This window comes from Lactuca serriola, chromosome 2 (assembly GCF_051521515.1).
Source record: "Lactuca serriola cultivar US96UC23 chromosome 2, Lser_US96UC23_V15, whole genome shotgun sequence".
NCBI classification, from domain to species: Eukaryota; Viridiplantae; Streptophyta; class Magnoliopsida; order Asterales; family Asteraceae; genus Lactuca; species Lactuca serriola.
In genome coordinates this window covers 26,339,796-26,393,872 of record NC_136409.1, presented here as the reverse complement: position 1 = coordinate 26,393,872, position 54,077 = coordinate 26,339,796, and the positions used below count along the sequence as shown (strand labels likewise).

The 54,077-nt window shown below is 37.6% G+C and overlaps 2 protein-coding genes and 2 pseudogenes across 3 annotated transcripts; 1 reads left to right on the top strand and 3 right to left on the bottom strand.

Moving 5' to 3' along the window:
- Positions 1–19,030: 19,030 nt before the first annotated feature.
- On the bottom strand, positions 19,031–22,400 carry LOC145086091 (uncharacterized). Of its 2 annotated transcripts, XM_079023818.1 has the most exons (3): positions 22,133–22,238; positions 19,654–21,999; positions 19,031–19,569 (listed from the first exon to the last, which is right to left on the bottom strand). In XM_079023818.1, exons 2-3 carry the CDS (start codon positions 21,824–21,826, stop codon positions 19,274–19,276), a joined length of 2,469 nt encoding a protein of 822 aa, XP_078879944.1. In that variant the 5' UTR covers positions 21,827–21,999; positions 22,133–22,238; the 3' UTR covers positions 19,031–19,273. The 2 variants fall into 2 exon arrangements, with proteins under 2 accessions (XP_078879944.1, XP_078879943.1); XM_079023817.1 differs by having other exon boundaries at positions 19,654–22,400.
- Positions 22,401–26,920: 4,520 nt separating this feature from the next.
- On the top strand, positions 26,921–29,377 carry LOC145089088 (uncharacterized). The gene is made up of 4 exons (XM_079027580.1): positions 26,921–27,071; positions 28,152–28,520; positions 28,603–29,208; positions 29,304–29,377. The coding sequence occupies exons 1-4, from the start codon at positions 26,921–26,923 to the stop codon at positions 29,375–29,377; spliced, it is 1,200 nt and encodes a 399-aa protein (XP_078883706.1).
- Positions 29,378–33,706: 4,329 nt separating this feature from the next.
- LOC145089086 (MDIS1-interacting receptor like kinase 2-like) lies at positions 33,707–47,670 on the bottom strand (annotated as a pseudogene).
- Positions 47,671–48,803: 1,133 nt separating this feature from the next.
- Positions 48,804–52,418, bottom strand: LOC145089085 (uncharacterized; annotated as a pseudogene).
- Positions 52,419–54,077: the final 1,659 nt, after the last annotated feature.

Below are 54,077 nucleotides of genomic sequence, written 5' to 3'. Positions count from 1 at the left end.
TATCAGTTTTTTTTCCCTCACTCATCGTGCGCCTCTACTTTTGTTCTCTCTCTCAAGCATTCATCAAATCTTCCTCTTTTCTTCAATATTTTCAAATTCCATCCCAAAAGCTACTTAATTTCTTCCTAGTTTCTGTTAGAGGTATGATTTTTAGATGATCTAAGGTAGCCATTTTATGGAATACCCGGTTTTGAGTTTTAGTGGATTTTTAGGGTTTTGCTTTTACATCAATTATGCTGTTTTGAATGATTATTCTTGCCTTAATACATGTTAGACATGTCCCTGAACAAAACCCTTGAAGAAATTTTGGTATTTAATGGTTGAATTTTGACAGACTCGCCGACTGACTCGCACAGTTCTTGCGACTCACTGAGTCGTTCATGGACTCGACGAGTCCAGTCGGGGACCCAGTTATGATCCATTTTGATGATTTTCTATGTTTTCTGGCTTTTGTGTTCTTTGTTTTGCAGGGACAATGTTCAACAGAGGACAAAGGTCAAGTGGACATCAAGGAGACTTTCCTTGGTTGAATTTTCCTCAAATCGAATCGGCCTCAACAATGAGAAAGTAGAAGAAGAAGCTGGCAGAAATAAGGAAGAAGGAAGTTTATGTACCCAACAGGATTGATTGGGATTGGTTGAAGAGTGTGCGCTATGAAGAGGAGTTGGCTCCTTATCTTTTAAAGGAGTTTACTTACGAGGGGGAAACGATGGTTTGTGATGGGTGGAGCCGGGTCTTTAGTGATGGGTTTTGAGCATACAAACACTTCCTAAGTGTACATGCAACCCTAATAACCTTGGATCTATGTTTGTCTAATTTGTCATGCAAAGTTGAATTCCAAGGTTATATCCTAACTAGCATACATGGGGAACAATTTTAACATAAACTATAGATAGAATAACTTACCTTGTTGTTGCTTATGTTCCTTGAAACCTTGTGAGCCTAGCACCTCAAGTGGTGATGCCTCAAATGCTTCACACAACACCAAATGCTCTTGGAAGAACTTATGAGAGTATACTCACTTCTTCAAATCGGCCAAGCCCTCTTTTCTTTGTGTGCGCAACCGATTTTGGTGGAGATTATATTCTTTATATAGTGTTGACACATCTAGGGTTAAACCCTAATGTGTAATGACTCTTCATTTCCATGACCCATGGGTTTGTAACTCCCATGGGGCATCCATGGAGCATCCTATGGGTGGAACCCAACTTGATGATCCATGGAGCCTTTAAGCCCACTATACAAGATATGGATGATTTACTTAATCAACCCATATATTTAATTAGTTATCTTTTGATCACTTAATTAATTCTAAATTAATTCTTGATCAAACTAATCAAATAATATTATTAATATATTAGAACTTATAATATATTAATAATCTCCAAGCGTTATTACTCTCATTTAGTTTATCCAATTGCATGGTGCCATGCAACCCAAATGGACCATGCCGGGTCGGGTCAAGTACATACCAGAAATAGTTATGGACTTAGACACCTTATCCAACAGTCTCCCACTTGGATAAGTCTAGTAACTATTACTGCAAGTATGACTTCAGGAACCGATCGGCAATCGTAGCTCTTTACAAGGTTTCTCGAAACTTGAGAAGACAATGGTACGCCATTTAAGATAAGTGATCATATAATCCTCTGTTCTAGATATCAGTCGGACAAATACATGGAACAATGTCTTACTTATTGTCCAACATTTGTTTCCCGATTTCCGATTTGTTTGACAAAGAACTTTATTGAACACATCAATCTAGTTCTGACCGGGCCCGGTACATAGGTCAAAACAAAATCATCGAGGGGCCCAGATATCAGCTTCTAATCCAAGAAGGAACAGATAAACTTCGACTCATATGTTTGTTCTACTACTCATTGAATTACACATAAGAGCACAATTTTATAACATCGAGTTACCAATGCGTTTTTCGTACAATTAATGCATAACCAACTCGTAAGTAACAAATCATATCTCTAGGTTTAAAGACTTATACGATATTACCGTCTCACGATCACTCGAGATAGAATTCCATGAAGTGATTCCAGTGAGCGTGGGTTGAGTCCAATGCTCAGAACTTATGAGCACTCATGATTGTTGTAGCCTTGTCCCAGACCTCTACAACCAAGCATGACAGTCTTGATTCATACCTACTTCCGACATATGACCGACTGTGGAGGTTTGAATAATATGTTAAACCAAACAAAATTATTCTGGAAGTCAAAACATGCAAAAGAAATATAGTAAACGATCGACAAGAGATAGCAACACTTTACTCATAAATAAAACACTTTTATTCATCATCAAATGTCAATTACACTTTACAAATTTCAAAATTATCTAACTACTAAATCTAATATCATCCTTCAGCCCTATGCTCCGAGCATGCTGGAGATGCTTAACCCGAGTCAGTCCCTTCGTGAGGGGATCTGCTGGGTTCTCATCCGATGATACCCTCTTTGCCACAAGGAGTCCTTCTTCGATCCGATGTCTGATGAAATGGTATTTTCTGTCGATGTGTCTGGATCTCCCGTGATCCCTTGGTTCCTTAGCTAAGGCAACAGCACTTTCACTATCACAGAAAATTTCCATCGGCTCTTTAATAGCTGGTACAACTCCAAGGTCTCCAATGAAGTTCCTCAGCCATAACGCCTCCTTTGCCGCTTCGCTAGCTGCAATATACTCTGATTCACAAGTAGAATCAGCCACTGTCTCTTGCTTGGAACTCTTCCAAGAAATTGCTCCTCCGTTTAGGGTAAAGACCCAGCCCGACTGAGAGCGGAAGTTATCCCTATCAGTCTGGAAGCTAGCATCACTATACCCTACAACTTTCAAGTCATCACTCCCACCGAGGGTAAGGACCCAGTCCTTAGTCCTTCGTAGGTACTTGAGAATATTCTTTACCGCAGCCCAGTGTGCCTTGCCAGGGTTCCCCTGAAACCTGCTAACCATGCTCAAGGCAAAGGCTACATCAGGTCGAGTACACGTCATAGCATACATGATCGAACCTACAGCCGAAGCATAAGGTACTCGACTCATTTCTGCTATCTCAGCCTCAGTGCTAGGGCTTTGTGTCTTACTCAACTTGGCGCTACTCTGGATGGGCAACTCTCCTTTCTTGGAGTCTTGCATTCTGAATCTCTTCAGAATCTTCTCCAAGTAGGTACTTTGACTAAGTCCAATTAGTCTTTTACTCCGATCTCTTAAGATTCTTATCCCCAGAATATAGGCAGCTTCACCAAGGTCCTTCATAGCGAAACACTTTCCAAGCCAGGACTTTACTTCCTGCAAGGTTGGAATGTCGTTTCCTATGAGTAGTATGTCATCCACATACAATACCAAAAAGCTAACTATACTCCCACTAGCCTTGACATATACACAAGATTCATCTTCACTTCTAGAAAAGCCAAATTCCTTGACCTTTTCATCAAAGCAAAGATTCCATCTGCGAGGTGCTTGCTTTAATCCATAAATGGATTTCTCAAGCTTACACACTCTATTAGGGTACTCGTTACTGACAAAACCCTCTGGCTGACTCATGTAAACATCTTCAGCCAACTTCCCATTAAGGAAAGCGGTTTTGACATCCATTTGCCAAATTTCATAGTCATGAAATGCGGCTATGGCTAACAGAACCCGAATAGACTTAATCTTGGCTACCGGAGAAAAGGTCTCATCATAGTCCACTCCAGGAATTTGAGAGAAGCCCTTTGCAACCAGTCTAGCCTTATAAGTGTGTACTTTACCATCCATGTCGGTCTTCTTTTTGAAGACCCATTTGCACCCTACGGTCTTTCGACCTGGTACATTCTCAACCAAGTTCCAAACTTGATTGTCATACATGGATTGTATCTCGCTATCCATAGCCTCTTTCCATTTAGCAGACTCGGGGCCCGCCATGGCTTCCTCGTAGCTGTTAGGGTCATCATGACTTACTAGTGTCTCATCACTAATAAGTGTCTCACCTTCTGCAGTAATATGGAATCCATAGTAATGCTCAGGTGCACTCCTAACTCTCGTGGAACGCCTCAGAGGTATAGATTCGTCAATTGGCTCAACAGGAGTTTCTTCCTCAAGTTGAGGGCTAGAGTTTGAAGTTCCTTCACCACTTGACTCTTGAATTTCTTCAAGATCAACTTGCCTCCCACTGTCTCCTTGGCTTATAAATTCTCTCTCTCGAAAGACTCCTCTTCTTGCTACAAAGACCACGTTGTCATTAGGTCTGTAGAAGAGGTAACCAAAGGAATGCTGTGGGTAGCCGATGAAAATACACCTCTCGCTTCGGGGTTCGAGCTTATCATGAGTCTCGCGTCTCACGAAAGCCTCGCAGCCCCAAATCTTGATGTGGTCTAGTTTAGGTACTTTACCAGTCCACATCTCGTGAGGAGTTTTGGCAACTTTCTTTGTAGGGACTAGATTGAGGATATGGGCGGCAGTCTCTAAGGCATACCCCCAGAATGAGATTGGTAGCGAAGCTCGACTCATCATGGAACGAACCATGTCCAACAAGGTTCGATTACGCCTCTCAGCCACACCATTTAACTGCGGTGTCCTGGGAGGTGTCAATTGTGAGACAATCCCACATTCCTTTAGATAGTCGAGGAATTCTGAACTAAGATACTCACCACCTCGATCGGATCGAAGCATCTTAATGTTCCTGCCCAATTGATTCTCGACTTCCTGTTTAAATTCCTTAAACTTCTCGAAAGTCTCTGACTTATGCTTGATTAAGTAGACATATCCATATCTACTGTAATCATCGGTAAAAGTCAAATAATAACGATTAGCATCCCTTGTGGCATGTTTGAATGGTCCACACACATCCGTGTGTATAAGGTCCAACAAACCTTCACCCCTTTCACATGAGCCTGTGAAGGGTGACTTTGTCATTTTTCCAAGTAAGCATGATTCGCAACTATCATTTGACTTTAGGTCAAACGACTCCAAGACTCCATCCTTTTGGAGTTGGCCTATGCGTTTCTTGCTTATATGTCCAAGACGACAATGCCATAACGATGCTTTATCCAAGTTATTATTATTAGAAGAATCAATACACAAAACATTATTTCCTAAGTTATCTACAATAGATACAGCTTCATACACACCATCACAAGGTAATGCTTTAAAATAAAGAACATTATTAAAGAAAGCATTAATCGAACCAACTTCATTATCAAACGAAAAGGTGAAACCTTGTTTGTACAATGCATGAAAGGAAATAATATTTCTTGCCATTTCTGGCGAATAACAACATTTATTCAAATCTAAATTTAACCCACTACTTAGCGATAAAGTATAAACTCCAATCTTGGTGACAGGTGTAACTTTCCTATTCCCCATGATTAAGTTTATTCTTCCTTGCTCCACATTCTCACTTCTTCCTAGTCCCTGCAAGTCACAGCAAATATGAATTCCGCAACCTGTATCAAGGACCCAAGATTTCGAATGGGGTGAGTTATTAGAAATGATAGTGTAAATACCTGCATGGTTGGGTTTGACTTTCCCATCCTTTACATCTTGCTGGTACTTTGGGCAGTTCCGCTTCCAATGAGCTTTTTCGTGGCAATAGAAGCATTCCGCCTCTTTTGGGTCAGAGGAAGGAGTAATGAAACCTTTCTTGGTTCCACTTGAAGAAGAGCCATCAAGGGTCCGAGCCTTGGTACCCTTTGAAGATCTCTTTCTCTTCCTCCCTCGACTCTGCCCGATTGCCAAGACCGGATTTGTTTCTGGAGTAGGAGTGATAGCAACCGACTTCCCCTTAAGACCTGTTTCTGCGGTCTTGAGAAGTCCCTGAAGTTTGCTGAGAGTGACTTCTTCCTTGTTCATGTGATATGTCATGCGGAATTGATCATAGCACGATGGTAAGGAGTGCAAAATGATATCTATTGCAAGCTCCTTAGGGAAGTTCACATTGAGCTTCAGCAACCGATCCACATACCTTTGCATTTTCTGCATGTGGCTCGTGACGGACTCTCCGTCCTTCATCATGGTTGTTATCATGGAGCAGATGACTTCATACCTCTCTTGTCGTGCACTTTGATGGTATCTTTCCATCAAATCTTGGTGCATTTCATAAGGGTAGAAGTCTTCGTAAGACTTTTGGAGTTCAGCTGTCATGGTGGCCAACATGATGCATGCTACTTTCGTAGCATCTCTTTCATGTGCCTGAAAGTCAGCGATCTCCTGAGGAGTTGCAGTAGACTCGTCAATTTCCTTAAGCTCCTTGTCAAGGACATATTCTTTGTCCTCGTAGCGGGTAATCATCCTGATGTTTCTGATCCACTTATTGAAGTTGGATCCATCAAAGGTGACTTTCCCGCATAGACTCATAAGAGTAAAGGAGCCATTAGGATTCGAGCCAGAAGCATTAGTTGAAGACATCTGAAAGGAAGAACAAGTTTAGTTTAGATTTAAGAGAGTCCTTAATAAAACACCCAAATGTAATATTAAGGCTAGGATCCAATCACGATATAATATAACTTAGAAGAGGTATGCCGTAATCTAAGCTATACCATATTTGAAAGGTAGGTGAATGACGATTCACCAATTTCCACCACGAAAACCGAAATAATAAATATTTAGTTTTTATTGGTTTTAGAAATTCCTAGATTCTTTTGAGATCCAATGAACTTTTCAAAGGCATGTTTCGATCTCGGGAGTGCCCTCCAGGTTTTGTGACTGGGATGCCGAGGATCACAAAACGAGGTGTGAAGTAACCATGCAAATCACTTGGTACCTTTAAAGTTTATCACTCAATCGATGTGCCGGTAAACCACACACGCTCCACCGATACTATAATAAACTTTTAAGTCACCCTTTACCTACCTTGTTAAGTCCAAGTTAGTGTGCCGGTTAACCACACACGCTCCACCAACGACTCAGACAAAGTGTAAAGTGTAATTTCATGGATTAGCACCTTATTCACATTTTTCCTAAAGTAACTAAGATTGGGAATTTAATAAAATGTTTAGTTACTTTATATATTCATCATACTTTGAATGAGAATTTATAAGTCCTTGTCTTACCCGTTCGGCTAACGACCCTCCACCAGTCAAGCAAGCGGTGGGTGAGAATATACACCCATTAAGTCACCATTTTATAGGTAACAACCTTATACCCACCTTATAGACCGGCTTCGTGAATGAGGCGTACTAGCGGTAAGACGACTTTATTCTTATACATATATATATAATTATTAAATTATCATAATATAAGTATAAGGGTTGAATTTTAACTTTTAAAATTCTAGGGGTTGGAACTAAAGTTTTAACTTAACTTTACTTGTTCCAAAACTTGAGGGCAAGTTTTGTAACTTTCAAAACTTTTCATTTCTTGTAACTTATGAGTTTAATAGAGTCATAAAATGAAGACTCTTCATTTTTATAACTCTTGTGTTTTCTTAATGGTTTTTAACTCAAGTGACTCTTGGTTTTCCATAACTTAAGGATAAGTTATGGACTCCATTAAAACACATTATGATCAAGAATTAAACTACCAAGTAGGTTACAAATAATTCCTATGATCATCTAAAACTTCATAAGAACAAGAACATGAATATGAACATAATCAAAAATTACATAAAACTTTGTAATTTTGATAACTAGTTGTTGTAAATGAATTAGCAAACCATTACACCACCAAAAACAAGTTTACAATTACTAAAACAGTTTAGGGTAATGTTTCTAATTCATTTTTCCAGCAACTAAATCGAAATTCTGCACTCATTCGACCCTACTCGCCGAGTGCATGAACATGACTCGCCGAGTTGGTTGAAGATACTCGTGGACTCGGCGAGTCCCCCCTATGGACTCGGCGAGTCCGATCGCAGACAGCAAATTTTTGATTCTGTTTTCAACTTTTAAGAACAAATAAGAACAAACAAGCCTAGGCTCTGATACCACTGATGGGTTTTGAGCATACAAACACTTCCTAAGTGTACATGCAACCCTAATAACCTTGGATCTATGTTTGTCTAATTTGTCATGCAAAGTTGAATTCCAAGGTTATATCCTAACTAGCATACATGGGGAACAATTTTAACATAAACTATAGATAGAATAACTTACCTTGTTGTTGCTTATGTTCCTTGAAACCTTGTGAGCCTAGCACCTCAAGTGGTGATGCCTCAAATGCTTCACACAACACCAAATGCTCTTGGAAGAACTTATGAGAGTATACTCACTTCTTCAAATCGGCCAAGCCCTCTTTTCTTTGTGTGCGCAACCGATTTTGGTGGAGATTATATTCTTTATATAGTGTTGACACATCTAGGGTTAAACCCTAATGTGTCATGACTCTTCATTTCCATGACCCATGGGTTTGTAACTCCCATGGGGCATCCATGGAGCATCCTATGGGTGGAACCCAACTTGATGATCCATGGAGCCTTTAAGCCCACTATACAAGATATGGATGATTTACTTAATCAACCCATATATTTAATTAGTTATCTTTTGATCACTTAATTAATTCTAAATTAATTCTTGATCAAACTAATCAAATAATATTATTAATATATTAGAACTTATAATATATTAATAATCTCCAAGCGTTATTACTCTCATTTAGTTTATCCAATTGCATGGTGCCATGCAACCCAAATGGACCATGCCGGGTCGGGTCAAGTACATACCAGAAATAGTTATGGACTTAGACACCTTATCCAACATTTAGAATTCAAGAGCCGGTATATTTGGAGCTTTGCCTGGAATTCTTCTCCACGGTATATTTTAGTGGAGGAGGTGATTGTTATCACCCGACGAGTTTCAGTTTCTACCTTAGAGGCGAGTTCCATCAATGCTCCGTTATTGATCTTGCCTGTCGTTTGGGGATTTATGACCAACCCTTGGTCTTGACTGCTATCTTTCGCGCTTTCTTGGAGCATTATCACATGGTGTTTCCCGATGGTGTTACGAGTACGGGTTGGTGGAACACGATCGCCAACAAGTTGTACATTCTGAAGTCGGCCCAAGAGGGAAGCATTAGGTCGCCTACACACCGTCTTATTCATCGCCTTATTTCCACCACCATAAATCAACGGAAGGATGAAGACAAGGTTTCTAACCTTGACGTCTTTAACCTTTGGAGCATCATCACACCAAACACCTTTTGCAACATTCCGTGGTGTTTGGCGTCTTATTTATCGGAGGGTGCGGTCAAGGATCGCAAAACTTCCAGAATTAATGGTGGCATGTTCGTCACCCGGCTAGCCAACTCGTTTGGGTTGATGACCCGTGGTGCACGGAATTTTATGATAGTGATCCTTACCCCTCCATTTAATCCCATTCTTTTCCGGCGGGCCAGAATTATTGAAGATTATGGCGGTGGTCATTATGCTATCCCGCATGATGACCCGGTGGTTGGTCCCGAGGCGTTGGGAAGGAGAGTTTGGTCGAGGTGAGAGCGAGAGGTGGAGGAAGAACCGCCGGTGATTCCGGTCAATAATGAGGAAGTACCAATGCATTGGTACAATGTTGAGATGAGGCGGTTGCAGGATCAAATGGCGCGGGGCATTAACTTTAGAATGAATCTCACGTGCGACTTTTTGACCACTTCCATATTCCACATATTGATGGGGGTAATTTCCCATATATTCCATCTTGGGATGAGGTGATCAATGCAAGAAGGAGTGGAGCTGGGGGGGAGTGGAGTTGCGCATGGAGATGATGAGGAGGAGGATTAGTTTTTATTTTTATTGTTTGAACAATTTCTTTTTATATTTTATTTGGTGTGTTTTGGGATTTGTTAAGAATTTTTAATTTTATGCTTGATGTTTGATTGCCTTGATGATTTTCAGAATTGGATTAAGAATGCTTGCATAAGAGGTTTTAGAGTTGTAAAGGAAAGAGAGTTATAAAGAGTGGAAGAGAGAGTCAAGAAAGGGCGGTGTTAGAGTCAAGGTGTCGAGTCCGGTCCTAAGGGACATGAGCGAATGAATCTAGAATTTGTGAGAGATTTTGAAGATTTATTAGAAGCTGGAATGAATGCAGAATGCGATTTTTTTTCACCCAGCGGTCTACTCATCGAGTGCACTAAACTGACTCGACGAGTCACCTTGTATTCTCGCATATTTGAAGCTTTCCGCGACTATACTCGACGAGTCACTTATTTTTATACCGAAAGGACTGTTGATTTGATGCTGCTGAGTATACCACTTGACATATACTCTTTGCTATCGATTCTTGAAGAGTTTACACTATTTTTCCTGCTTATTTGGAGCTGCCACATGAGATTTGACACCCAAGGCATGGATGAGTTGTTCCCATGTCTACAGTCGATTGAAGATGGAGCTAAAAAGAGAGTTATCAACCTATCGACTGCTACTCCAGGCGAGTTTGTTCCAGTTCTCTCTTTAGTTTGTGTTTTTATTGTTTTTGCAATGAGGGCATTGCATAAAATAAGTGTGGGGTATGGGGGGTTGGTCACATATTAGTAAATCTAGAATCTTAATTTGTGCTAATTTTGAAAAAATTTGCATACCAAAAATATTATCTAGGGATTTAATTTAGAAAATTTTTGTAAAAATAATAATTAGGATTCCATGATTAGAATTATGTTGATAATTCCATGAAGACCCAAATGTTTAGTTGAGCCTATATACGTTATAATGCATTTGTGGCCTCCCTTATTCTAGTGAAATCATGGGACAAAAACACGACCTTGCTTAGCCCGAGGGATGCAATACGTTTAGCATCGTGTACCAGAAATGTATCCAGGAAAATTGTTATCTTTAGCCAATAAGGGTTGAAGTTGAGCGCCCCTGCTTAAGCATGTAGGGATTTGAGTGAAAAAAAAAAGTGAGATACATGTAAAAAAAGAGAGAAATTACAAGAAAATTTTGAAGAATTTTTGGAGCATCAAAGTCAAATTTAAAATTAGAAGATCAAAAATTCCAAAAATTGAAGATACCAAAGAAATCAAAGAAGAAAGTGAATTCAAAGAGATCAAATGTCAAGAAATGAAGAATTCCAAGAACTTTAGTGTGGTATCATGAATTGTAATTATCTAGATTATGTATGCTTGGGCTGCTCAAACAAAAATACCTTGAGGTTAAGAGGTTTTTTGGGGATGGATTCGGAGGGATGCATAAAATGAGCATTGTTCGGGAAAAATGGGCGAATGTTTAGGAGGATTGTGAGTATTTAGAGTATGGGGGTATTTAGGACAATTTTAGACACAAATGCGTGCGTTGCGGTTTTGGCATAATGGTTGGGTTAGATTGGAGTTCTCATATGTGGTTCTAACATGATAAAATTCAGTTTTGCTTGGGTGCAAGCAAAATTCAAGTGTGGGGTATTTTGATATGTGCAAAATTAGTTAATCATTTAGCATACATTTTTATTTATTTTTAACTAATTATGTGTATAATATGGACAAAATGTACTCAATATAGTTTAAATTTTGTTTTCAGTCCAAAAGACAAGCTCGGAAGCGAAAGGAAGTGGGAGAAGCGGTTAGAAGTTCAGGAATTGATCAAAGAAGAAAAACACTAAAAATAAACCCCTACTCGGAAACTAGGGTCGACTACTCGGCGAGTCCTAGCGAAGATTCAAGAAGATAAGGACTCGGAGACTCAGAGGCTTATCAGATACGGGGATTAAGAGACGGACTCGGCGACTCGGCACCTGACTCGACGAGTCGATTCGGATATAAATATAACTCTTTAGATCGACAAAAGGGAGATTCTGGAACCCTTTGTAGAGATCAACTGCAATTGAAGAGCCAGAGAAACCCTAGAGAACGAAGACACAACCTAGAATCCAATTATGAAGGAGATTTAAGGCAATTTTCATCATTCTACTTAATCTTTTGTTTTCCATTATGGTTAAATACTTAAAATTCGTTTGTTTGCTGTTATTTACCTTAATCATGAGCTAAAACTCTTAAACTTATGTTTGGAGATACAAAATTAATACTATGGTTTGATTATTGGTAGGATTAATTTAATATTGGTGATTTTTGTTATTTTAGCTTGCTAAAGAACCTTGTGTGTGACTGATAACTAATTTTCTGTTAATAGGAAGGTTATTAAATAGTATGAACATCTTTTGATTACCAACCTCATATGTTTATGTGACCACTTTATCATATGTCTAGGATTAATGAATATGAAACTAGAATTAATAAGAAAATTAAATAAATTCATGTGTGAGCTTGTATGATGACCATCAACAAGAAGTTAACTAAAGGACCAAATTAGTTGACATTTGCAAGTCTAAATTAATCCGCATAATTAATCTAGTGAATTTAATTAAATTAGACAATTGGCCAATGTTTGAGTTAGTTTATTCACTAAGGGTTAGTGTAGCGAATGCTAAATTAATCACTTGCATCGGTAGCCAATAATTGAGTTAATCCATTGCACCATTACCATAAAATCAACCATAGGATCAATTGAGTTGAACTAAACAGAAGTTCCTTCCCATTATTGAATCTAGTTAGTTCTTTGCTTCCCTAGTTTTAGATTAAGTAAAACTAGAGAAAACCCCTACTTATTAATTAATTTAGATAGAATTAGTTTTTAGTTTTAATTTACCGTTACTTGTGTTCGATACCCTACTTATTTAACTATACCACAATTGATAGGTCCACTGCCTTTGTGTGTTTATTTTATAATTAAAAGTAGGTTTAAAACTAAGTGAGTTTGCACACATCACTACCTGCGGACTTGAGCCAGATACATGATACCTTTCACGTGTCTCAATTGAGGAAGTGTATAGCCGACGAATTGGCAGTGGTGCCGTTTGAGGATATTCAGATGGATGCGAGCCTGAATTATCTTGAGAGATCGATCGCGATCCGGGCTCGAAAGGTCAAGGTCCTGAGGAACAAGGAGGTGCCCCTGGTTCAGGTTCAGTGGCAACATCAGAGAGGGTCCGAGCTAACTTGGGAGCCGGAGTTGGAGATGCGGGAGCAGTATCCGGAGTTGTTTGTAGACCGAGATTTTGAGGGCGAAGTTTGATTCTAGTGGGGGAGAATTGTAACATCCGGGCTTCCAGGTATTATTTTTTAATCATTTATTTTTGAATTAAATAGAAGGACTCGACAAGTTGACGCCTAGACTCATCCAGTAGGATCGCGATTTGCTTATTAGATTAATGAATGGACTCGACGAGTTGGAGAGGTGACTCGACGAGTCCGTGCTAACCGAAAAAACCCTAAACCTTTGGGCATGTGCCCTATTTAAGGGTCTTTATAGCCCTCATTTGCGGCTACCAGTCCAGAGAGAGAAATCCTAGAGAGCTTGAGCGAGTTGTGTGTGAGAGAAAGCTATTTTGATCCTTTGTTGGTGTTGTTTTGCAAGAAGAAGGTGTTTCCAGCAAGAGAAGGTCAAGGGTACCAATGAATCTATTACAGGAAAGGTCATGGTGTTCTAATTGGGTGAGATTGACCATGGAAGCAAAAAATGTTAGTATTTGACCGGTCAACTGATTGTTGTTAAGATATAGAAACTTCAAGTTCTTAAAACTCCACAACCGAGATGGCAAGGTAGCACTGAAACTGTTACCGAAAAGGTCAAGGTGTTCTAATCTATTAAGTTTGACCATGGAATCAAAAGATTCCGGGTCTCGTGGTGGTATCAGTGGTGGTCATGGTCGATGCCGACACCCCCCTCATTGCCAACTTTGCCGGACAAACGGACACTATGCAAACCTATGCCCAAATCTTTCTCAGTTTGCTACTAAGGCGGTGTCCCCTGATGTTGATCTTGCCAAGGCTTTTCAAGCACAGTGTCATGTTTCCTCATCTGTCCCTGATTGGTATGTTGACTCTAGGGCTACCAACCACATGACGGCTTCTCCCGAGAGTGTTACTTCTGCCACACAGCATACTGGGCAAGCCTCTGTTACATTCGACAATGGTAATAAACTTCCCGTATCACATATTGGTTATGCTACGATTACACCAAATATCAAATTAAAAGTTGTTTTGGTGGTGCCGTATATCGAAAAAAATCTTCTATAAATTAGTAAACTAACTATTGATAATCCTTTGGATGTTTTATTTTCACAACCGTACTTTTATATTCAGGACCGCCAGTCGAAGCAAATCCTAGCCCAAGGAAGATGTGAAAATGGCCTATATGTTTTATGCTCTGGGCCTCAAGATCTTGTTGCAACCTCTCAATTAAAGGCATCTTTCGAGCTTTGGCATTTGCGGTTGGGTCATGTCTCACCTGACACTATTTTTCTTTTGAATCAAAGGAGTATTTTATGTGTTACCTCCATACTTCCTAAACTGGTTTTGTGTTCGGCTTTTCAATTGTCTAAAAGTCGACATTTATCTTTTGATGTTAATAAACGAAGGGCTTCAAACCCATTAGATTTAATTCACTGTGACTTATGGGGCCCTTCACCGGTTACCTCGGCTGAGGGTTACCTATATTATGTGTTTTTTGTGGATGATTATTCTCGCTTTGGTTGGCTTTACCCATTACATGCGAAATCTGAATTTTATCATGTTTTATCTATTTTATAAACCTTGTGCAAAACCCATTCACGTGGAAGATTAAATTATTTCAAAGCGATGGAGGAACGAAGTTTGTCAACCATCGTGTGAAAAACATTCTTGCTACTAATGGCACATTTCACAGGCTCTCGTGCCTGTATACTCCCTAACAAAATGGCCGTGTTGAACGAAAACATTGACATGTGGTTGAAACAGGGTTGGCTATGCTATTTAATGGACATGTTCCTACGACATATTGGGTTGATGCCTTTTCCTCAGCAATGTATATTATTAATCGACTTCCGACGCCTATTTTAAACGGCAAGTCCCCATTTGAGGTTCTCTTTTCTCGCCAACCGTCGTATAGAAACTTCCGAGCATTTGCTTGCCGGGTTTACCCATATCTTCGTGATTATGCGCCACACAAATTAGCCCCCAGGAGTCTCCCTTGCATTTTTATGGGGTACTCATCTCAACATAAGGGATACTATTGCCTTGATCCCATCACATCTCATGTCTACATCACCCGTCATGCTCGGTTCAATGAAAGCTCTTTTCCATTTTCAAGTGAAAATAAAAACTCAGATGCCTCTTTATTACCGCTGCATTCCTTTCATGATGCACCATCTATGATCACATCTCCACCGAAAGCTCCTGCCCCTACCTCAACAACTCCGTCAGCTCCTTGTGATATTTGTTCATATGACAATTTTGGAGATGGCCCCTCTCCTCCCAATATTATTTCACCCCAACCGGATGGGCTCTCATCTCCGTCATCTGGTCCTCCTTCCCCGGCTGCCACTACTAGCCCATCTACTTGCATTGCAGGTGAGCCTTCAATTAGGATTGTTGAGCCTACAACCCAAGTTAACCAACCATCTGTACGAATGTCAACACATCCAATGACGACTCGTGCTAAATCTGGTATTTTTAAACCTAAACATCGGGTAGATCTGGCTCAAACACTTGCAACCCCTTATTTACTGCATTGTTTGCTTCCCGTGATCCAAAAGGATTCAAGTCTGCCATTAAAAGCTCACATTGGATGGATGCTATGCAAAAAGAACTGGCTGCTCTTTCTAATAATCGCACATGGATGTTGGTTCCTCGTCCGACTTCACATAATGTGGTTGGTTCCAAATGGCTTTTTCGTACCAAGTACCGTTTTGATGGGTCCATTGAGTGCTACAAGGCTCGTCTTGTAGCTCAAGGGTTTAGTTAAATTCCCAGGCTTGACTACTCCCATATGTTCAGTCCAGTTGTCAAAGCAACAACTATTCGGGTTGTTCTATCATTGGCTGTCATCCATAATTAGAATCTTCACCAACTTGACGTCAATAATGCCTTTCTTCATGGGCATTTAAATGAACTTGTCTACATGGAACAACCCCCCGGGTTTGCTGATTCTTGTTTTCCCAATCATGTATGTCACCTCAACAAAGTAATCTACGGTCTCAAACAAGCCCCAAGGGCTTGGTTTTAGTGCCTGAGCAGCTTTCTCCTTCGTAATGGATTCACATGCAGTCGCTCTGACCAATCCTTGTTTTTTTTTTCTCTCGTGATTCGTGCATTATGTATCTCCTGGTATATGTTGATGATCTCATCTTGACATGGAATCAGGACAACGTTCTTACTTCCTTTATCTCTCAACTTGATTAGGAGTTTGCTGTTAAAGACCTTGGATATCTTAACTATTTTCTTGGCCTTGAGGTTACTCGATCTTCCGATGTTCTATTTCTTAGTCAGTCTAAGTATGCCCATGACATTCTTCATCGTGCTGATCTTTTGGAAGCTAAGCCTGTCCACACTCTGTTGGCTGCTAATGAAGTATTCAGCATTCATGGTGTTCCTTACAAGGATCTGACGCACTATCGATCTCTTGAGGGGGCTCTTCAGTACTTGACCATTACCCGACCAGATATCTCCTATGCGGTTAACCAAGTGAGTCAGTTTCTCCAGACTCCTACCCACATTCACTATCAGCATGTCAAACGTATTCTTCGATATGTTAAAGGCACTTTGGATTTCGATCTTTCCTTTTCGAAGCCACATCATACCTCCATCTTGGGTTACTCGGATGTTGATTGGGCTCGCTGTCTTGAGACTCGTAGGTCCACCCATGGCTACTCCATCTTTCTTGGTGGTAATCTTATTTCTTGGAGTGCTAAAAAGCAGCCATCGGTTTCTCGCTCCAGTTGTGAGTCTGATTATTGTGCTATGGCCAACACCGTTGCCGAGATCATCTGGGTTACTCATCTTTTGCTTGAGTTGCATGTTTTACTGCCTGCTTGCCCTACCTTACTTTGTGATAATCAAAGTGCCATCTTTCTCTCTCAAAATCCCGTTGCTCACAAACGGGCCAAGCATATTGACTTAGACTATCATTTTATTCGTGAGCTTGTTTCGTCGGGGAGGCTGCACACTCATTTTGTTCCAACCAAGCTTCAGGTTGCGGATATTTTCACCAAGAGTCTTCATCGTCCTCAATTTGAGTTCTTTCGTGCCATGTTACGTCTTGGTCCGCCACCGTTTCGCTTGCGGGGGGATAATAGCTAGAATAAATCTTTGTATTTATTTATGTTGTATTTTACTCATTCTTGAGGTAGTCTTTGTGTAATTTTCTATTCTATTTAACTATTGGATCCTCCATTGTGGGGCATCGAAGTGTCTCTCACACACATATTCTAATCGGGTGAGATTGGTAAAGGATACTTTTTGAAATATCTAACCTCACAACGCTCGGAAATGATGAAAAGAAAAGTTTTTTCAGTACGCTTTCATCACGACTAAACATGTTTATTTCAACTACACTTGCATTGTTGCAAGTGAATTGATTCCAACCACAATAACAATAATATAATCCTTGAATATCAGTAGGTCACCGGGATGCTAACATGAAAGAAAGCCTCATCAGCATGGTTAACGTGTAAACGGGAATGCTAATTATGGAGGAGGTGTTCCACATTGTCTGATGGTGTGACTAGTAAAGACAACTAATAACTTCATTTTATGCATATTGAGACCATAGAATTTTAGAGTCAATGTAGAAGAGGAGACCCGAAGTCAATAGGTGCTTGTTTTGTTATATTTTTTCTATCCCCTCGTATGGGTTGTGGTTCTTGTTACAGTTAGGACCACTAGTTATTCTTTTCAATTATTTCTTAAATTATACATGTAGTTTTTATTGCAAACTCGCCATTCTTATTGAAGAACTATTTCTAAGAATGAGTGATTTAGAAATACGATGGTGAAATTGAAAGGGAAACTAGTATATAAACATACATAAATAATCATGACATATAAACATACTTAAAAATCATTAACATATAAACATTAACATTTTACATGTCTCTTCAAATCGAATCCATTTAAGAATTTCCTCTCAAATTTCCATCTCCCTTATATCTCTTCTTACAAATATATACAATTTCAGGACAGATTTAGGAAAACATGCATATTTATATGAATGGTCGCTAAAAACATACCTATTTATGCAAATGGTCTACCTATTTATGTAAATGATCCCTACCTAAAATATTACAGAAATTGTCATTATGTTTCATAAAATTGCAACAATGGACCCTGACTATGCCAAATTTACAAAAATGGTCTCTATTTTTCAAAGTTACAAAAATGATCCTTTTCTAATAAAAATCTTCCAGATTTTGTGCTGCTGTTTCACAAAATTATCCCGTTCATTTCGTTCTTTAATATTACTTAACAGGAGGCCTTTCAAATGAGGACCAAGCAATTTGAATTTCAATTTTTTTTAGCTATCAATTAGGTTGACCGGTGGTATGTACTAACTAGTAGATGATGCAACTTGCTTGAATCTTGAAAAAACAAAGTATGTGATTACTCTTGTTCTGTGACTACTTCTCTGTAATTCCTTCTGATATAGATCGGGTTACAGTCTTTTTTTCAATAATCTGATGTTATTGTCTTAAAATTGTTTATTTCCTAATAATGTATCATTTTGCCATTATCATCTCGCATTACAGAGTATCCCTGGTTGGCATAATCACTCTTTCTTGAAAAGTTCTTCAATGTATGTATCGAATAATGTATCATTTTGCCATTATCATCTCGAAGTTATTATACTGAATATAAAGGATCTTGGGCCATTAAAAGATTCTTCGTTTTACTTTAGAGTGTGAATTGGCTCATCTTAGACATCAACTTCACATAATGATTATTGCAATCACCATCTAGTAAGTAATCTAAGATATGGTTATGCTCTATGTATCATTTTACCGGTTGCTATTTTCTATATTGTCTTTATAATGAATACCTGTTATGATGGGCCTATGTTTCATCATCAGATTGAAAAATTATGATATTTCTCATTTGGCATTTAGGTAAATACAATACATTGCAATGTCACAATTGCTATTAATAAGAAAAAAAGGATACACTTTGAACTACCATTTGGAAAGCGGACGATCAACACCAAAGAGTGATAGATTTGTCATTTGTGACCCTCATTCATACGATATCCAATATGTCGTACTTTACAACATTAATTTGTAGATGGTTATAACATAATTCTAGCCAATAATTCTGTATGCAACTGCCTGGGTATAGGAATGTTAAAGATTTAACATTTGGTTCATACGTTAAGGATGCTATAGAGGAAGTCCGGTGTTCTTTGGCTCTACACCAAGTTTTGTATCTCATATCAATTGTACAAGAATGCACATCATTTTGAATAAAAAACAATAAGACCACATAAACAGGTTTCACATAAAAACAAACTTGAAAGAAGTATTAATCGGGAGGTACCGAAACAAAGATATGGTCATTAAGTACATATGGTGACTCATCACTTTGATAATTCCTGAGAGACGTTTCCCATTGTTGGACGAGACTTTGGGTCCACGCGAATGCATGCTAGTGCAACATCATAAACACGGAGAATTTCCATTTTAATCCGTCTGTCATCAGTTGGATAAGGGAGTCTCTTGTCAAATATGTTTTCCAAAGTTGCACCTTCTCGGTTAGAACAGTTGAGAGACGTTAGGAAGTCTCCAGGATGCTTCCCTCCAATTATTTCAAGTGCAAGCACTCCAAAGCTATACACATCACATTTTTCGTTCACAATGATGTTATACGCAAGTTCTACATGTTTATACAAAAAGCTTGTTAGTATAGTTTCACCTACTGACAGAGGTAAAGGAATCATTAGAATCTACACGTACATACCTGGAGCAATGTATCCCAAAGTTCCTACAACAACGGTTTGGTTGGATGAATCAGGGTCGAGCAATTTGGCTGCTCCAAAGTCGGCAACAAATCCTTCCATTTCTTTGTTCAAGAGAATGTTGTTGCTTGATATGTCTCGATGAATGATGGGTGGGCTGCAGTCATGATGCATGTACGACAAAGCATGTGCTACCTGTTTGATAATGTTTACCCTTGTCTTCCAATCCAACATGACAGCGAATTCGTTGTCACTCAATGCACAAAATAAGCTTCCTTTTTCCATGTATTCATATACAAGGAAGTTGCATTGGTTATGCAAACAAAAGCCATAGAGTTTCACAATGTTTTTGTGCCTTAGGTTGGTTAGGACTTCAATCTCGTTCTTGAAACTCTTGTCAAATGCTGGTTGCTTGGCTTCAAACCGATGGAGTTTCTTCAAAGCAAATGTTTTACCGTTAGGCAGTTTCGCTTCATAAACACTTCCATAACCACCGGTTCCAATGCAATATTTGAGGTCGAAGTCTTCTGTTGCCTTGATGAAGTCTTCGAATGCAAGTGTCCCATCGTAATTCAATACCGAGCACACGTCTCCATGTTTTTGTAGTTTTGGTTGACTTTTCTCCATGGTGGCCTTTTTGTGATGGTAAAGCACATAACCAATCACTAAGAAGCAAAATCCAACAATCATCGAAAGAAGAATCTCCAAAAGGAGGATATGTTTGTGTTCTTTGGAGGGCTTGCCTTCATAAACACTTCCATAGTCAGTTTTTTTACAATATCCCCTATCAAGCCCAGACACGTTTAGACTATAGTACTCCAACGATAAGAAATTAAAACAGTTAACTGCTTCTCCAACAAAAATATTATCACTAAGGTCCAGATACCTTAAATGGTAGCAACTAGTTAATCCGTTGTAACCAGTCAGGAAATTATGAGAGAGGTCTAGATACTCTAATCTGCACGGATACTGAAAGGATACATTCCCGGACAAACCGTTTGATGAAAAATCAAGGTGAGAGAGTCTTGGCAAGTTTCTGAATTCGAGATGAATCACACCAGAAAGATGGTTATGATTAAGGTCGAGTTGTTTTATGTTCTTCAGATATTCTATATGCGGAGGAATGGAGCCAGTGATGTTATTCATACTAAGGTTCAATGTTTCTAGGTTTTGCAGATTACAAAGTTCCTGTGGAATTGGTCCTCTTAGTTGATTTGTGTTCAAGTCTAGGAATTTGAGATTGATCATGGAACCGAAAGATGGAGGGATTGGACTGGTTAACCTGTTTTTGCTAAGATCCAGAAATTCTAAATTTTTGAGACTCCCCAACTGAGATGGTAGGGTACCACTAAAATTGTTACGGGAAAAGTTGATGTGTACTAATCTGGTGAGATCGACCTTGGAACCAAAAGATGTTAGTATTGGACCAGTCAATTGATTTTGGTTAAGATCCAGAATCTCTAAATTCTTGAGACTCCACAATTGAGATGGAAGGGTACCATTTAAACTGTTACTGGAAAGGTTAAGGTATTCTAATCGGGTGAGATTGAACATGGAAGCAAAAGATTGAAGGATTGGACCGGTCAACTGATTGTGGCTAAGATCCAGACTCCATAAATTCTTGAGACTCCACAACTGATCAGACGGGAGGGTACCACTGAATTTGTTACCTGAAAGTGCAAGGTATTCTAATCGGGTGAGATTGACCATGGAAGCAAAAGATTGAAGGATTGGACCAGTCAACCAATTGTGGCTAAGATCCAGAATCCATAAATTCTTGAGACTCCACAATTGAGATGGAAGGGTACCATTTAAACTGTTACGGGAAAGGTCAAGGTATTCTAATCGGGTGAGATTGAACATGTAATCAAAAGATTGAAGGATTGGACCGGTCAACTGATTGTGGCTAAGATCCAAGAACTTCAAGTTCTTGAGACTCCACAACTGATCAGACGGGAGGGTACCACTGAATTTGTTACGAGAAAGGTCAAGGTGTTCTAATTGGGTGAGATTGACCATGGAAGCAAAAGATTGATGGATTGGACCGGTCAACTGATTGTGGCCAAGATCTACAAACTTCAAGTTCTTGAGACTCCACAACTGATCAGACGGGAGGGTACATATGAATTTGTTATGAGAAAGGTCAAGGTGTTTTAATTGGGTGAGATTGACCATGGAAGCAAAAGATTGAAGGATTGGACCGGTCAACCAATTGTAGCTAAGATCCAAAAACTTCAAATTCTTGAGACTCCACAACTGAGATGGGACGTTTCCGCTGAGATTGTTATCTGAAAGGTCAAGGTGTTCTAATCGGGTGAGATTGGTAATGTATACAGGAAAGGTACCTCCTGTGTTATAATTCCATGAGACAGAAATATATGTCAGATTTTGCAGCAAGCCAATCTGTTGTAGGATGTTCCCTATAAGATTACTATGTGAAATTTCTAGCCTCTCAACACTCGGAAATGAGGAAATGATTACCTTTATCAGGCCACTTTCGTCACAGTAACCGATGTTTATCTCAACTACACGTCCATTGTTGCAAGCAAAATTAGTCCAAGCATTATGACATCGTTGAACATGATCAGTGGGACATGGGGATGCTAACATGAAAGAAAGCATCATCAGCATGGTTAACATGTGCACGGGAATGCAAATGTTGGAGGATTTGCTGCTCATTGTTTGATGATGTGATGAGTAAGCGCAATTGATTACCTCCTTTTATGCATATCGAGACTATATAAGTTAGAAGAGGAGACCTGAAGTCAATACTTGTTTTGTTCTATTTTTTCTAACCCCTTGTATGGTTTGTGTTTCTTTTGACACTTAGGACCACAGTAATTATTCTCTTCAGTTTCATAAATCATGTATGTAGTTTTTATTGCATATTCTCCAAATCTTTTTAAAGAAATGTTTCAAAGAGTGAGTGTTTAGAAATACGACTCTGAAATTGAAAGTGAAACTTGTATATAAACTCATAAACATCATAACATATAAACATTAATTTTTTTCTCATGTCTCTTCACAATTCACATCGAATCTATTTAAGAATTTCCTACCAAATTTCCATCTCCATTTTATCTCTTCTTATAAATTTTGATTTCCCGTACAATTTCCGGACAGATTTAAGAAAACGTGTCTATTTATGTAAATGGTCCTTGAAAACATGTCTATTTATGAAAATCTTCCCTGAAACATGGCAATTTAGGCAAATGGTCCCTACTTAAATTATTGCCGAAATGGTCTTTATGTTTCATAAAATTACAAAAAATTGACCTTGCCTATACAAATTTACAAAAATGGCGTCTATTTTTCAATGTTTAAAAAGATCATTTCCTAATAGAAAATTCATAGAAATTGTCTTTTTGTTTCACGAAATCATGAAAATTCGTCCAAACTTTTGATTTGTTTAAACAAAATTATAGAAATGGTCCCATTTGTTTAAGAAAATCACATAAATGGTCTCGTCTAATGCATCTAAATAACAAAAAATTGTCATCGTGTTAGACCAAAATTACATAAATGTTATCTACATGCTATTGAGTTTACTGACATGGTCCACGTATTTCACAAAAATTACAAAAATAAACCTCAAGTAAGAGATTATTATAAAAATAGTTTCAAAATCTATAATTATTAAACCCTAAGGTTCAAATTAATCGGTTATCATCACGCGAGATGTCCTTGACTGTCAACTTCAATCGCAGCCTTAACTCCTTCCTTCTCTTCCAACAATAAGCTATCCTCTTCGAATCTTCTAGTTTCTTTCCACCCTCACCCGAGTTGTTTAATTCTGGAATTTAACTGGTAGATCATATATGAAATTCAGACACTGTTTATTTCTGGAATTTATGTTTATCTCAACTACACTTCCGTTGTTGCAAGTGAAATAATTCTGACCATTATGACATTGTTGAATATCAGGACACCAGGATGCAAACATGAAAGAAAGCATCATCAGAATGGTTAATGTGTGCACTGGAATGCTAATTTTTTAGGAGGTGTTCCACATTGTTTGATAATGTGGCAAGTAAGAACAACTCATAACTTCATTTTATGAATATTGAGACTGTAGAAGTTTAGAGTCAATGTAGAAAAGGAGACCTGAAGTCAATAGGTACTTGTTTTGTTATATCTTTTCTAACCCCTGTATGGGTTGTGTTTCTTCTGACAGTTAGGACCACAAAATTTATTCTCTTCAATTATTTAATAAACTATGTATGTAGTTTTTATCGCAAACTCGACATTCTTTTTAAAGAAATGTTTCTTTCTAAGAATGAATGATTTAGAAATATGACATGAAATTGAAAGGGAAACTTGCATGTAAATTACTAATGTATTATGTCAACTTTTAGATTCAAATTCAATGTTCAACACATGTTTAATGTGAAGTTATCTTAATATAAAAAGAAATGTTCTACTTAGCAGGTTCAACATGGCGACACCAAAACCATAAGTTTAGTGTTTACCTATCAAACGTTTCATTAAAGGACAAAAATTATGCATATCCAATTGCAAAATTACAAAAATGGTCACACTTGTTTACCAAAATCATATAAATAGTCCGATGAAATAACAGAAATAGTATCTACATATTAATTTACCAACATGGTCCCTAGTTTGACAGAAATTGGAAAAATAAACCTCATATAAGGTATTATTACAAAATTTATTTCAAATATATATAATTAGTATAACACAAATCGGTCGCCACAACTCCCTCTCGTCCCTAGTCTGTGTTTAGCATCACCCCAAATGTCTTTGACTGTCGACTACAATCGAAGCCTTTTAACTCCCTAAGTTGCACGGAAACGGATACAGCAACAGGAAACGGGTACGGAATGGAAACGGGAAACGATAAAACTCAAAAATTCAAGATACGGATCCGGCAGAGATACAGCGATATAAAATTATAAAAAAAAACATATATATTATAAAAAAAATCATGGTTACAAAATTGAAAATTCTTAATAATAATTAAGAACATATTGATAATCTAAACATTTAAAGTTTAGGGATTATATTTATGGAATCTGTAAAACCACAAGGGTGTTACTGCAAATTATTTGAACAATTTATATTGTCTTAAGTGTATCCATTAACCAATAGGATGATAGCATTTAGTCACGTATCCAATCAAAAGCCTCCACGTACGAAAAGCTAACGTGGATTCTAGAATATATATATATATATATATATATATATATATATATATATATATATATATATATATATATATATATATGGAAAAGTGAATATATGTTATAGCCCCACACAAGCTTAGGTATGTGTGAATATATATATATATATATATATATATATATATATATATATATATATATATATATATATATAACATGCTACTTGAAGACTCCTTTCTACTACCGCACCATTATTTCGGAAGCGTTTTGTCCAATCTCTGATTCTGAAGAATCAATGATTTACACTTGATACCAAGATTCCGGCACCGATGGAGTCACACAACGTCGGTCTCCTCCGTGCTTTGGAGCTCGCATTTTGCGTCGCCGGTATTTGGATAACTTATATATATACCAACAAAGCGTTCTTCGAGAGACTCTGTAACTAAGGCTTCTTCCTCAACTAATTTATAGTCTTTTTTTTTTTTTTTTTTTTCGTTTTATCTCTTAAACTCTGTAATGATCATTTAATTGATTTCATAAGTATTCGTCCAATAAAAGTTTCGAATTTTGGATTTATGGCAAACAGTTGTTTAAAAAAATGGAAACTTTGCAGAAACTTCACAGAAACGTTTCTTGGATAGCTGATACGTCACTGAAACGTTTCCACAGCGTTTCCATGGCGTATCTGTTTCTTGGTCGTTCCAGATACGGGAACGTCGCCCAAAATGGAGTTTTCGTGCTTCTTAATTCATTCTCGCCATCAATAAGAAATCCTCTTCGAATCTTCTAATTTCTTTCAACCCACGCCCCGAGTTGTTTATTTCCGGAATTTAATTGGAAGATCATATTGAAGTTCACACGTTTTAGGATTTACTTAATCGGATTGCTTTCGTTCTTTAGTATTTATTAATAGGAGGCCTTGACGTTTTGGATTGTTCCAATTATTGATCCTTTCCTTATCTTATTCACGTAACTTTAGTCCTTTTATTATTGTGTTTCTTTTTCTAAGCGTAAAAGACAGGATCTCTAGTTTCCTTCCTCTGTATATATTTTTTCTTTGTATTCCCCTATTAATGTAGGTATACAAAATATACTTGACTTCCAAAATTCATATGGTATCAGAGCGGGTAACGGCTTGAACAAAACCCTAAAATCACAATCTCCATTCAACATGGTTGGGGAAGACGACAATGGCAGCGGCTCATCAAACAAGACTAACGAAGAAACATCCGACCATGGCTCTCCTTACTATATTCACCCCTCAGACTATCCGAGGCAAATGCATGTGAATGAAACATTAATCTTGATTGGTTTCAAGAAATGGAGAATTTTCTATTTGCGAAAAATAAAATAGGGTTCGTTGACGGAACCCTTCAGAAACCAGAGAAGACACACGATAATCACATGGGGTGGCTTTGATGCGATGCCATGATTAAAGGGTGGCTGACTACAGCCATGGAAAGGGAGATCAGATCTAGTGTCAAATACGCTAGCACTGCCGAAGAAATCTGGAACAACCTCTGTGATCGTTTCGGGAAGGAAAACGCACCTAGGGCGTGTGAACTAAACCAACTTCTCACAACAACTAAGCAAGATGGGGCTTTTGTCTCTACATATTACACCAAGCCAAGGTCACTTTGGGACGAGATAAGTTCAGTTTTTAATATACCTAAATGTTCTTATGCAGGTTGCAAATGTGGGATCAGTAAAAGACTCACTGAACTAAGAGACCAGGAGAAATTATATGAGTTCTTACTCGGACTCGACAATGATCAGAACCCAAATATTAGCAATGAAGCCTATTCCTACTTTAGGACACATACCATCTTGTGGCAGAAGATGAGCAGCAAAGAGCATTCTCAACTGGAAAAAGGACCAATAGTGAAACGGCTACATTTCAAGCTCACATAAAGCATGATGTTGATGTGTGGTCACAGAGAAAAATGGGTCCAAGAAATGGAAAAAGAGGAGGAAACGATAAAGTTGAACATTGTGATTTTTGCGGGAAAGATGGAAACACTCGCGACAGTTGTTTCAAGCGGATCGGGTACCCGGAATGGTGGCCCAGCAAAGGGAACCAGAAAAAGGAAAAGCGAAAGCAGCTTTTGTTGAAATAGAACGAGACTTAATGAATGATAAGCATGGTGATGAAAAGATTACTATATCCGGACTAAGCAGCGAACAGTATAGGGAATTTGTCAATCTTTTCACAGCGAAAAAATCTCAGAATATTGATGTTGCTCAACCGATAACCAACATGGCAGGTATATTTGATGAAGGTAACAATTGGTTTGTAGACTCAGGTTGTACCGAGCATATAACCCACATTATCGACTCTTTTCACAACAATGTTGAATCATGACATGAATTACCCGTGACCATACCAAATGGCGACTCTATTCCTGTAAAAGGAAAAGGAGCTTGTACTTTACCTAACGCGAGTGAAATCCGAGATGTTTTATATGTTCTGGACTTCACGTGTAACCTATTATGTGTTATCTGGTTAAAAAAAGGACTTAAATGCGCCATAACATTCTTTCTAGATTTTTTTGTCATGCAAGACTTGAGTTCGAGGAGATTGATTGGGACGGGTAGTTGCCAACGAGGTCTATATCGGATGAAAGTCAAAGAAAATAAAAGAGAAGCCTTAGCAACAACAAGTGAAGTATGGCACAAACGCTTGCGACATGCCTCACATAGCAAACTTTCACATTTTGATTTTTTTCTTTAAGCTCGAACAATATGGTTTGTGACTCTTGTGCAAGGGCAAAGTTTACTAGATTTCCCTTTTCTACTAGTTCTATCAAATCAACAGAGTGTTTTGAACTTTTACATTGCGATATATGGGGAAAATATCGAACATCTTCAATTATGCATGCTAATTATTTTCTTACGGTTGTTGATGATTTTAGTCGGTCAATATGGGTTTTTCTTTTATGACATAAATCTTATGCAAGTGATTGCTTGATTGGTTTTTGTAAAATGATCAAAACTCAATATAATAAAAGTGTAAAAAGCGTCCGGTGTGATAATGGGGGGATCTCACCTCGAATCACATGGTGAACTTCTACACAGAATGAGCAATTCTTCTCGAAACCACTTGTCCTCATACCCCTCAACAAAATGTGGTTGTTGAGCGAAAACATCAACATCTATTCGAGACAGCACGAGCAATACGATTTGAAGCCAAGTTACCTTCTACCTTTTGGTGTGAGTGCATCTTAACAGCGGCTTACATCATAAATCGTCTCCCTTCCAAGACGATTGACAACAAAACCCCATACAAAATTGTTTACAACCAAAAACCAAGTTATGGCCACATGAAATTTTTCGTTGTCTTGCATACTATCGCAACACAGAAACGAGAGGAGATAAGTTCGAGGAAAGGGGGAGACCGGGAATTTTCTTGGGTTACCCATGTCGCACAAAGGGATATAAGATTTTTGATATAAAGAACAAGAAAATGGTGGTGTCAAGAGATGTAAAATTTGTTGAGAATAATTTTCCCCATGATAAAGAAAAAATACAAATTGAAAGTGAAGAAGGCGATATATTTGAAGCACCCACATGGCATCATAAAACCTTTACCGATGAACAAACTATCACTAATAAAGAAGATGACCAAAGTGGACCAGTGGACCATGAAGAAGTTAATGTTCCTCAAAATATGCATGAAGGTGATTTCCCCATGCACAACAACGTTAACAGTGTGAATGTAAATTCGAATGGTATGCACATGGAGTCAAATAATTCACACACACATGAAGAAGATTCGGTGGAAGTTAATATTGAAAATATGTCACTCACTAGAGAAAGAAGGAAATAGGTCGTGGCCGGCCTACCTCGATGACTTCATTGTCAACTTGCCATCATCCATAGACCAAGCAACACCCGTCACCAATCGAGACTCCTCTACGGTACATTCTATAGCTAATTTTATTTCTTACAAAAATTGCACTCATTCTGAGAGAGCATTCCTAGCTGGAATTAGCACCAATAATGAGCCAAATAGTCTCAACCAAGCTGTACAAAATGTGAATTGGAGAGAAGCCATGAAGAAGGAGATACGATCCCTTGAACAAAATGGTACATGGACCCTTGAAGAATTGTCAAAAGGGAAGCGCCTGATTGATTCAAAATGGATATATAAAATAAAATACAAACCAAATGGTGAGATCGAAAGATACAATGCGAGACTAGTAGCAAAGGGTTTCACCCAAATGGAAGGCATTGACTTTCATGACACGTTCGCCCCGGTAGCCAAACTCATCACCGTTCGAACCCTTTTAGCAGTGGCGGTCAAAAGAAATTGGATTATCAATCAACTTGACGTAAACAATGTCTTCTTACACGGAGATCTACACGAAGAGGTCTATATGAAAATCCCAAAAGGTTTCGAGAAAGGAAAGGAAAAAAGTATGTCGTCTCAGAAAATCCCTTTACGGTCTCAAGCAAGCTTCAAGGAATTGGTATCAAAAATTTACTTCATCATTACATATGATTGGTTTCAGACAGTCTCAAGCGGACCACTAATTATTCATCTTTAAAACAAAAAACTCATTTGAGGCGACACTCATATATGTAGACGATGTCATAATTGTGGGAAACGTTGTGAAAAGGATCAAAGTAACAAAAACATTCTTGAATGAGAATTTTAGCATTAAGGATCTAGGCCCCTTGAAATACTTCTTAGGTATCTAAGTGACTCGTACTCGAGATGGAATAGTGCTCAATCAAAGGAAGTATATTCTTGATATCCTGGAGGATAACAGAATGATGGGTGTCGGCCTAGCACTTTTCCCATGGAGCAAAATGCTAAACTCCGGAAGAATGATGAAGATAAGCGAGCGGATGCAAATAAATATAGAAGACTAGTAGGAATATTGTTATACTTACAAGCAACCAGGCCCGACATTACCTACTCGGTTAATGTTTTAAGCCAGTTTGTGGCAGATCCTCGTGAAATGCACATGAATGCTGCTATAAGAGTGTTGGGATACTTGAAAGCTACACCAGCACATGGGATACTTCTTCCAAAGGAGGGTGAAGAAAATTTAATTGCCTATACCGATTTAAATTGGCTTGGGTGTCCAGATACAAGAAGCTCGAGGACCCGTTACTTATTACTTCTTGGGGGCGCCTTGATATCATGGAAATCGAAAAGGAAGTTTGTTGTGTCTCGGTCTTCCACAAAAGCTGAATATTGAGCAATGGCAACTAAGGTTAGTGAAGTCATTTGGCTTCGATGGCTTCTAAAAGAGTTAGGTCTAGAAGAAAGTGATCCTACCCAACTATTATGTGACAACATAGTTGTGAAACACATTGCTAGCAACCCGGTATTTCACGAGTGCACCAAGTACGTTGAAATGGATTGCTATTTTGTCCGTGAATGCGTCGAGTCAAAAGAAGTGAAACCTTTACACATCGACACTAAGTCTCTAGTTGTGGATTTGTTTACACAAGCTTTGGGAGCTAAACAACTCCAATATCTACTTGACAAGTTGGGCATTTGCAACCTTCCTGCTCCAACTTGAGGGGGAGTTTTGGATTGTTCCAATTATTGATCATTTCCTTATCTTATTCACGTAACTTTAGTCCTTTTATTATTGTGTTTCCTTTTCTAAGCCTAAAAGATAGGATCTCTAGTTTACTTCCTTTGTATATATTTTTTCTTTGTATTCCCCTGTTAATGTAGGTGTACAGAATATACTTGACTTCCAAAATTCATATGACGCACTCTTCAAATCAACACCAAGCAATTTAAAATTTCAATTTGTTTTATATTTTCTACAACTACAAGCACTCAGATAAAAAGTACTGCAATAATTGAATCTCATGTTGATGTGTGCTTTTTTGACATTTGATTCAATCTATTTCCTACAAGCGTTCAATGATAAAAATAATAATAATGATAATAAATAATTAGCTTCCAATTAGGTTGACCGCTAATATTTACTAATTAGTTAATGATACATGTTGAAACCAGATAAGATAAATTTCCCAACAACTTCATTTCTTATATCATTAGAGGATTAAGAAACAGAAGGTTTTCACGAACTTACAACTGAAAACTCACTACACAAACCCTAATCTACTCTCACAACTTAACACTCTTAGCCTAATCTAATCAATCAAACTGATAATACATCTGAAACCAACACTCAAACAAAAAAGAGTAAAAAACACTCTCAAAGATTACAAATGAACAAACTTGATCAAGGAGTGAAAGAAAATTGAAAGAAACCCTAATCGACTAACCCTAACTTTGATCTGAAGAGATGAGAACTGAGCGATCCTTCTCTCTCTCTCTCTCTGTGTGTGTGTGTGTGTGTGTGTGTATGCATCAGTTAACTGGATATAGTATCAACCCAAAGAGAACTGACCCAAGTTGATGACCCGCGTGTTTTCCCTGCACTTTTCACTTAACAACCAAAAGAATAAACTTTAAACATAAGAGACCATTTACCAACAATAATTTTCATTTAAACCAATAAATATGAGATTGTTATTATATATAATATTTTCAACATCCCCCTCAATCGAAATATTTATTTTTCTTTCTTAAAAACATCAACAAGACCCATTTTCTTAGACAAAAAATCATGTTGTTTTATATTTAAAGATTTAGTAAGAATATCAACATTTTGTTCATAAGAACTTATTTTAACCAAATTTAAAATTCCATTAGAAACTTTTTCTCTAACAAAATGCAAATCAATGTCAAAATGTGTTGTTTTTTTCATGAAACACAGGATTAAGAGCTAACTTAATTGTTGAGTCATTATCACAAAAAATAGAGACTGGAATAAGTTTTTTAATTTCCAGTTCAAACAAAATTTATTTTTATTGCAAACTTGCCATTCTTCCGACAGTTAGGACCACAAAATTTATTCTCTTCAATTATTTCATAAACCATGTATGTAGTTTTTATTGAAAACTTGCCATTCTTTTTAAAGAAATGTTTATTTCTAAGAATGAATGATTTAGAAATATGAGGTGAAACTGAAAGGGAAACTTGTATGTAAACTAATGTATTATGTCAACTTTTAGATTCAAAATCAATGTTCAACACATGTTTAATGTGCAGTTTTCTTAATATAAAAAGAAATGTTCCAGCATGGACACCTATCAAAAGTTTCATTAATGGACAAAAATTATGCATATCCAGTTGCAAAAATACAAAAATGGTCGCACTTGTTTAACAAAATCATAGAAATTATCCGCAAAATAACAGAAATAGTATCTACATATTAATTTACCAACATAGTCCCTAGTTTGACAGAACTTCAAAAAATAAAACTCATATAAAAGATTATTACAAAATTTATTTCAAAAATATATAATTAATAAACCCCAACCGCACAAAAGGTACAATGTTCACATTAATCGGTGGCCTCATCTCCCTCTCGTCCGTAGTCTGTCTTTACCATCACGCGAACTGTCCTTGACTGTCGACTACAATAACTCCTTCATTCTTGCCATCAGTAAGCTATCTTATTCGAATCTTCTAATTTCTTTCAACCCTTGGCCGGAGTTGTTTATTTCTGGAATTTAATTGGCAGATCATATATGAAGTTCACTCGTTGTTTTAGGGTTTACTTAATTGGATTGATTTCCTTCTTTAGTATTTTATTAATTAACTAGATGAGAATTAGCTACGCGTTTGGCCCCGTGTTTCGTTTTTTCGTATCATTGCAATAAATTAAAGCTAGGTTAACTGCAATTTCTGAAAGATGGAATTATAGACAATGAGTGAGTGGATTGGATTTTTTTATTAGAAAAAAAAAAAAACTTAAAAAACATACCAGTAGCTTATTTTCTTGTTCTCGAATCATTACCATCTAGGTTTTCTTTCGCATCAATCATGCAGTCAACTAAAGCCTTAATAATCGACTCTACATCAAAGTTAACCAAATTATGAAAATTACTAATAGCATCTTAACAGTCAATTAAATGACACATATAAGGAAAGAATTCGGTAAACAAACGTTCAACTTTCTCTTTTCCAAGTCAAAAGTTTGAGATTAATCTTCAAATTTCTCGGTTTTTTGGTTTGGGTTTGCTCACCCCTATTAGACATCAAGTTCACATAGTCTAATATTTTTCATTTGCCATTTAGGCAAACACAATACATACCAATGTCACAATGGTAAGTATGTTAGTACTGGTATCGTAATTTCACTAAAAATTAATATATATTAGTTAATGTGAGGATCTATTTGCCTATTCAAGCCAACAAGTCCAAAAGATAAAAGTGTGTTCAGTTATCGCAAACAACCTGACATTGGGTCATAATTAAAAATAATATCAAATAATGAGGGATCATATTCAGTGACCGTGCTTGAAGTTATGATTTTTTTTGGCGGGGAGGGGGGGGGGGACAACCCTCTTTGCCCTATACAAGCTCTGTCCTTGTTCGGTGTTGCCATTAATAAAAAAAGGAACATTTTGAACTAAGATTTGGAAAGCGGATAATGAACACGAAAGGGTGGTAGATTTGGGATCAATGATATCTAATATGTCGTACATTGCAACGCTAATTTGTAGAATGTTATAACATAATTATAGCCGATAATTCTGTATGCAATTGCTTGGGTATATACATGTTGAAGATTTAACGTTTGATTTATACATTAAGGATGCCACAGAGGAGGTCCGATGTTCTTTGGCTCTACACCAAGTTTTGTATCTCATATCAATTGCACAAGAATGCACATCATGTTGATGTATTATGTATATGAGAACTAGTTTTTGAGTAAAAAACAATAAGACCACATAAACAGGTTTCATATAAAATCAAACATGAGAGAAGTTTTAATCGGGAGGTACCGAAACAAAGATATGGTCATCAGGTACAAATGCTGCCTCATCACTTGGATAATTCCTGAGAGACGTTTCTCATTGTCGGGCGAGACTTTGGATCCATGCGAATGCATGCTAGTGCAACATTATAAACACGCGGTATTTCCATTTTAATCCGTCTGTCAAAGGGAGTCACTTGTCAAGTATACTTTCCAAAGTTGCACCTTCCCGGTTTAAATAGTTGAGGGACATCAGGAGGTCTCCAGGATGCTTCCCTCCAACTGTTTCAAGCGCAAGCACTCCAAAGCTATACACATCACATTTTTCGTTCACAATGATGTTGTATGCAAGTTCTACATGTTTATATCAAACGATTGTTTAGTGTAATTTCATCTACTAACAAAGCTAAAGGAATCATTAGAATCTACACATACTTACCTGGAGCAATGTATCCCAAAGTTCCTACGACAATGGTTTGGTCGGAGGAATCAAGGTCGAGCAATCTGGCTGCTCCAAAGTCGGCAACAAATCCTTCCATTTCTTTGTTCAAGAGAATGTTGTTGCTTGATATGTCTCGATGAATGATGGGTGGGCTACAGTCATGATGCATGTATGACAAAGCATGTGCTACATGTTTGATAATGTTTACCCTCGTCTTCCAATCCAACATGACAGTGAATTCATTGTCACTCAATGTGCAAAATAGGCTCCCGTTTTCCACGTATTCCTGTAAAGATAAGAAAGATAAGATCGGATAGTTTGTTATAGTTTTAAATATATTGTTGTATTATCATCAGATTCTTAATCATAGGATCTTCAGTTGTATATTCACGTTATATAATGAGATCGATACCCAAGAGGGTTATTAATCCAAATACAGTTTCTAACTTGGTAACAAAGCTGAAAATCCTTCGTTAAACCATAGTTCTCATCCGACTCTTTTGGTCTCCTTCCAAAGGGTATCTCTTTTTCTTCTTCAACATGTTGGCACCGGTGAAATCCTCCATTATCGCTACCGCCGTATCCTGCAAATTAACCCGCACCAATTTCCTCCTATGGAGGGCACAAGTAATCCCGATTCTAAAGGGAGTTCAGCTCTTTAGCCATCTAGATGGCACTACACCGGCGCCTCCAGCCAAAATAATCACAAGTACCAGCACCACAGGAAAAGAAACAATCGAGCCGCCAAAAGAATCTCCAAACCCAGAACACGACACCTTGGTAGTTCAAGCTCAAACAGTAATTGGGGGTCTTCTGCCTTCCATGACAGAAGAAGTTCTTCCTCAGTTAATCCGCTGCACTTACACTGCTCAAAAATTATGGACTGCCCTTATCACCATGTTTTCCACTCAGCATCGTGGAAATTCTATCGAGATTCGCACTCAACTCTCAAATACAAAAAAGGGATATTGTCACACCCCCAAACCAAGGATGGCGGAAACTTCCAGGGGTGGAGGACTTCATGTAGAGTATCACAACGAGTATAATAGTGCTCAAAGTAAATACAACCATCATAAATATTATTGAAAAAGTTACACCAAAGTATATGTTTACGTGATTCAAATCAATTACATTATGATACAAAATGAACTGTTTGACGATTTATCGTCCCATCCTCAAAACGCTGTTGATTTCCTGTTTCACTGAATTCCTGAGAATACAAGTAGTTTTGAAAAGTGTCAACACAAAGGTTGGTGAGTTCATAAGCTTTTAACAGTAAGAGTTTGAAAATCGATCTTTGTAAAGAGATGTATGTTACCAAGAAAAATCCAATATTTTCCTGATAAAAGTTATGTGGTCCTAAATACCAGGACCCAAAAATGAACAAGTATTTGTCATACTTAAAGATATAAAAGTGGTTTCAAATTTGCGTAAAAACCCTTTCTGATTTGAGAAAACTCCCGTAATGAATGGTGTGTAGTCTTAAATACCAAGACCAAAAATATACAGCAATATCTGTAATTATTGATATAAAAAGTGATTTTAAATCGACATAAAACCCTTTTTGATATGAAGGCGTACAAGTATTTTTCCATACTTAAAGTGATTTCAGTGAGCTAAATCGACATAACTCGTTAATTTATAGTTAGAACCCGTAAATATTATGATTTGTTAATACCACATGTGAGTTATCATAACCATACTTAACTTAGACGGTCTCGTAATGCGACGATCTTCAGGCGTCGCCGTTAAATGACACTTCACACCCCAGACCTGCCGGTCTAGCTGTTGCAAGCAGCTCAGGTGTGGGTTCTCCCTACAAGAGACTCTAGTTACAATTTACAGGACTTTTTGAATTGGTTACTTTGGAAGTAACCCGAAGCGAATGACTCACAAATTTATTCATTAACAGATTTACGTGAACTAAACTGAAAACTTTTGGTAAATAAGTTTGAGAAGTAAATGATACATAAACTATACCTATTATAGTTTATCCAAAACGTTTGTAATGTATAAGAACTATTTTATGAAAATGCATTAGTGTTATGAATCCATAAATTATGCTTATTATAGCTTAATATACGTGTTCTAAATGAATGAATAATCTTATCATGAATGACTAAGAGGGTGTTTGTTTTTTCTCTGCAGGTCTGCGTGACCTCTTCTGTCTGCGAGGCGCAGACCACACGCAGACATAATGGTTTGCAGTCTGTTTGTTTTTTCTGAAGTGCGCAGACATAAAAACATCTGCGCGAGGTCTTCACCACACAGATATGGGATAGCATCTTCTAAAGTCTGCAAGCCCTTTAACCTAAAAAAACGCGTCTTTTTTTTTTTGCTTCCGCCTCCGGTCCTCGTCCAACCCTCCCAGAAAAAACCCTCGATCGATCGATCGTACTCCACCTTGCAGCGACCACCACCGTCGCAACCCTCCTCTCCGATCAAAACCATCGATCGCCGCCTTCCTTTCCGATCCGGCGTCCTCCGATTTTCCGACCATCACAGTCGATTGCAGCAGCCGGTGAACAACAAGGTCACAACGACAACTTCAACTAGCGACCAAGCGACGAATCCTCCCCTGCTCGCCGCCGTTAACCAGCGCCTCCCCTGTGAAGCCACCGGCCGGAGACCGTCGCCCCCACAGCTACACCGGAGACTTCGACCTCACAGCTACAGGTTCGTTTTTTTTTCCTGCTGTCAGTCTTCCTTCTTCTCCCGACTTTCTGTTATTCCCTTCTTATCCGTTGCATTGAAGCTATAGTTCAGAATTTATGTTAATTGATGCATAACTCATAAAAGAGCTGTAAAATAAAAACATTTGTAATGAAAGTAATTTATCTTTGAATGTGAAATTGGATTTGATTTTGAATGAAATACCGAGATGTTAAACCTGTAACATCTCCAGCTTGGTCTGTTTGATCGAAAAAGTCCAATTGTGTAAGTGTTTGTGCTTCAATTAGCAATTGAACCTAGATGTTAAACCTGTAACAGTAGCACCCAAATTTTCTGTTTAATTATGTTATTGTCAAGCCTGGGCATGCCTCCTGTTGTTTTGAATGATGTTCTTATGATGCTTATATGATACCTTGAATGTAATTTAGGTTATGTACACCAACAATGTTAAATTTCCACTCACCCATATTATCAACAATGCTTATAATTAGAATTGATTGTATTACTTAAATATGCAGTAATTCAAAGTTGTGTGTGTGTATATATATATATATATATATATATATATATATATATGATTATTGATTGTGTATATTTATATGATAGTGTATATGTATATGATTGTTGATTTTGTATGTATATGATAGAAAGCATCAAAAAGAGACATAAGTTTTGTTTATTTTATAGAAGTAAAGTTTTTGTCGTTAAAGTGAAGTTTATTTGATTTATAAAGTTTTTTAGAAAACTTTGAATTAAAACACTCTAATTGAGGTTATTTATAATTGAATAAAAAGTTTCACATTATTGTGATTGAAAATAAAACAAAATTACAAATTTGTCGTGAAAATAAAAACTTTTTCTTGAAATAATGATGTTACTTGTTCACTGTTTATTGTTATTTGGTTATTAGAGATAGGAGAAAAACAACAATGGACCAATGAGCACTTAAAATGCTTATTGGATACTTGTATTGAAGAAGTAGAGAGTGTTGGTAGAAAAAGATTGAGTTTGCAGAAAGATTCATGGATAAGGCTTGGAAGTGTTCTTAAGGAGAAATTTGGGGTTGAGTTAACTCAAAAACAAATGAAAAACGCATATGACAATCTGAAAGCCAAATACACTGGATGGGTATATTTAAAAAACAAAACCGGTAATATATACAATTCTCAAACAAACACGTTTAATTTAACAGCCGAGGAGTGGGATGATTTTAAGAAGGTACATATACATTAATATACAATAATATATATATATATATATATATATATATATATATATATATATAACATTTACGTTTGAAGTTGCCAAATATTCTTATATTATTTCTTGTTACATTTGGGTTTAGGGGCATCTGAAAGCTGCTTCTTTGAGAACAATTCCACTGCCTTTTCCAGATCTTTGTGCACGTCTTTTTGATGGAAATAGTGTTACTGGTAATTTTAGGAGTTACTAAACCCAATCATCATCAGTAGCTGGCGCATCCTCCTGTCGTGTTCCACCACTTCAGATCACCGCCACCCCTTTTGATGCAATGGATGATGATGGTGTTGACACTTCTCATCATGAGCCACCACCTTCTACTGCTTCACCTTCTGCAGCTTCACCTTCTGCTGGTTCACCTTCTGCTGCTTCACCTTCAACTGGTTCACCATATACTGCTACACCATCCGGTAACCCCAACAAAAGGTCTAAACCCTCAACTCCTGTAGCTCCTAGTGCCTCACCGTCTGCTTCTTCACCTGATGGAACTTCTGTTACTGCTGACGATTTAGCATTTGAAATGAAGAAAGCTCTACAAAGTTTGACTAAAGGGTATACAATTCCTCAATGTTTAGAGAAGTTAGAGGTCCTTCAGTTAGGCCCTACAGATCCTTTACGCTTTGTCGCATATCATATTTTTGGAGGAACCACGAACATGAGAGAGATGTGGATGCATTTGCCCGATGTTCCCGAGATATTATGAGGGTGGCTTGAGATGACGGGTACCAGTTTAGGAGTTTTGAAGGATGGGAAGATTGTTCGATGATTTTCTAGTGTTGAAAGTATTTGTTATGTCTTTTTGCCCTTGTTGGAACTACTTTGTTAAATGTTTTTGCCTTTGTTGGAACTATTTTGTTAGGACTTTTTGCCCTTGTTGGAACTACTTTGTTAAATGTTTTTGCCTTTGTTGGAACTATTTTGTTAGGACTTTTTGCCCTTGTTGGAACTACTTTGTTAAATGTTTTTGCCTTTGTTGGAACTATTTTTTTAGGTCTTTTTGCCCTTGTTGGTACTTGAAATATGATTAATGGAATGTTTATTTGATACTTGAAATATGGTTTATGTAATGTTATTTTGGCTTGAAATATGATAAATGGAATGTTTATTTGATACTTGAAATATGGTTTATGTAATGTTTTTTAAAGTTCTACTTTATTGATTTTAGGTTCATATGGATCACGATCAAAAGTTACTTCTCGTAATTCTAATGTACCTATACATCCGTTATTTTTGGAAGAGGGGTGTGAAACGATTGCGGGATAATGATTCAGAAATGACGGGACACGAATACACATTGGAGTTATTACACCGTAATCGTTTACAATGTGTTGAAGTATTACGCATGTCCCGTGAATCTTTTGTACGACTATGTGCTCATTTTAGAGCAAATTACTCATTAAAGGACAGCAAACATGTATCAGTTGAGGAAAAGATGGCTATGTTTTTGATGATGATCGGACATAATCAATGTTACGTGATTATCAAGCGGAGATTTCAACACTCGAAGCAAACAATTGATAAATTTTTTTATGAAGTGTTGGAAAAAATGATGCTTTTCGCACAAGATGTTATAGTACCAGCATCTTTTAATCCGAATCCAAACATTCCAGGACATAATAGGAGGCTACGAAGGGTTTTCAAAGGAGCAGTTGGTGAACTTGATGGCACTTTGATACATGCTGTTGTCCCTACTAAGAAACAAGACTTATATAGAAGTAGGGGAAAGGGAGATTGCTACCAAAACGTATTGGCAATATGTGACTTCAATATGATTTTTACATTTGTTGTGACCGGGTGGGTAGGGATAGCGCATGACTCTAGAATATTATCAGAAGCAGTAGCCGATCCACAAGCATCATTCCCGTTTCCACCAACAGGTAATTTTTTGTTTTTTTTTTAATATTTTCATTTTAATTTGAAAATTGATTAGTGTTTTGCATTTTTTTCAGACAAATATTATCTTTGTGATGCCGCGTATACACACACTCGAGGATTTATGGCCCCTTATCGTAATGTGAGGTATTGGCTTGGAGATTTTCATCAAAGACGTGCATTGACCAAGAAAGAAAAATTTAACCATGGACATGCAAAACTTCGAAATGTCATTGAGCGTGCTTTTGGTGTTTTGAAAGCACGCTTCCCTATATTGAAGAGGATGGCACCATTCCCGTTTGTGACACAAAGAAACATTACCATGGCATGCTTTGTGCTTCATAATTATATAAGGAAAGAAGGATTGAGTGATGAGTAATTCGCACGATACGATGAACCCAATGTCCCGTTTCGAAATAACAATGTGGCCATTGATGATGATGAAGACGGGATTCCAACACATGGTACTGCAGCAGACCGTGAATATATGACCCAGTTACGTGATGAAATTGCTGATCAGTTGACGCACAATATAGATTGAATTGTTTTAAATGAAATTGTTATTGTAAAACATTTTTTTTTATTGTATGACTAATTTAGTTGCAAGAATTTTATTTTCAATGTTATAAGACTATTATTATTAAAATTTTGGTGTTGAAAAATCATTTTAAGTTTGTAAAATAATTTTATTTAAAATTCAGTTTATTTCAGCAGCCTGCAGACGTTAAAAAACAAACAGTCTTATTGCAGACTGCAGACGTTTGGTCCACCTCTTCTGCTGCAGAGGTTTGCAGATGTGGTCCGCAGATTGCAAACATTTTGGCTTCAGAAAAACAAACAGCACCTAAGTTTCAGTTTATGATGATAAACTAACAAGGAAACACATTCAATATTTAGAACTTATTGTTATACACTTTGTTCAACATAATACAAAGTGTTATGAAAGTTATTAGCTTTTAACTAATTTTTAACCTTTCTGCGCTGTTTTAGAAAAGTCATAGAAAAATCATACGAAGTCGAAAACTAAATCCGTAAATTCTGAGAGTTCCCAAAATGTGTCTAGTTTACTCATAATTTTTATCATGATTTTTAATGACTTCCAACTTGAGTGAAAAAGTCCATAATCACAGCCTGGTCTGGATTGGTGTTTGAAATAGTAGGCAGTTTTGTAAAAATCACCATAAATTGTAGAAAAATCGTATGGAGATGTGCAAGTAGTCATTTTAAAGCTAAGAACTGGAACTACTTACACCTAAAACAGTTTTGAAAACAAAAATGTTTAAGTTTCCCAAAATAGTCCGTGAATGGAGTCCAACTTTTTGATGAAAGCTATTAGAAATGTTTAGTTAGGTTCTTAGTGTTTTAACTTGTATTCCCCCCCCCCCCCCTAAAAACTTAATAAACATGAAAATGTAAGGGGTATGAACTCACCTTAGGTGATTTCAATAGATGGATGGTGGAGAAAAGAAGTGTTCAACTCAAGAACACTTTGGGAGATTGCTTGAAGATTCAAAGATCTAACACCAATAGGATGGAGTTTGTGTAAGATATCTATGATTTGAGTAGAAGGAAGTGAAATAATCATATGGAGGATGTTAATACTTACCAAAAGTAGAAGAAAACCTTGCAGTATAGCCTTGAATCTCGAATTTTAAAGAGAGAAAATGAAGTTTTTTCTTGATGGAAGAATGAGAGGAAATAAAAGAAATGTGAGGAGATAGGAGGGTTTTCTTACCCTTAACCAGGTGTGTGGCTAAAAAAATGGTCGAAAAAGTACCATGAAATGACTAGGTATGGGCTGATGGTGAATAGTGACATGGAGTGGGTATGGGAGTGGTTGTTTGTGTCATAGAATAAAGAAAAGTCAACACTCCACCTCTTGTACTTCATACACTCTTCTTGGATAAGGTTTATCCCCAAAAACGTGGATAATTAGAATATATGGGGCCTTATATGTTAAAATAAAGTTTTGGGTGAAAATCTCGCGTTAAAACAATTGAAAACGGAGCTAAAAGGAAGTCGTAGTCGAAAACCGGAAAGAAATGGGCTTCCAGCGAGACCTCTCGGTCCTGGCCGGAGGTTCGGTCCCTTCTGGTGCTGGGCCGAAGCGAAACGAGGCGAAAGAGGGTAAGAGCGAAATGGAGCGAAATAGACCGAAATGAACCGAAGGTTCGGTCCGAAGGGGAGGGTTCGGTCCCTTATGCGGGGCTCGGTCCGAAGGGAGGGTTCACTTCTGATGCCTTCGCTTCTAACAAGTTCGCTTCTAACAGGTTGGGTTCCTAAGAGGGGTTTCGGGTCCTTAAGAGGGTTCGACTCCTTAAGAAGGGTTTCGGGTCCTTAAGCCTATTTTACTCGTTTTTACCCCTGTTTTAAGCCGTTTTTGACCTGGTTAAGGGTCGGGATGGCCCGAAAGACTATAAAAAGTTTAAGGAACTTTTGAGAGAACTTGGGAGAGATTTGACATTCTTGGAGAGATTTCACATACAAAGAGAGATTTGGGAGAGATTTGACATTCTTGGAGAGATTTCTCATACAAAGAGAGATTTGGGAGAGATTTCACATTATTGGAGAGATTTCTCATACAAAGAGAGATTTGGGAGAGATTTGACATTCTTGGAGAGATTTCTCATACAAAGAGACATTTGGGAGAGATTTCACATTCTTGGAGAGATTTATCATAAAAAGAGAGATTTGGAAGAGATTTCACATTCTTGGAGAGATTTCTCATACAAAGAGAGATTTGGGAGAGATTTCACATTCTTGGAGAGATTTGGGAGAGATTCTAGATAAAGAGAGATAGAGTGAAAACGATTGAGAGAGGTTTCGTGTGTGACATTTGTGAGTGTTTGGCTCTGCAACGCAAGGTCCGTGAACCCCGTTAAGCCAGGTTTTAGGATCTTACACACTCCCGATGAGTATGCAACATTGTTTTGTTCATTGTTTAGCACTAAGGCTAAGGAAAATTAAACACACAAAATTTCCAAGTGATGTTTTCTTATTAAAATAGTGAGTTATACAGTAATTACATAACACAAACCTTAATATACAAGGTTTAATTGAGTTGACCGGTTTGACTTGATGACTTTGTTCGAATTAGACTTGACCCGAATTTGACTATTGTCACAGATATCTAAGTGTTGCAGAGTAGTACCAGAAAATGACTGGTTTTGCAAATACCATGGAAATCATTGGACAACTAATGAATGATGAAGAGGTAATTGGCTATATACTGGTAGGATTAGGGCCAAGACATGGCGACTTGTTCACCGCCATAACAGTCCTCAGCAACGAAAGGAAAGTCACGCTTCCAGAGTTCTACTCATATTTGATTGCACACGAGGTTCAAGCCATTGCCATGGGAAGCATAGTGGAATTTTTGTCCTCTGCCAATAATGTCACACACCAAGAAAGTAACAACAACAGTGCCTCACCTTTTCGCAATTATAACAATTCAAATGGGCACAATAACTATAATCATAGAGGAAATTCTCTAGGAGGAAGCTATCATGGACGAGGTAGGGGCGTGGTCATGGAAATAGGGGACCCCGCTGCCAAGTGTGTGGTATACCTGGCCACACAGCTCTCACTTGCAGAAATCATTTCAACCACTCGTATCTGGCAAAAGATTATCGTGGGGAAAATAGTGTGACCTCCGCAGGGTACCATCCAAAACCAAATTGGTTTATTGATTGTGGAGCAACAGACCATCTGACTAATGAGATTGACCGTCTCACTGTCCAAGAGTGTTATCACGGGAAGGATCAAGTCCAAGTGGAAAATGGTGTAGGTTTGTTTATTTCACATGTTGTTCAGTCAATAATTCCCGGTTTAACTAGACCTCTTTATCTCAAAAACGTTTTACATGTCCTACATATTAGCAGAAATCTTTTGTCCGCTCAAAGGCTTATGGCCGATAATCATGTATTTACTGAACTTTATCCTAATGTTTTCTTTGACAAGGACATAGCAACGAAGAAAATCATCCTACTAGGTAGGAGCAAAGGCGGGCTCTATCCACTTCCCATCAGTTGTTGTAGAAATCTTCCTCAACGTCAAGGTCTATCAAGTGTCAACGTCTCTCGGTCTTAATGGCATCAGCGTTTTGGTCATTCCACTTCAACAATTGTCAAAACGATTTTAAATTCAAATAAGTTAGGATATTCGTTTCATAATGAGTCTTTAGTTTGTGATGCTTGTCAACGTGGGAAAAGTCATTAACTTTCTTATAGTAATTCAGTTCGTGTTTCTACATTTCCTCTTGAACTTGTGCATACTGATGTTTGGGGTCCTGCCTAAGTTTCTAGTGGGGGTTTTAAATATTATGTTAGTTTCTTAGATGATTACAGTCGATACAGTTGGATTTATCTTATCAAAAACAAATATGATGTTGAATAAGTATTTTATAATTTTCAAAAACATGTTGAACGACTCTTAAACACCAAGATTCGTAGTGTTCAATCAGACTGGGGCGGAGAGTGTCAAAGGTTGCATTAGTTTTTTCAAACAGTAGGAATCACACATCGTGTGTCCTGTCCTCATACATCCTAACAAAATGGAACGTCATATAGTTGAAACGAGGTTAACTCTCTTAGCTCAATCATCCCTTCCTTTTCGTTTTTGGGATGAAGCCTTTCTAACTGCATGCTATCTGATTAATAGGATGCCTACTCGAACAATTGGAAGTGTCACCCCTATTAAATAGTTGCTAACTATCAATCATGAATGTTCTTTTCTTCGAGTCTTTGGTTGTGCCTGTTGGCCATGTTTAAGAAAACACAATACATGAAAACTTAGTTTTACATCTACTCTGTGTGTTTTCTTGGGTTACAGTTCTATTCATAAGGGTTATAAATGCCTAGATAAATCCACTGGTCGTGTTTATATCTCTCGAGATGTTAATTTTGATGAGAGTTGTTTCCCTTATGCTTCAAACAATGGCCAAATTCGTACTTCTCCTACGTCCCATCCAATCTCTTTTCCTCAAATGAATCGGCAATTACTAATGACCACATATGCAAATATGACTTATCTCTATTGCTAGATAATAATTATGATGCAGATGCAGTTCCAGTTAAGTTCTCTCCTGCTGCACAAGTGACTTCCTCCTCACTACCAGCACTAGCACCAACATAGGTTTTGCATGAGGAGCCACAATAATTCACATGCTCCTCAATTGCATCTGAAGCCACTCTGCCATCAACATCAGCATCATCTGCTCTAACTCAGGAACCGCCAACACCACCAACTACAGTGGCTTTCATCCCTCTGTCTCCTACATCAGCTGCCATACCATCCTCACCTGGTGCCATGCCTTCTCCGGTTCCGCACACCCCTGAAGCCTCTCCTCCTAGTATGACCACGCGTGCACGTGCTGGAAAATTCTTCCCTAAGAAATTCACAGATGGGACCATTCCTTATGATCTTTCTAAACGAGCCTTCTCTGTTTGCACTCCCACTTCACATCGAGTTGCAGTGACTGATCCTAATTGTAAGGCTGCCATGGAAGTAGAATTTACAGCATTACAGTCAACTCGCACTTGGGTTCTTGTTCCTAGACCCACTGGTGTAAATATTGTTGGGTGTAAATGGATTTTTAAGTTAAAACAAAATCCAGATGGCACCATTGATAAGTACAAGTCTCGCTTGGTTGCTAGAGTCTTCAAACAATAGTATGGAATTGATTATCAGGATACTTTCAGTCCCATTGTAAAGCCTGCCACAATACGACTTGTTCTCTCACACGCTGTCTCATGTGGGTGGCATCTTCGTCAAATAGATGTCAATAACGCATTTCTTCATGGCATTTTAAAAGAAGAAGTATATATGCAACAACCTCCCGGCTTTGAAGACTCTAAACATCTTCAACATGTGTGTAAGCTTCGCAAAGCTCTTTATGGCCTCAAGCAATCGCCTCGGGCTTGGTTCTCATGATTGCGTGACAAGCTTTATTTTCTTGGGTTTCATTCTTCTAAGGCAGACACATCTCTTTTTTTTCTCCATCAAAAGGATGTCACTGTCTATATGTTATCTATATACTGGTGTACGTTGATGACATTGTTATTGTGGGTTCATCTCAAGTTGTTGTTGACAAACTCGTCAAGCACTAAGCTCTTCTTTTCCTATCAAAGATCTGGGGAAGTTACACTATTTTCTAGGAATTGAGGTGCTTCACAATTCAGGGGGAATCACATTGTTACAGCAAAAGTATGCCTCTGATCTGTTAAAGCGTACTAATATGGAGAATTGTAAAGCAGTCTCAACTCCAATGCTGGTCACAGACAAGCTGTCGCTAAATTCTGGAAAACAGCTCAATGAGAAAGATACGTTCAAGTATAGGAGCATGGTTGGTGGTCTGTAGTATCTTACTTTAACAAGACCCGATATTTCTTTTCCAGTTAACAAAGTCTGTCAGTTTTTGGCCAAACCCACAGATGTGCATCTCGAAGCAGTAAAGAGAATATTAAGATATATAAAGGGCACGATCAATACAGGGCTTCATGTTCGAAAGACCACCTCCACATTGTTAAGTGTGTTCACTAATGCAAATTGGGCAGGTTGCATAGACTATAGACGATCCACTGGCGGTTTAGCAATATTTTTAGGACCCAACTTGATTTCATGGAGCTCGCGAAAACAACCGATAATGTCTAAATCAAGTACCGAGGCGGAATACAAAGCTTTAGCAAATGGGACAGCAGAAGCAACGTGGATTCAATCAATACTCAGAGAGTTAGGTGTTAAACAAGCTCGAGCCCCGATTCTATGGTGTGACAACTTAGGAGCTACATATTTGACTGCTAATCCAATGTTTCATGCTAGAACAAAGCACATAGAAGTTAATTTTCATTTTGTTAGAGAAAAGGTAGCAATGGGGGCTTTAGATGTTCGATTTATATCCTCAAATGATCAATTGGCAGATGGTCCGACTAAACCCACAACTCGAAACATGTTGGAGAAAATGAGATACAATCACAACCTAGTTACGCTCAAGATTGAGGGGGAATGTAAAGATAAGAATGATAAGATCGGATAGTTTGTTATAGTTTTAAATATATTGGTGTATTATCATCAAATCCTTAATCATAGGATCTTTAGTTGTATATTCACGTTATATAATGAGATCGATACCCAAGAGGGTCATTAAGCCAAATACAGTTTCTAACTATTCGTAGAAGGAAGTTGCAATTGTTATGCAAACAAAAACCATAGAGTTTCACAATGTTTTTGTGCCTTAGGTTGGTTAAGACTTGGATCTCGTTCTTGAAACTCTTGTTGCTTGGCTTCAAACCGATGGAGTTTCTTCAAAGCAAATGTTTTACCGTTAGGTAGTTTTGCTTCATATACACTTCCATAGCCACCGGTTCCAATGCAATATTTGAGGTCAAAGTCCTCTGTTGCCTTGACGAAGTCATTGAATGCAAGTGTCCCATCGTAATTCAATATCGAGCACACATCTCCATGTATTTGTAGTTCTTGCTGACTTTTCCTGTGGTAGCCTTTTTATAATGGTAAAGCACATAACCAATCACTAAGAAACAAAATCCAATAATCATCGGAAGAAGAATCTCCAAAAGGAGGATGGATTTGTGTTCTTTGGAGGGCTTGCCTTCATAAAATGGTCGCACTTGTTTAACAAAATCATAGAAATTATCCGCAAAATAACAGAAATAGTATCTACATATTAATTTACCAACATAGTCCCTAGTTTGACAGAACTTCAAAAAATAAAACTCATATAAAAGATTATTACAAAATTTATTTCAAAAATATATAATTAATAAACCCCAACCGCACAAAAGGTACAAGGTTCACATTAATTGGTGGCCCCATCTCCCTCTCGTCCGTAGTCTGTCTTTACCATCACGCGAAATGTCCTTGACGGTCGACTACAATAACTCCTTCATTCTTTCGGAGGACCAAGCAATTTGAATTTCAATTTGTTTTATATTTTCTACAAGCACTCGGACAAAAACTGGTTCTGTTTGTTGCAACTCTTTGCTATAGTGATAGGAACAGGACAATAATTGAATCTGAAATTGATGTGTGCTGGTTTGATTCAATCTGTTTGATGCAAGCCTGCAATGATATTTTTTCAGTTTTCAATTAGGTTTACTGGTGGTTTGTAGTAACTAGTAGATGATGCAATTTGCTTGAATCTTGAAAAAACAAAGTGTGAGATTACTCTTGTTCTGCGACTACTTCTGGGTAATTCCTTCTGATATAGATCAGGCTGCAGTCTTTATTTGCTAATAATGTATCATTTTGCCATTATCATCTCGCATTACAGAGTATCCCGGTTGGCATAATCAGTCTTTCTTGAAAAGTTCTTCAATGTATGTATCTAATAATGTATCATTTTTCCATTATCATCTTGAAGTTATTATACTTAATATAAAGGAGCCTGAGCCATTAAAAGGTTATCCATATTACTTTAGAGTGTGAATTGGCTCATCTTAGACATCAAGTTCACATAATGATTATTGCATTCACCATCTAGTAAGTAATCTAAGATATGGTTATGCTCTATGTATCCTTTTACCGGTTGCTATTTTCTGTATTGTCTTTGTAATGAATAGCTCTTATGATGTGCCTACGTTTCATCATCAGATTGTAAAATTATGAGATTTATCATTTGGCATTTAGGTAAATACAATACCTTGCAATGTCACAATTGCTATTAATAAGAAAAAAAAGGATACACTTTGAACTACGATTAGGAAAGCGGACGATCAACACGAAAGCTTGATAGATCTGGGACTCATTCATATGATATCCAATATGTCGTACTTTACAACATTAATTTGTAGATGGTTATAACATAATTCTGTATGCAACTGCCTGGGTATTGGCATGTTGAAGATTTAACATTTGGTTCATACGTTAAGGATGCTATAGAGGAAGTATGATGTTCTTTGGCTCTACACCAAGTTTTGTATCTCATATCAATTGTAGAAGAATGCACATCATTTTGAATAAAAAACAATAAGACCACATAAACAGGTTTCACATAAAAACAAACTTGAAAGAAGTTTTAATCAGGAGGTACCGAAACAAAGATATGGTCATTAAGTACATATGGTGACTCATCACTTGGATAATTCCTGAGAGACATTTCCCATTGTCGGATGAGACTTCTGGTCCACGCGAATGCATCCTAGTGCAACATCATAAACACGGAGAATTTCCATTTTAATCCGTCTGTCATCAGTTGGATAAGGGAGTCGCTTGTCAAATATACTTTCCAAAGTTGCACCTTCTCGGTTAGAATAGTTGAGAGACGTTAGGAGGTCTCCAGGATGCTTCCCTCCAATTATTTCAAGTGCAAGCACTCCAAAGCTATACACATCACATTTTTCGTTCACAATGATGTTATATGCAAGTTCTACATGTTTATACCGAATGTTTGTTAGTATAATTTCGCCTACTAATTAACATAGGTAAAGGAATCATTAGAATCTACAAATACATATATGGAGCAATGTATCCCAAAGTTCCTACGACAATGGTTTGGTCGGAGGAATCAGGGTCGAGCAATCTAGCTGCTCCAAAGTCAGCCACAAATCCTTCCATTTCTTTGCTCAAGAGAATGTTGTTACTTGATATGTCTCGATGAATGATGGGTGGGCTGCAGTCATGATGCATGTACGACAAAGCATGCGCCACCTGTTTGATAATGTTTACCCTTGTCTTCCAATCCAACAAGACAGCGAATTCGTTGTCACTCAATGCGCAAAATATGCTTCCTTTTTCCATGTATTCATATACAAGGAAGTTGCAATTGTTATGCAAAAAAAACCATAGAGTTTCACAATGTTTTTGTGCCTTAGGTTGGTTAAGACTTGGATCTCGTTCTTCAAACTCTTGTCAAATGCTGGACACTTGGCTTCAAATCGATGGAGTTTCTTCAAAGCAAATGTTTTACCGTTTGGCAGTTTCACTTCATAAACACTTCCATAACCACCGGTTCCAATGCAATATTTGAGGTCGAAGTCTTCTGTTGCCTTGATGAAGTCTTCGAATGCAAGCGTCCCATCGTAATTCAATACTAAGCACACGTCTCCATGTTTTTGTAGTTTTGGTGGACTTTTCTCCATGGTGCCCTTTTTGTGATGGTAAAAGAAGCAAAATCCAACAATCATCGGAAGAAGAATCTCCAAAAGGAGGATATGTTTGTGTTCTTTGGAGGGCTTGCCTTCATAAACACTTCCATAGTCAGTTTTTTTACAATATCCCCTATCAAGCCCAGACACGTTTAGACTACAGTACTCCAACGATAAGAAATTAAAACAGTTAACTGCTTCTCCAACAAAAATATTATCACTAAGGTCCAGATACCTTAAATGGTAGCAGTTAGTTAATCCGTTGTAACCAGTCAGGAAATTATCAGAGAGGTCTAGATACTGTAATCTACACGGATACTGAAAGGATACATTCCGGGAAAAATGGTTTGATGAAAAATCAAGGTAAGAGAGACTAGACAAGTTTCTAAATTCAAGATGAATCACACCAGAAAGCTGATTATGATTAAGGTCGGGTTCTTTTATGTTCTTCAGATATTCTATATGTGGAGGAATGGAGCCAGTGATGTTATTCATACTAAGGTTCAATGTTTCTAGGTTTTGCAGATTACAAATTTCCTATGGAATTGGTCCTCTTAGTTGATTTGTGCTCAAGTCTAGGAGTTTGAGATTGATCATGGAACCAAAAGACGGAGGGATTGGACTGGTTAACCTATTTTTGCTAAGATCCAGAAATTCTAAATTTTTGAGAGTCCCCAACTGAGACGGTAGGGTACCACTAAAACTGTTACCGGAAAGGTCAAGGTGTACTAATATGGTGAGATCGAGCTTGGAACCAAAAGATGTTAGTATTGGACCGGTCAACTGATTTTGGTTAAGATCCAGAATCTCCAAATTCTTGAGACTCCACAATTGAGATGGAAGGGTACCATTTAAACTGTTACTAGAAAGGTCAAGGTATTCTAATCGGGTGAGATTGAACATGGAAGCAAAAGATTGAAGGATTGGACCGGTCAACTGATTGTGGCTAAGATACAGAATCTCTAAATTCTTGAGACTCCACAATTGAGATGGAAGGGTACCATTTAAACTGTTACTGGAAAGGTCAAGGTATTCTACTCGGGTGAGATTGAACATGGAAGCAAAAGATTGAAGGATTGGACCAGTCAACCAATTGTGGCTAAGATCCAGAATCTCTAAATTCTTGAGACTCCACAATTCAGATGGAAGGGTACCATTTAAACTGTTACTGGAAAGGTCAAGGTATTCTAATCGGGTGAGATTGAACATGGAAGCAAAAGATTGAAGGATTGGACCGGTCAACTGATTGTGGCTAAGATCCAGAATCTCTAAATTCTTGAGACTCCACAATTGAGATGGAAGGGTACCATTTAAACTGTTACTGGAAAGGTCAAGGTATTCTAATCGGGTGAGATTGAACATGGAAGCAAAAGATTGAAGGATTGGACCAGTCAACCAATTGTGGCTAAGATCCAGAATCTCTAAATTCTAGAGACTCCACAATTGAGATGGAAGGGTACCATTTAAACTGTTACTGGAAAGGTCAAGGTATTCTAATCGGGTGAGATTGAACATGGAAGCAAAAGATTGAAGGATTGGACCGGCCAACTGATTGTGGCTAAGATACAAAAACTCTAAATTCTTGAGACTCCACAATTGAGATGGAAGGGTACCATTTAAACTGTTACTGGAAAGGTCAAGGTATTCTAATCATGTGAGATTGAACATGGAAGCAAAAGATTGAAGGATTGGACCAGTCAACCAATTGTAGCTAAGATCCAGAATCTCTAAATTCTTGAGACTCCACAATTCAGATGGAAGGGTACCATTTAAACTGTTACTGGAAAGGTCAAGGTATTCTAATCAGGTGAGATTGAACATGGAAGCAAAAGATTGAAGGATTGGACCAGTCAACCAATTGTGCCTAGGATCCAGAATCTCTAAATTCTTGAGACTCCACAATTGAGATGGAAGGGTACCATTTAAACTGTTACTGGAAAGGTCAAGGGATTCCAATCGGGTGAGATTGAACATGGAAGCAAAAGATTGCAGGATTGGACCGGTCAACTGATTGTGGCCAAGATCTAGAAACTTCAAGTTCTTGAGACTCCACAACTGAGATGGGACGCTTCCGCTGAGATTGTTATCTGAAAGGTCAAGGTGTTCTAATCGGGTGAGATTGGTAATGTATACAGGAAAGGTACCTCCTGTGTTATAATTCCATGAGACAGAAATATATGTCAGATTTTGCAGCAAGCCAATCTGTTGTAGGATGTTTCCTATAAGATTACTATGTGAAATTTCTAGCCTCTCAACACTCGGAAATAAGAAAATGATTACCTTTATCAGGTCACTTTTGTCACAGTAACCGGTGTCTATCTCAACTACACGTCCATTGTTGCAAGTGAAATAATTCCAACCAGTATGACATCGTTGAACATGATCAGTAGGACACAGGGATGCTAACATGAAAGAAAACATCATCAGCATGGTTAACGTGTGCACAGCAATGCTAATTTTGGACGAAATCTTCCACATTGTTTGATGATCTGACGAGTAAGGACAAATGATAAACTCATTTTATGCATATCAAGATGGTAATATGATAGACTCAATTTAGAAGAGGAGACCTGAAGTCAATAGGTACTTGTTTTGTTATGTTTTTTCAAACCCTTATATGGGTTGTGTTTCTTCCAACAGTTTAGACCACAATATTTATTCTCTTCAGTTATTTCATAAACCATGTCTGAGTTTTTATCGCAAACTCTGGCATTCTTTTTTTTTAAAGAAATGTTTCTATGCATGAATGATTTAGAAATATGACAGCGAAATTGTAAGGGAAGCTTCTATCTAAACTTGCATAAAAATCATAACATATAAATTTACATAAAATCATAAGATATAAACATTAATTTTTTACGTATGACTTTTTACATCTCTTCAAATCGAATTTGTTTAAGAATTTCCTCTCAAATTTCCACCTCCCTTATATCTCTTCTTACAAATCTTGATTTCCCGTAAATTATATAAATATATACAATTTTAGGACAGGTTTAGGAAAACATGCGTATTTATGTAAATGGTACCTAAAAACATGCCTATTTATGCAAATGGTCTACCTATTTGTGTAAATGGTCCCCGACTAAAATATTACAGATATTGTCGTTATGTTTCATAAAATTACAGATATTGTCGTTATGTTTCATAAAATTACAACAATGGAACTCTGGCTAGGCCAAATTTACAAAAATGATCTCTATTTTTCAAAGTTACAAAAATGGTCCTGTTCTAATAAAAAACTTACAGACTTTGTCCTGTTGTTTAAAAAAATTATCCCGTTCTTTGCTGTCGGAGCAACCACCGAAGACGATGACTTTTGGATAGCACTATTCCTTTTTGAACGATATCTTACCCACCCTCTTTACACGACATCTTCTTCCCTCGGTAGAAAACTCCCCAACCAAATGTCTAGAGATTTTCATCGGAGACCTAAACAAAAGCAGAGCAAATCAAAGAAAGAAAGTGGGGTGAAATTGTTACCTTTTGTTTTATGCTTTGATTTACATGTGTATGAGTGATAAGGAGATGAAATCAATGATGATGAGGGGTTGTCGATTCAGAGTTCAATCTCAAAATTTATTGCATAACCAAATTTGATTACCTCACCTATCGATTGAATCATTGAAACCTGCTACTTATTAACTCCCCATGTCAGTTACGAGGGAGAGGGTGAAAATAAAGTTGCGTGATTCAGATTTGAATATGGATTTTGACTTTAATTTTGAGGGGGGGGGGGGGGGGGGGGAATCAATTTACAAGTTTCAGATTCTAATCTAGTAAAAATTTTAGAAATAAAGATGACGAACAAAGGAAAATTACTCTATCCACATGCAGTCCTATTAGTACGAGTCACTTGTCGAAAATAGTTTTAGAAACAGACATTATAGAAATTGATAAAATGAAAATTTTAGTAAGCTATTATCCTTTTCGAATCTTCTAATTTCTTTCAACCCTGTCCCCGAGTTGTTTATTTCCATAATTTATTTGGCAGATCATATATGAATTTCAATCACTGTTTAGGGTTTACTTAATTGGATTGCTTTCGGAGGACCAAGCAATTTGAATTTCAATTTGTTTCATATTTTCTACAAGCACTTGGACAAAAATTGGTTGTGTTTGTTGCAACTGTTTGCTGTA

What these genes read in the sequence shown, in the direction of transcription:
- LOC145086091 (XM_079023817.1), bottom strand. Translation starts at nt 22,330, where the DNA reads ATGAGCAGCAAATCCTCCAACATTTGCATTCCCGTGCACATGTTAACC. An exon ending in TTTGGGATACATTGCTCCAG is followed by an intron (nt 19,570 to 19,653) that starts GTATGTACGTGT and finishes ATAAACATGTAG; the next exon opens with AACTTGCGTATAACATCATT.
- LOC145089088 (XM_079027580.1), top strand. Translation starts at nt 26,921, where the DNA reads ATGAATGATAAGCATGGTGATGAAAAGATTACTATATCCGGACTAAGC. An exon ending in TGTGAATGTAAATTCGAATG is followed by an intron (nt 28,521 to 28,602) that starts GTATGCACATGG and finishes GTCACTCACTAG; the next exon opens with AGAAAGAAGGAAATAGGTCG. An exon ending in CGAGAAAGGAAAGGAAAAAA is followed by an intron (nt 29,209 to 29,303) that starts GTATGTCGTCTC and finishes GATTGGTTTCAG; the next exon opens with ACAGTCTCAAGCGGACCACT.